We start from the raw sequence: 67,664 nt of genomic DNA on the forward strand, positions 1-67,664 counted from the left end.
AGTCCCACGTAACTATAGGTGCAAATATCCCGCAAAAAAAAACACACGGCAAGACTTGCAAGAACTAGACGATATTGGCAAAAAAGAAACAGTGTCTGGCATCGAGCTGTGCTATACTATTTTAGTGGAATGAAAACACATGATAGCTTAACATAATACTTATCTATCTAACGAAGTTTTCTATATTTCAGTGACCCTCAGTGTCTGTCATGGTTGAAGGCACCGGCAAGAAGTGTGGTAGAAATAGAATAGTATAAAGAATGTTGCTATCAATTCATTCAGTTCTTTGAACCTGTTCTGCAATATTTTTATCATCGGTGTAATCATGTCTCCGTCTGTCTTTCCCAAGGGCATGCTCAATGAGACACAATATATATACGTCCGACCTAGTATTATAACAATCCATTTGAGACGTTACGGACCAGTGCCCTGTCTGAACTCATCAATGATTTGCCGTGGAGAACATGCAACAAGTTGGTGCTCATGACTGAACTAGCAGAAGCACTATATAAAGTCGACACTGCAGCTGTCTAACCACACAGCACAATCAATCGAGGGAAACAAACCAGTACTGTAGCAGCAAAAAGAAGAAATAGACGAGCGTTAGAGTTCCGCGCTGTTCAGTAGGTAAGATGGCCACTGCAAGAGCTCTAGCCACCATGGCAGTTTTCCTCCTGGTGGCCCTCTCCACCTCCCACATCGCGTCCTCGCTCCGCCCAGGTCTCGGTGTGTGCCGTGCAAGTGGCTACCTTCCAGGAAAGTCAGGCAACTGTGAGAAGAGCAACGACCCCGACTGCTGCGAGGATGGCAAGAGATACCCGCAGTACCACTGCTCGCCGCCGGTCACCGCGACCACCAAGGCCGTCTTGACACTCAACAGCTTCGAGAAGGGCAAGGACGGCGGCGGTCCGTCCGAGTGTGACAATTCCTACCACAGCGATAAGGAGATGGTCGTTGCGCTCTCCACCGGCTGGTTCAAGAACATGGCCCGTTGCGGGCACCGCATCAAGATCAGCGCCAATGGCAAGTCTGTGTATGCCAAGGTGGTGGACGAGTGTGACTCCGTCTATGGCTGCGACGAAGACCACAACTACGAGCCCCCGTGTGCTAACAACATCGTTGACGCCTCTCCTGCGGTGTGGAATGCCTTGGGGCTCGACCAGAACGTCGGCATGGAGGGCATCACCTGGTCCGATGAGTGAGCGTTTGAAACAAAGGTGAGCGCAGGTTGTTGGTACCACTAGTCGGTCAAGTGTCATGTGTATAATGTTCGCTGTCAGAGAGAAGTCCAGTATATACAGATCCTATACGGGGTGAGTTGATCAGATTATGTATATGATGGCATGATTTTTTAAAATAAACAGTGCAACCTATGGTTTAGCACCAGTGAGATGTTCGCGTGTGCTCTTCAAGGCTATAATAGTGAGTAGTGTGGTGTATAAAGAATTGGAAACACATGAGATACCTGAGAAAGTTGTATACTCATTTTCAAGGGTCGCTGAACAAGTATGATAAACTGTTAAAAAGCACATCATTCCACTGAGCAGCTACCAAAGACGGTGAACTCCATAGAAAATATTATGTCTAATGCTACGCAGCATTATATATCTTGCACGGTTGCATCTAATTACAGCATGTATGCAGCGCAGGAAGAGTGAGATTGCTCCATGACGCAGACTTAACTCCCATAACAATTCACTCAAGTCGAGAGTATCAAGCAAGCAATCAACAAACGGAGCTGCTTAATCAAGGAATCAAGGATCTGAAAAAAGCATGAGGAACTAATAATACATGCTTTTTGATGCTTAATGTTTCAGTAAGGCAACTAAATGTGCAATCAAGATGATTCCATGATTTCATAATGTTACAAGCGCTCAACTCAGGCATGATACTGGAGTGGTGGAACAGTATGATGGTGGCCCTTGTCCCGAAAATTGATAACATCGGACGCTAAGTCAGTTTCCGCCAATATCTTTGTAATTTAGTTTACATAGTTATCTTAGAAATGTTGCTTAATCATTCAAAGAGTATGCTGCCCGGGATACTTTCGCCAACGTAGAGCACTTTCATTTCAGGGTGCATGACTACGGAAATTATTTTGGTGCCATACGAGTATTGCCATACTTCAAAGAACAAAAATAAAAGGGAAGTTTGGTTGGCAAATTGTTGTGACAGACTACCGAATATAACTACATAAACTAAACCACATAGGTGTCGTATTTTCTCAAAGTTCTTCTATGTCTACTTCCTAGAGTGTTGTGAGAGACTAGTGAATATAGGTGCATAAACTAAACTGGATAGATTTCCAAATTGCTGAAAGTTTTGGGCGTTTAAGATGTTCGGGGCGAACATGCTTTTTCTTCTTCCGTCTTTTGTTTTCCCCCGGTTTTCTTTTCGGTTGGTTACGTTGGGGTGTCCTGCTGTGCTCTAAGGACACAACACCATCGATCTTTATATTGCCCGTGCTGAGTGCCACCAGCCGCCATCTCCTAGGAAAGCAGGACGCCGATGAGGCACCACCGAGCGTGCAGCCGGTGCTGCTGTGCCGCCACAATCAGATGGACTGGGCCCGCGTCACTCGCGTCGCTTGTGGCAGCAAGGTCTTAACGCGCCGACGCATGCACATCCATTGTTGTTTATCCGTGGTTGGGAAGACGAGGTGAAGATTGGATCTCCCGAGGTGGAGGCCAGCGTTGCCGCCACGACCAACGTACAGAGGAGAGGCTCAAGGTTGCGGCTAGAATCGCCGACCAGGAAAATCCGGATCGAGCGGTTCACCTGGGGCCTGAATAATAAGTGGACCTGTCAATATCAAATGATGGGCCCCGGTTTACATGTCCGTCGAATTCGACAGGAATGCATGAAGTTGATAAATTTTCAACCTCAACGGGCCCCAAGCGGAAAAAAGAGACATATGTGTAACTTAATACTCCAGATCTAATAAATATGTGGCATTTTACATAGCTACAGGTTTTGGACAAGCTAGTATGGTTGGAAGAGGAAGTCCCACGTAACTATAGGTGCAAATATCCCGCAAAAAAAAAACACACGGCAAGACCTGCAAGAACTAGACGATATTGGCAAAAAAGAAACAGTGTCTGGCATCGAGCTGTGCTATACTATTTTAGTGGAATGAAAACACATGATAGCTTAACATAATACTTATCTATCTAACGAAGTTTTCTATATTTCAGTGACCCTCAGTGTCTGTCATGGTTGAAGGCACCGGCAAGAAGTGTGGTAGAAATAGAATAGTATAAAGAATGTTGCTATCAATTCATTCAGTTCTTTGAACCTGTTCTGCAATATTTTTATCATCGGTGTAATCCTGTCTCCGTCTGTCTTTCCCAAGGGCATGCTCAATGAGACACAATATATGTACGTCCGATCTAGTATTATAACAATCCATTTGAGACGTTACGGACCAGTGCCCTGTCTGAACTCATCAATGATTTGCCGTGGAGAACATGCAACAAGTTGGTGCTCATGACTGAACTAGCAGAAGCACTATATAAAGTCGACCCTGCAGCTGTCTAACCACACAGCACAATCAATCGAGGGAAACAAACCAGTACTGTAGCAGCAAAAAGAAGAAGTAGACAAGCGTTAGAGTTCCGCGCTGTTCAGTAGGTAAGATGGCCACTGCAAGAGCTCTAGCCACCATGGCAGTTTTCCTCCTGGTGGCCCTCTCCACCTCCCACATCGCGTCCTCGCTCCGCCCAGGTCTCGGTGTGTGCCGTGCAAGTGGCTACCTTCCAGGAAAGCAAGGCAACTGTGAGAAGAGCAACGACCCCGACTGCTGCGAGGATGGCAAGAGATACCCGCAGTACCACTGCTCGCCGCCGGTCACCGCGACCACCAAGGCCGTCTTGACGCTCAACAGCTTCGAGAAGGGCAAGGACGGCGGCGGTCCGTCCGAGTGTGACAATTCCTACCACAGCGATAAGGAGATGGTCGTTGCGCTCTCCACCGGCTGGTTCAAGAACATGGCCCGTTGCGGGCACCGCATCAAGATCAGCGCCAATGGCAAGTCTGTGTATGCCAAGGTGGTGGACGAGTGTGACTCCGTCTATGGCTGCGACGAAGACCACAACTACGAGCCCCCGTGTGCTAACAACATCGTTGACGCCTCTCCTGCGGTGTGGAATGCCTTGGGGCTCGACCAGAACGTCGGCATGGAGGGCATCACCTGGTCCGATGAGTGAGCGTTTGAAACAAAGGTGAGCGCAGGTTGTTGGTACCACTAGTCGGTCAAGTGTCATGTGTATAATGTTCGCTGTCAGAGAGAAGTCCAGTATATACAGATCCTATACGGGGTGAGTTGATCAGATTATGTATATGATGGCATGATTTTTTAAAATAAACAGTGCAACCTATGGTTTAGCACCAGTGAGATGTTCGCGTGTGCTCTTCAAGGCTATAATAGTGAGTAGTGTGGTGTATAAAGAATTGGAAACACATGAGATACCTGAGAAAGCTGTATACTCATTTTCGAGGGTCGCTGAACAAGTATGATAAACTGTTAAAAAGCACATCATTCCACTGATCAGCTACCAAAGACGGTGAACTCCATAGAAAATATTATGTCTAATGCTACGCAGCATTATATATCTTGCACGGTTGCATCTAATTACAGCATGTATGCAGCGCAGGAAGAGTGAGATTGCTCCATGACGCAGACTTAACTCCCATAACAATTCACTCAAGTCGAGAGTATCAAGCAAGCAATCAACAAACGGAGCTGCTTAATCAAGGAATCAAGGATCTGAAAAAAGCATGAGGAACTAATAATACATGCTTTTTGATGCTTAATGTTTCAGTAAGGCAACTAAATGTGCAATCAAGATGATTCCATGATTTCATAATGTTACAAGCGCTCAACTCAGGCATGATACTGGAGTGGTGGAACAGTATGATGGTGGCCCTTGTCCCGAAAATTGATAACATCGGACGCTAAGTCAGTTTCCGCCAATATCTTTGTAATTTAGTTTACATAGTTATCTTAGAAATGTTGCTTAATCATTCAAAGAGTATGCTGCCCGGGATACTTTCGCCAACGTAGAGCACTTTCATTTCAGGGTGCATGACTACGGAAATTATTTTGGTGCCATACGAGTATTGCCATACTTCAAAGAACAAAAATAAAAGGGAAGTTTGGTTGGCAAATTGTTGTGACAGACTACCGAATATAACTACATAAACTAAACCACATAGGTGTCGTATTTTCTCAAAGTTCTTCTATGTCTACTTCCTAGAGTGTTGTGAGAGACTAGTGAATATAGGTGCATAAACTAAACTGGATAGATTTCCAAATTGCTGAAAGTTTTGGGCGTTTAAGATGTTCGGGGCGAACATGCTTTTTCTTCTTCCGTCTTTTGTTTTCCCCCGGTTTTCTTTTCGGTTGGTTACGTTGGGGTGTCCTGCTGTGCTCTAAGGACACAACACCATCGATCTTTATATTGCCCGTGCTGAGTGCCACCAGCCGCCATCTCCTAGGAAAGCAGGACGCCGATGAGGCACCACCGAGCGTGCAGCCGGTGCTGCTGTGCCGCCACAATCAGATGGACTGGGCCCGCGTCACTCGCGTCGCTTGTGGCAGCAAGGTCTTAACGCGCCGACGCATGCACATCCATTGTTGTTTATCCGTGGTTGGGAAGACGAGGTGAAGATTGGATCTCCCGAGGTGGAGGCCAGCGTTGCCGCCACGACCAACGTACAGAGGAGAGGCTCAAGGTTGCGGCTAGAATCGCCGACCAGGAAAATCCGGATCGAGCGGTTCACCTGGGGCCTGAATAATAAGTGGACCTGTCAATATCAAATGATGGGCCCCGGTTTACATGTCCGTCGAATTCGACAGGAATGCATGAAGTTGATAAATTTTCAACCTCAACGGGCCCCAAGCGGAAAAAAGAGACATATGTGTAACTTAATACTCCAGATCTAATAAATATGTGGCATTTTACATAGGTACAGGTTTTGGACAAGCTAGTATGGTTGGAAGAGGAAGTCCCACGTAACTATAGGTGCAAATATCCCGCAAAAAAAAAAACACACGGCAAGACCTGCAAGAACTAGACGATATTGGCATAAAAGAAACAGTGTCTGGCATCGAGCTGTGCTATACTATTTTAGTGGAATAAAAACACATGATAGCTTAACATAATACTTATCTATCTAACGAAGTTTTCTATATTTCAGTGACCCTCAGTGTCTGTCATGGTTGAAGGCACCGGCAAGAAGTGTGGTAGAAATAGAATAGTATAAAGAATGTTGCTATCAATTCATTCAGTTCTTTGAACCTGTTCTGCAATATTTTTATCATCGGTGTAATCCTGTCTCCGTCTGTCTTTCCCAAGGGCATGCTCAATGAGACACAATATATGTACGTCCAACCTAGTATTATAACAATCCATTTGAGACGTTACGGACCAGTGCCCTGTCTGAACTCATCAATGATTTGCCGTGGAGAACATGCAACAAGTTGGTGCTCATGACTGAACTAGCAGAAGCACTATATAGAGTCGACCCTGCAGCTGTCTAACCACACAGCACAATCAATCGAGGGAAACAAACCAGTACTGTAGCAGCAAGAAGAAGAAGTAGACGAGCGTTAGAGTTCCGCGCTGTTCAGTAGGTAAGATGGCCACTGCAAGAGCTCTAGCCACCATGGCAGTTTTCCTCCTGGTGGCCCTCTCCACCTCCCACATCGCGTCCTCGCTCCGCCCAGGTCTCGGTGTGTGCCGTGCAAGTGGCTACCTTCCAGGAAAGTCAGGCAACTGTGAGAAGAGCAACGACCCCGACTGCTGCGAGGATGGCAAGAGATACCCGCAGTACCACTGCTCGCCGCCGGTCACCGCGACCACCAAGGCCGTCTTGACGCTCAACAGCTTCGAGAAGGGCAAGGACGGCGGCGGTCCGTCCGAGTGTGACAATTCCTACCACAGCGATAAGGAGATGGTCGTTGCGCTCTCCACCGGCTGGTTCAAGAACATGGCCCGTTGCGGGCACCGCATCAAGATCAGCGCCAATGGCAAGTCTGTGTATGCCAAGGTGGTGGACGAGTGTGACTCCGTCTATGGCTGCGACGAAGACCACAACTACGAGCCCCCGTGTGCTAACAACATCGTTGACGCCTCTCCTGCGGTGTGGAATGCCTTGGGGCTCGACCAGAACGTCGGCATGGAGGGCATCACCTGGTCCGATGAGTGAGCGTTTGAAACAAAGGTGAGCGCAGGTTGTTGGTACCACTAGTCGGTCAAGTGTCATGTGTATAATGTTCGCTGTCAGAGAGAAGTCCAGTATATACAGATCCTATACGGGGTGAGTTGATCAGATTATGTATATGATGGCATGATTTTTTAAAATAAACAGTGCAACCTATGGTTTAGCACCAGTGAGATGTTCGCGTGTGCTCTTCAAGGCTATAATAGTGAGTAGTGTGGTGTATAAAGAATTGGAAACACATGAGATACCTGAGAAAGCTGTATACTCATTTTCAAGGGTCGCTGAACAAGTATGATAAACTGTTAAAAAGCACATCATTCCACTGATCAGCTACCAAAGACGGTGAACTCCATAGAAAATATTATGTCTAATGCTACGCAGCATTATATATCTTGCACGGTTGCATCTAATTACAGCATGTATGCAGCGCAGGAAGAGTGAGATTGCTCCATGACGCAGACTTAACTCCCATAACAATTCACTCAAGTCGAGAGTATAAAGCAAGCAATCAACAAACGGAGCTGCTTAATCAAGGAATCAAGGATCTGAAAAAAGCATGAGGAACTAATAATACATGCTTTTTGATGCTTAATGTTTCAGTAAGGCAACTAAATGTGCAATCAAGATGATTCCATGATTTCATAATGTTACAAGCGCTCAACTCAGGCATGATACTGGAGTGGTGGAACAGTATGATGGTGGCCCTTGTCCCGAAAATTGATAACATCGGACGCTAAGTCAGTTTCCGCCAATATCTTTGTAATTTAGTTTACATAGTTATCTTAGAAATGTTGCTTAATCATTCGAAGAGTATGCTGGCCGGGATACTTTCGCCAACGTAGAGCACTTTCATTTCAGGGTGCATGACTACGGAAATTATTTTGGTGCCATACGAGTATTGCCATACTTCAAAGAACAAAAATAAAAGGGAAGTTTGGTTGGCAAATTGTTGTGACAGACTACCGAATATAACTACATAAACTAAACCACATAGGTGTTGTAATTTCTCAAAGTTCTTCTATGTCTACTTCCTAGAGTGTTGTGAGAGACTAGTGAATATAGGTGCATAAACTAAACTGGATAGATTTCCAAATTGCTGAAAGTTTTGGGCGTTTAAGATGTTCGGGGCGAACATGCTTTTTCTTCTTCCGTCTTTTGTTTTCCCCCGGTTTTCTTTTCGGTTGGTTACGTTGGGGTGTCCTGCTGTGCTCTAAGGACACAACACCATCGATCTTTATATTGCCCGTGCTGAGTGCCACCAGCCGCCATCTCCTAGGAAAGCAGGACGCCGATGAGGCACCACCGAGCGTGCAGCCGGTGCTGCTGTGCCGCCACAATCAGATGGACTGGGCCCGCGTCACTCGCGTCGCTTGTGGCAGCAAGGTCTTAACGCGCCGACGTATGCACATCCATTGTTGTTTATCCGTGGTTGGGAAGACGAGGTGAAGATTGGATCTCCCGAGGTGGAGGCCAGCGTTGCCGCCACGACCAACGTACAGAGGAGAGGCTCAAGGTTGCGGCTAGAATCACCGACCAGGAAAATCCGGATCGAGCGGTTCACCTGGGGCCTGAATAATAAGTGGACCTGTCAATATCAAATGATGGGCCCCGGTTTACATGTCCGTCGAACTCGACAGGAATGCATGAAGCTGATAAATTTTCAACCTCAACTGGCCCCAAGCGGAAAAAAGAGACATATGTGTAACTTAATACTCCAGATCTAATAAATATGTGGCATTTTACATAGGTACAGGTTTTGGACAAGCTAGTATGGTTGGAAGAGGAAGTCCCACGTAACTATAGGTGCAAATATCCCGCAAAAAAAAAACACACGGCAAGACCTGCAAGAACTAGACGATATTGGCAAAAAAGAAACAGTGTCTGGCATCGAGCTGTGCTATACTATTTTAGTGGAATGAAAACACATGATAGCTTAACATAATACTTATCTATCTAACGAAGTTTTCTATATTTCAGTGACCCTCAGTGTCTGTCATGGTTGAAGGCACCGGCAAGAAGTGTGGTAGAAATAGAATAGTATAAAGAATGTTGCTATCAATTCATTCAGTTCTTTGAACCTGTTCTGCAATATTTTTATCATCGGTGTAATCATGTCTCCGTCTGTCTTTCCCAAGGGCATGCTCAATGAGACACAATATATATACGTCCGACCTAGTATTATAACAATCCATTTGAGACGTTACGGACCAGTGCCCTGTCTGAACTCATCAATGATTTGCCGTGGAGAACATGCAACAAGTTGGTGCTCATGACTGAACTAGCAGAAGCACTATATAAAGTCGACCCTGCAGCTGTCTAACCACACAGCACAATCAATCGAGGGAAACAAACCAGTACTGTAGCAGCAAAAAGAAGAAGTAGACGAGCGTTAGAGTTCCGCGCTGTTCAGTAGGTAAGATGGCCACTGCAAGAGCTCTAGCCACCATGGCAGTTTTCCTCCTGGTGGCCCTCTCCACCTCCCACATCGCGTCCTCGCTCCGCCCAGGTCTCGGTGTGTGCCGTGCAAGTGGCTACCTTCCAGGAAAGTCAGGCAACTGTGAGAAGAGCAACGACCCCGACTGCTGCGAGGATGGCAAGAGATACCCGCAGTACCACTGCTCGCCGCCGGTCACCACGACCACCAAGGCCGTCTTGACGCTCAACAGCTTCGAGAAGGGCAAGGACGGCGGCGGTCCGTCCGAGTGTGACAATTCCTACCACAGCGATAAGGAGATGGTCGTTGCGCTCTCCACCGGCTGGTTCAAGAACATGGCCCGTTGCGGGCACCGCATCAAGATCAGCGCCAATGGCAAGTCTGTGTATGCCAAGGTGGTGGACGAGTGTGACTCCGTCTATGGCTGCGACGAAGACCACAACTACGAGCCCCCGTGTGCTAACAACATCGTTGACGCCTCTCCTGCGGTGTGGAATGCCTTGGGGCTCGACCAGAACGTCGGCATGGAGGGCATCACCTGGTCCGATGAGTGAGCGTTTGAAACAAAGGTGAGCGCAGGTTGTTGGTACCACTAGTCGGTCAAGTGTCATGTGTATAATGTTCGCTGTCAGAGAGAAGTCCAGTATATACAAATCCTATACGGGGTGAGTTGATCAGACTATGTATATGATGGCATGATTTTTTAAAATAAACAGTGCAACCTATGGTTTAGCACCAGTGAGATGTTCGCGTGTGCTCTTCAAGGCTATAATAGTGAGTAGTGTGGTGTATAAAGAATTGGAAACACATGAGATACCTGAGAAAGTTGTATACTCATTTTCAAGGGTCGCTGAACAAGTATGATAAACTGTTAAAAAGCACATCATTCCACTGAGCAGCTACCAAAGACGGTGAACTCCATAGAAAATATTATGTCTAATGCTACGCAGCATTATATATCTTGCACGGTTGCATCTAATTACAGCATGTATGCAGCGCAGGAAGAGTGAGATTGCTCCATGACGCAGACTTAACTCCCATAACAATTCACTCAAGTCGAGAGTATCAAGCAAGCAATCAACAAACGGAGCTGCTTAATCAAGGAATCAAGGATCTGAAAAAAGCATGAGGAACTAATAATACATGCTTTTTGATGCTTAATGTTTCAGTAAGGCAACTAAATGTGCAATCAAGATGATTCCATGATTTCATAATGTTACAAGCGCTCAACTCAGGCATGATACTGGAGTGGTGGAACAGTATGATGGTGGCCCTTGTCCCGAAAATTGATAACATCGGACGCTAAGTCAGTTTCCGCCAATATCTTTGTAATTTAGTTTACATAGTTATCTTAGAAATGTTGCTTAATCATTCAAAGAGTATGCTGCCCGGGATACTTTCGCCAACGTAGAGCACTTTCATTTCAGGGTGCATGACTACGGAAATTATTTTGGTGCCATACGAGTATTGCCATACTTCAAAGAACAAAAATAAAAGGGAAGTTTTGTGTTTTTTATGTCAAGCTTGGTATGCACAATTCATATGACCAGGTGGAGTGGAATTTCTTGAGAAGTATTACTTTTAAGCTGGGTTTTGACTCCAAGTGGGTGGACCTCATTTTCGAATGCGTCTCACCCATTAAATATCAGCTCCAGTTGAATTAATGGTCCAGTACCTGATCTGTTCTCTCCCACTTGGGGCCTCCATCAGGGTGGCCCGTTATCACCATAAGTATTCCCATTCCATGGTAACGTGCTTTTGAGATTATTTAATCATGAGGAGGATTTACGGAATAATCTAGGAGTTTAATTGAAAGTTTGTAGAGGCACCCGTTGTTTGAAATATAATATTTGCAGAGGAATCCTTTATATTGATGGGAACATACAATACTAATGCAAAAGATGGAGGGATGAGCCACCAATGGAAGGGGCCCACCTGGCCAGTTGAAATGAGGGGTCGTTCCCGTTGTTCCGATACAGATGAAGGCGACGTTGGCAGGATCCATTCCATCTATTGGCATAGACGTCGTTGACGCCCATATGATCAAGCGATTTTCCTTGTCTTCCATCAGCGACTCGCACTGCTTAGATCTTTCTCATTGTTCATATCAACTTTGGGTCCTATCAAGAAGAAGCACAAACACCAGGAAAGCGTAAGACAAGGCATTTACTACTACAATCAAGACACCAAAGTGATCATGATATGAGATCCATGGCATGCCATAGTGTTATTTGAAATTGATCTAATGCAACATAACAAAAGCTATTTGAATTATTTCAAATGCATAGTTATAGCATTTCCAACAACTCGAATAAGTATTAAAAGGCCAATTTAAGTTATTTACCCGAATCAGGTTTAAAGTACTGGTTTTCACACATGAATGCAAATGAAATGCACATATATGCGATATTTTTAAACATTTCGTATACTATTTGCATAAATCTGAATTCATATCAATTTCTTATGATTTTTCAAGTTTAAATGCTTTTTTGGAATTTTTAAAAGTATTTCTGAACTCAAAACATCCCAAAAAACTGTTGGCACACACAAGGACCTAGCGACGATGTATGCCAAGTGGATCCATGTGCCGATGTTTACCCAGTCAACTAAGACTATCAAACTAGAAGCGGGGCACACATGGCAGTGTCTTCGCTATATTTTAACCGATGGATTAAATAGGGGTCCCACTTATCATAGGGCAATATGGATAGAGGGTTAACCTTAATAGGGGACTAGTCTAAGCTAATGGCCGGGCTGACCCGATAGTGGCACTGCCTGCGTTTGGATGTCGGTGACCACACTACATAATGGCGACACACCGAGAGGACACGACAATGGCAGAGGGCAACTATGTGTGCTCTAGCTGGTTTGCAAGAGCGAGGCTGAGGCTAGAGCAGGTGGGGCGTGAATATGGGGTCCCTCCTGAAAAAACAATGTGACCAATTTTTTTTTTGAAAGGGAGGTTGAAATCGCCAGCCTTTACATCATCGTGAGGCACACAATCATTTTAGTAAAGTTGACAAAAGTCATCAACAAAGGGAATATAAAACATAGGCAATGACAGAAGAACCTTTATAAGAAATGAATGCAACACCTATGACGGCGTCTACTTCTTCCGCAATATCACCTTTGAGAACGAATACACATCCTTGCGCCGCCATAGTCTGTCCGGTCCCAACTTACCAGGGCGTGGCTTTCCATCCTGCAAGCCGAGACCAACCACTGAAGGCTAGCAAACAACCATTAGAAGACACCTTCAACAAGACAACGATGCAAGTGTGATGGCAATGAGCCCAATATATAAAAGGTAGAACAAAAATTTTCACCGTAGACATGAAGTAGTGCTTCAGTCACAAACTTGATGATAGATCTTCTATAAACAACGTCACGCTAGCCATGTAGAAGTGACACTAGCAGATGCGTGGGATGTAATCCCACATAAGATCATCACGGTAGCCAGGGGGGGGGGGGGGGCATTCTTGTCGTGGTACAAATCTAGCCGCTGTCAGTCCACACTGACATGAACCGTCCAGCATCATACATTACATTCCCAGGGTTGTTACCCCGGCGTCCTCTATGTCAATAGAGGCATAGCCGATGGGAAATCCTTGGTGCACCCCAGTCCCATCAGCAAAGTCTAGCCCAGAGATCCAGATTCCCATCAAAGGTGGACGCACCGCCGCGGGACGCTAGATGTGCCATGCATTAGGTTGTAGCCTTCGCTGCCACGTCATCATTTTCTGCTCGTGACCATCATGCCCCCACAGCCGCATGCCGCGCCATCCAGCCAGCTGCTTGCAACCGACACATGTGCCCATCGTGAAGTAGAGAACCGCGGAGGCCGCCGAGACAGCCAACACCACCACTAGATAGCTTGCGGCCTCGTGAAGGACACCCCATAAACTCATACCACCGCATCATGCCACCAGGAGTGCTTCGAGCAACCGCTACGATGCCGTTGTGAGTTCGCACCAACGGGAGCACTATCCTGAGGACTTGGGACCATCGATCTTCATATTGCTTGTGTTGAGCGCCACTAGCCGCCATCTCTTGGGCGAGTAGGACGCCGATGAGGCAGCACCAAGCATGCAATTGTTGCTGCTACGCCGCCACAATCACGCAGACCGGGCCCATGCCACTCGTGTCACTTGCGGCAACAACATCTTAACACGCCGATGCACGCACAACCTTTGCTACTTATCCGCGGCTGGGAAGACAAGGCGAAGAGAGGATCTCGTGAGGTGGAGGCTGGCGTTGGTGCCATGGCCAACATACAGAGGAAAGGCTCAAGGTTGCGGCCAGAATTACCGTGCAGGTAAATCCGGGTCGGGCGATTTGCCTGGGGCCTCATTCATGAATAATTAGTGGGCGTTGAATTCGACACATGATTTGTCACATGATGGTCACGGTTTACATGTCCGTTGAATTCGACACGAATTCATCAAGTTGATAAATTTTCAGCCTCAACTGGCCCCAAGGGAAAAAAAGATGTCTCGCGTAACTTAATACTCCTGGCCTAATGAATATGAAAAAGTATTAAAATCAACCGGCTAATTTATCACAGACGTAAACCGCTCAGCACATGTCCCTGGCCCGTCCACCGCTTCCCCTCCAGCGCCACGACCTTATCTCTTCGCGTCATCTCTCCTCCACACATTTCCTTCCCCATCTCTGTTTGCCCTCGCTCGAGACAGGAGCTCCCATGTCATCTGTTGAGTGGACCGGGGGCTACGCCGCCCGTACCTAGGGTTCGTCCGCCGGCCGTGTTGACCGACTGTCCTAGAGAATCTTTTTTCCGATCCTTTGGTCTGGGTTTTCTCTCTCTCGCCGATCGCTTTGATCGACGTCTACTCTTTGGTTTTCCGATCTAAGATCGGTTTGCATCGTCCGCCACCGTCCGTCGACCTTTTCGCGCCTCTACTTCGACATCGGTTGCAACTACACCGGCCTCATCTTCAACTATGCGGCCAGATGCCACACACGGTGTCCCAAGGGACGTCCATATACGCACTTCCATCTGTTGTCCATTTCTGTCGGTCGTCGTCTCCTGATCTGATTGGGATCCTTCCATCAACCCCGCCTCCATCCACCCGGATCAGTTGCTGCTTGGCGTCCAGGCTTCATGTTGGACGGCCGGCCGCTCGCGCAGTGATGCGTTGGTCTGCTAACCATCACGCACACCAACTGCTGCCTCCTGTGAATCAAAGCATCCGCATGCACTTCATGTACTGGAGTACAAAGCCCAAGCTAGCTTCACATATGTGCGCCATCGATATAGGCTTGTCATCATCACCAGGCGATCCGGTACATCATCATCGACATCGCGCGTGTCCGGATTGATCACCCGTTCGCCCGTGATCCATCTCATCCACGACGTGTAACTGACCTGGCCAGTTGCTTACGCGCGTCTCCGCAGGTCCCGTAAAGATCGTCCCGAGTATCGCGCGCCTCTTCGCCGAACGAGAATCAGGCTGCCGTTGCATCGTCCCGTCGGGCCGCAGCGCCGCTGCCCCGTGGTTCTCCTCGCGGCTGCATCGACTCGTGCATCGCCGCTGCGTCGCCTCTTCGGATCATAGTGCCGCAATACGCGGTCCCCGCCGCCGCTCCGAGGCCGTTCCCGCGGCTGCACCGACTCGCGAACCGCCGTTGCGTCGCCTCTTCGGGCCGCGGCGTCGTGGCCCGCGGTCCCCGCCGTCGCCCCGACCCGCCTGCCGCCGCTGCGTCGCCCCTTCGGGCCGTAGCGCCGCGGCCCGCGGTCCACTCCGCCATCACCGTGCGTCGACCTTCCGTGGTATGCGCCGCGCCATCTCCCTTGGCGCGGGAATGCCACCGTCCGCGCCGGTCTTCGTCACTCCGTCAGGGTTCTTCGCCTACTTCGAGCACTGCCGCCGCCGCTCTTCTTTGGCGGCCGCCGCCGCCGCCCGTCCACCCCTTCATCTTCGTCCAAGCCCCAACCGTCTCCAGCGTCGTCGTCATCTACCCCGACCACTTTATCTACTCCGACCACCGTTGGTGACATCGGCCCCGCGCTGATGGACACCGCAATCATCGTCGAGTTCTTCTCTGCTGGCCCCTCCGATTTCTCCGACATGGCAGACAGCTTGTGCAGGTCCCTCGTCTACGCATGCCCGGTGCCGGCAACACCGATGTGTGCCTTCATCCACGACGTGTCCCCGGGCCTGGCAAGCCTGGTCGGCGCTTCGTCAACTTCGTCTTCGTCCGTCTACGCATGCCCAGTGCTGCCAACACCGACGTGTGCCTTTGTCCACGACGTGTCCCCGGGTTTGGCAAACCCAATGCGACGCCTCGTCAACATCGTCTTCTTCCTGGCGCACCACTACTTTGACACCACTGCGCCCATGACTAACTCGGCACCTCCTTGCGCCCGCGGCTCCAAGCGACTTCCTCGACGCCGGCTACCCCGACTCGACATCGACCACGGCGTTCTTCGCACGTAACCTCGACCACGGCTACACCACCTACGCTCTCGGCTACTTCGACAAGCACAAAGGGCTGCCGCCTTGCTTGAGCAATCTTGTGGGTTTCCACTCCAGCCACGACTTCCGTGATGCATCGACCGTTATGACAGGGGGGGTGTCCGTCGGCTTGCTTTCAGATTCTTCTCCAGTCTCACTGTCTGCGTCGCTACCATTGTGACTGCGGGGGGATGTTGAGTATATTGATTATTAGGAAAGACGAGATAGACTAGGATTTATTCTGGTTTGTCTTGTGCTCCAAGTAAATCATTGTACTCCTATATATATGTCCACGAGACTCAAACAATACAACGAACTATTCCACCAAATCCCTCTCTCCCTTCTAACAGCATCGTCGCTCCGCACCGCTGCTGTGAGCGTCAGCACGCACCACCAGCTGCATCCCTGCCGCAAACGAAGGCGATGAAGACCCGCACGCATCGCCATGGCGCTGCAACCTTGCGCGAGGCGACGCTCTGTTGTGAAGCAACACACACGCGGGAGGCGGATCACTCATTTTTGTGCTGCCGGAGATGTGATACGGGGCTCGTCGGTGACTGTCGGTGCTGCAACGCAGCAACGCGTCCACGACCGCGAGCTGCGACGCAACAACTCATCGACGACCGTCGTGCTGCTTCGGAACCGTTGTCGGTGCTGTGATGCAACCTTGGTGTCGCTACTGGCGCTACAATCGCCACCGGCTGTGCTGCAATGGAGCGCTCGCCGGTGCCTCCCCTGTGCTCCGATGCAGCACTCGCGCGATGAGTTTCCTGAGTCCCCGGTGCCTCGTTGCAGCATCGCCGTGGCTCAATGCAGCGTCTTCGGTGGCTCTCGAGGGCAAGCTTGGTGCTGCAACGGCGTGGTGCTGCGCGCCGGAACAGCGGAGCTACACTGCAACACTCCGGCGGGCTGGCGAGCGGAGCTCCAATGCAACGGAGCATGGTGATGCGCGCAGGGCGGCGGAGCTGCGGTGCAACACTCAGGCGGGGCCGCGGAGCTGTAGTAGAATAGGGCATGGTGATGCACGCAGGGTGGCGATCCGCGTGTCCTGTCGATGGTGATGCGGCTGCACGTTGCAGCGTGATGCGTTGACCGGATCCAATGGATGGCGAGCGTTGGATCCGACGGCCTAGGACCCGAGTGATTTCAGCGGCCAATAAATATATATGAAAAATAAATTATATGTGGCATTTTATATCGGGGCAGATTTTGGACAGGCTAGTATGTTTGGAAGAGGAAGTCCACCGTATCTATAAGGTGAAAATAAAAATGGCGAAAATATGTGTTGCACCAGCAAGGAACTGCACCTCTGGTGGTAGGATTATATATGTTATCCCCAAGTTGTACATTTTATTCCTTCTCGTGGTACCATTTTCAAGAACGCATGAATAAGACATGCACGTACGTGGCTCTTTAGCAAGGACAAGGGAAGAAGCCTTGAACTCACCGCGACCACCAAGGCCGTCTTGACGCTCAACAGCTTCGAGAAGGGCAAGGACGACGGCGGTCCGTCAGAGTGTGACAACGCCTACCATAGCGACAAGGAGATGGTAGTCGCGCTCTCCACTAGCTGGTTCAAGAACATGGCCCGTTGCGGGCACTGCATCAAGATCACCGCCAATGGCAAGTCTGTGTATGCCAAGGTGGTGGATGAGTGTAACTCCATCTATGGCTGCGACGACGACCACAACTACGAGCCGCCTGAAGGAAATATGCCCTAGAGGCAATAATAAAATTATTATTTATTTCCTTATATCATGATAAATGTTTATTATTCATGCTAGAATTGTATTAACCGGAAACATAATACATGTGTGAATACATAGACAAACAAAGTGTCACTAGTATGCCTCTACTTGACTAGCTCATTGATCAAAGATGGTTATGTTTCCTAACCATAGGCATGAGTTGTCATTTGATTAACGGGATCACATCATTAGGAGAATGATGTGATTGACTTGACCCATTCTGTTAGCTTAGCACTTGATCGTTTAGTTTGTTGCTATTGCTTTCTTCATGACTTATACATGTTCCTATGACTATGGGATTATGCAACTACCGTTTACCGGAGGAACACTTTGTGTGCTACCAAACGTCACAAGTAACTGGGTGATTATAAAGCTGCTCTATAGGTGTCTCCGAAGGTACTTGTTGGGTTGGCGTATTTCAAGATTAGGATTTGTCACTCTGATTGTCGGAGAGGTATCTCTGGGCCCTCTCGGTAATGCACATCACCTGAGCCTTGCAAGCATTGCAAGTAATGAGTTAGTTGCGAGGTGATGTATTACGGAACGAGTAAAGAGACTTGCCGGTAACGAGATTGAACTAGGTATTGAGATGCCGATGATCGAATCTCGAGCAAGTAACATACTGATGACAAAGGGAACAACGTATGTTGTTATGCGGTCTGACCGATAAAGATCTTCATAGAATATGTAGGAGCCAATATGAGCATCCAGGTTCCGCTATTGTTTATTGACCGGACACGTGTCTCGGTCATGTCTACATTGTTCTCGAAACCGTAGGGTCCGCACGCTTAATGTTACGATGACAGTTTCATTATGAGTTTATATGTTTTGATGTACCGAAGGTTGTTCGGAGTCCCAGATGTGATCACGGACATGACGAGGAGTCTCGAAATGGTTGAGACATAAAGATTGATATATTGGAAGCCTATGTTTGGACATCGGAAGTGTTCCGAGTGAAATCGGCATTTTACCGGAGTACCGGGAGGTTACCGGAACCCCCGGTAACCTAATGGGCCTTAATGGGCCTAGTGGAGGAAGTAGAGAGGAGGCCAAGGGTTAGTCGCGCATCCCTCCCCCCAAGTCCGAATTGGACAAGGAGGGGGGCCGCGCTCCCCTTTTTCCTTTCCCCTCTTTCTCTCCTTCGCTAGTAGAAAAGGGGCAACGGTCCAGGCCAGGTCAGCCCATTAGTCCCGGTTCAGTCTAGAACCGGGACCCATGGGGGCATTGGACCCGGTTCGTGAGCTCAGGGGGCCTGCCGGGCCACGTGGGCCATTGGTCCCGGTTCGTCCGGACCTTTTGGTCCCGGTTGGTGGGACGAACCGGGACCAATGGCCTCGCTCCTGGCCCACCACCATTGGTCCCGGTTGGTGGCATGAATGTTGGGGAACGTTGCAGAAAACAAAAAATTTCCTACGGTTTCACCAAGATCCATCTATGAGTTCATCTAGCAACGAGTGATCGGATTGCATCTACATACCTTTGTAGATCACGCGCGGAAGCATTCAAAGAACGGGGATGAGGAAGTCGTACTCGACGTGATCCAAATCACCGGAGATCCTAGCGCCGAACGGACGGCACCTCCGTGTTCAACACACGTACGGTCAGCGTGACGTCTCCTCCTTCTTGATCCAGCAAGGGTGGAGGAGAGGTTGATGAAGATCCAGCAGCACGACAGCGTGGTGGTGGATGCATCAGTCACCGCAGCAGGGCTTCGCCGTTCTTCTGCGAGAGGGAGAGGTGTAGCAGGGGAGAGGGAGGCGCCAAGAGTCAAGGTTGCGGCTGCCCCTCCGTCCCTCCCTTTATATAGGCTCCCCTAGGGGGGGCGCCGGCCCTAGGAGATGGGATCTCCTAGGGGGGCGCCGGCCAAGGGGTGGAGTGCCCCCCAAGCTAGGTGGGGCGCCCCCCCCACCCTAGGGTTCCCAACCCTAGGCGCATGGGGTGGGCCAAAGGGGGCGCACCAGCCCACTATGGGCTGGTTCCCCTCCCCACTTCAGCCCATGGGGCCCTCCGGGATGGGTGCCCCCACCCGGTGGACCCCCGGGACCCTTCCGGTGGTCCCAGTACAATACCGGTGACCCCCGAAACCCTCCCGATGGCCGAAACTGCACTTCCTATATATAATTCTTCACCTCCGGACCATTCCGGAACTCCTCGTGACGTCCGGGATCTCATCCGGGACTCCGAACAACTTTCGGGTTACTGCATATCTCTACAACCCTATCGTCACCGAACCTTAAGTGTGTAGACCCTACGGGTTCGGGAGACATGTAGACATGACCGAGACGGCTCTCCGGTCAATAACCAACATCGGGATCTGGATACCCATGTTGGCTCCCACATGCTCCTCGATGATCTCATCGGATGAACCACGATGTCTAGGATTCAAGCAACCCCGTATACAATTCCCTTTGTCAATCGGTACGTTACTTGCTCGAGATTCGATCGTCGGTATCCCAATACCTCGTTCAATCTCGTTACCGGCAAGTCACTTTACTCGTACCGTAATGAATGATCCCGTGACCAGACACTTGGTCACTTTGAGCTCATTATGATGATGCATTACCGAGTGGGCCCAGAGATACCTCTCCGTCATACGGAGTGACAAATCCCAGTCTTGATCCGTGTCAACCCAACAGACACTTTCGGAGATACCCGTAGTATACCTTTATAGTCACCCAGTTACGTTGTGACGTTTGGTACACCCAAAGCACTCCTACGGTATCCGGGAGTTACACGATCTCATGGTCTAAGGAAAAGATACTTGACATTGGAAAAACTCTAGCAAACGAACTATACGATCTTGTGCTATGTTTAGGATTGGGTCTTGTCCATCACATCATTCTCCTAATGATGTGATCTCGTTATCAATGACATCCAATGTCCATAGTCAGGAAACCATGACTATCTGTTGATCAACGAGCTAGTCAACTAGAGGCTTACTAGGGACATGTTGGTGTCTATGTATTCACACATGTATTACGATTTCCGGATAACACAATTATAGCATGAATAAAAGACAATTATCATGAACAAGGAAATATAATAATAATCCTTTTATTATTGCCTCTAGGGCATATTTCCAACAGTCTCCCACTTGCACTAGAGTCAATAATCTAGTTACATTGTGATGAATCGAACACCCATGGAATTCTGGTGTTGATCATGTTTTGCTCTAGGGAGAGGTTTAGTCAACGGATCTGCTACATTCAGGTCCGTATGTACTTTACAAATATCTATGTCTCCATCTTGAACATTTTCACGAATGGAGTTGAAGCGACGCTTGATGTGCCTGGTCTTCTTGTGAAACCTGGGCTCCTTGGCAAGTGCAATAGCTCCAGTGTTGTCACAGAAGAGTTTGATCGGCCCCGACGCATTGGGTATGACTCCTAGGTCGGTGATGAACTCCTTCACCCAAATTGCTTCATGCGCTGCCTCCGAGGCTGCCATGTACTCCGCTTCACATGTAGATCCCGCCACGACGCTCTGCTTGCAACTGCACCAGCTTACTGCCCCACCATTCAAAATATACACGTATCCGGTTTGTGACTTAGAGTCATCCAGATCTGTGTCGAAGCTAGCGTCGACGTAACCCTTTACGACGAGCTCTTCGTCACCTCCATAAACGAGAAACATTTCCTTAGTCCTTTTCAGGTACTTCAGGATATTCTTGACCGCTGTCCAGTGTTCCTTGCCGGGATTACTTTGGTACCTACCTACCAAACTTACGGCAAGGTTTACATCAGGTCTGGTACACAGCATGGCATACATAATAGACCCTATGGCTGAGGCATAGGGGATGACACTCATCTCTTCTATATCTTCTGCCGTGGTCGGACATTGAGCTGAGCTCAATTTCACACCTTGCAACACAGGCAAGAACCCCTTCTTAGACTGATCCATATTGAACTTCTTCAATATCTTATCAAGGTATGTGCTTTGTGAAAGACCTATGAGGCGTCTTGATCTATCTCTATAGATCTTGATGCCTAATATATAAGCAGCTTCTCCAAGGTCCTTCATTGAAAAACTCTTATTCAAGTAGGCCTTAATGCTGTCCAAAAGCTCTATATCATTTCCCATCAAAAGTATGTCATCTACATATAATATGAGAAATGCTACAGAGCTCCCACTCACTTTCTTGTAAACGCAGGCTTCTCCATAAGTCTGCATAAACCCAAACGCTTTGATCATCTCATCAAAGCGAATGTTCCAACTCCGAGATGCTTGCACCAGCCCATAAATCGAGCGTTGGAGCTTGCACACCTTGTCAGCATTCTTAGGATCGACAAAACCTTCCGGCTGCATCATATACAATTCTTCCTTAAGGAAACCATTAAGGAATGCCGTTTTGACGTCCATTTGCCATATCTCATAATCATAGAATGCGGCAATTGCTAACATGATTCGGACGGACTTCAGCTTCGCTACCGGTGAGAAAGTCTCATCGTAGTCAACCCCTTGAACTTGTCGATAACCCTTAGCGACAAGCCGAGCTTTATAGATGGTCACATTACCATCCGCGTCTGTCTTCTTCTTAAAGATCCATTTATTTTCTATGGCTCGCCGCTCAACGGGCAAGTCAGTCAAAGTCCATACTTCGTTTTCATACATGGATCCTATCTCGGATTTCATGGCTTCCAGCCATTTGTCGGAATCCGGGCCCGCCATCGCTTCTTCATAGTTCGAAGGTTCACCGTTGTCTAACAACATGATTTCCAAGACAGGGTTGCCGTACCACTCTGGTGCGGAACGTGTCCTTGTGGACCTTCGAATTTCAGTAGGAGCTTGATCAGAAGTATCTTGATCATCATCATTAACTTCCTCTCTAATCGGTGCAGGCACCACAGGAACATTTTCTTGAGTTGCGCCATTTTCCGGTTCAAGAGGTAATACTTCATCAAGTTCTACTTTCCTCCCACTTACTTCTTTCGAGAGAAACTCTTTCTCTAGAAAGGATCCATTCTTGGCAACAAAGATCTTGCCTTCGGATCTGAGGTAGAAGGTATACCCAATAGTTTCTTTAGGGTATCCTATGAAGACGCATTTTTCCGACTTGGGTTCGAGCTTTTCAGGTTGAAGTTTCTTGACATAAGCATCGCATCCCCAAACTTTTAGAAACGACAGCTTAGGTTTCTTCCCAAACCATAATTCATACGGTGTCGTCTCAACGGATTTCGACGGAGCCCTATTTAAAGTGAATGCGGCAGTCTCTAAAGCATAGCCCCAAAATGATAGCGGTAAATCGGTAAGAGACATCATAGATCGCACCATATCTAATAGAGTGCGATTACGACGTTCGGACACACCATTACGCTGAGGTGTTCCAGGCGGCGTGAGTTGTGAAACTATTCCACATTTTCTTAAGTGTGTGCCAAATTCGTGACTCAAGTATTCTCCTCCACGATCTGATCGCAGGAACTTGATTTTCCTGTCACGTTGATTCTCAACCTCACTCTGAAATTCCTTGAACTTTTCAAAGGTCTCAGACTTGTGTTTCATTAAATAGACATACCCATATCTACTCAAGTCATCAGTGAGGGTGAGAACATAACGATAGCCACCGCGAGCCTCAACACTCATTGGACCGCACACATCAGTATGTATGATTTCCAATAAGTTGGTTGCTCGCTCCATTGTTCCTGAGAACGGAGTCTTGGTCATTTTACCCATGAGGCATGGTTCGCACGTGTCAAATGATTCGTAATCAAGAGACTCTAAAAGTCCATCTGCATGGAGCTTCTTCATGCGTTTGACACCTATGTGACCAAGGCGGCAGTGCCACAAGTATGTGGGACTATCATTATCAACCTTACATCTTTTGGTACTCACACTATGAATATGTGTAGCATTACGCTCGAGATTCATTAAGAATAAACCATTCACCATCGGAGCATGACCATAAAACATATCTCTCATATAAATAGAACAACCATTATTCTCGGATTTAAATGAGTAGCCATCTCGTATTAAACGAGATCCTGATACAATGTTCATGCTCAAACTTGGCACTAAATAACAATTATTGAGGTTCAAAACTAATCCCGTAGGTAAATGTAGAGGTAGCGTGCCGACGGCGATCACATCGACCTTGGAACCATTCCCGACGCGCATCGTCACCTCGTCCTTCGCCAGTCTCCGCTTATTCCGCAGCTCCTGCTTTGAGTTACAAATGTGAGCAACTGCACCGGTATCAAATACCCAGGAGCTACTACGAGTACTGGTAAGGTACACATCAATTACATGTATATCACATATACCTTTCGTTTTGCCGGCCTTCTTGTCGCTAAGTATTTGGGGCAGTTCCGCTTCCAGTGACCACTTTCCTTGCAATAAAAGCACTCAGTCTCGGGCTTGGGTCCATTCTTTGGCTTCTTCCCGGCAGCTTGCTTACCGGGCGCGGCAACTCCCTTGCCGTCCTTCTTGAAGTTCTTCTTACCCTTGCCCTTTTTGAACTTAGTGGTTTTATTCACCATCAACACTTGATGTTCCTTTTTGACTTCTACCTCTGCTGATTTTAGCATTGCAAATACTTCAGGAATGGTCTTTTCCATCCCCTGCATATTGAAGTTCATCACAAAGCTCTTGTAGCTCGGTGGAAGCGACTGAAGGATTCTGTCAATGACCGCGTCATCCGGGAGATTAACTCCCAGCTGAGTCAAGCGGTTATGTAACCCAGACATAGTGAGTATGTGCTCACTGACAGAACTGTTTTCCTCCATCTTACAGCTGAAGAACTTGTCGGAGACTTCATATCTCTCGACCCGGGCATGAGCTTGAAAAACCATTTTTAGCTCTTCGAACAACTCATATGCTCCGTGTCTCTCAAAACGCTTTTGGAGCCCCGGTTCTAAGCTGTAAAGCATGCCGCACTGAACGAGGGAGTAATCATCGGTACGTGTCTGCCAAGCGTTCATAACGTCTTGTTCTGTAGGGAGAATAGGTGCTTCACCTAGCGGTGCTTGTAGGACATAATCTTTCTTGGCAGCTATGAGGATGATCCTCAGGTTCCGGACCCAGTCCGTATAGTTGCTGCCATCGTCTTTCAGCTTGGTTTTCTCTAGGAATGCGTTGAAGTTGAGGACAACGTTGGCCATTTGATCTACAATACATGTTGTAAAAAATTTAGACTAAGTTCATGATAATTAAGTTCATCTAAATCAAATTATTCAATGAACTCCCACTCAGATAGACATCCCTCCAGTCATCTAAGTATAACATGATCCGAGCTAACAAGGTCGTGTCCGATTATCACGTGAGACGGACTAGTCAACGTCGGTGAACATCTTCATGTTGATCCTATCTTCTATATATACGACTCATGCTCGACCTTTCGGTCTTCTGTGTTCCGAGGCCATGTCTGTACATGCTAGGCTCGTCAAGTCAACCTAAGTGTTTGCATGTGTAAATCTGTCTTACACCCGTTGTATGTGAACGTTGGAATCTATCACACCCGATCATCACGTGGTGCTTCGAAACAACGAATTGTCGCAATGGTGCACGGTTAGGGGGAACACTTTCTTGAAATTATTATGAGGGATCATCTTATTTACTACCGTCGTTCTAAGTAAACAAGATGCAATAAACATGATAAACATCACATGCAATCAAATAATAATAGTGACATGATATGGCCAATATCACATAGCTCCTTTGATCTCCATCTTGGGGCTCCATGATCATCTTGTCACCGGCATGACACCATGATATCCATCATCTTGTCTCCATGAAGTTTCTCGCAAACTATTACTTCTACTACTATGGCTAATGTTGGAAATATGCCCTAGAGGCAATAATAAATTAGTTATTATTATATTTCCTTGTTCATGATAATCGTTTATTATCCATGCTAGAATTGTATTGATAGGAAACTCAGATACATGTGTGGATACATAGACAACACCATGTCCCTAGTAAGCCTCTAGTTGACTAGCTCGTTGATCAATAGATGGTTACGGTTTCCTGACCATGGACATTGGATGTCATTGATAACGGGATCACATCATTAGGAGAATGATGTGATGGACAAGACCCAATCCTAAGCCTAGCACAAGATCATGTAGTTCGTATGCTAAAGCTTTTCTAATGTCAAGTATCATTTCCTTAGACCATGAGATTGTGCAACTCCCGGATACCGTAGGAGTGCTTTGGGTGTGCCAAACGTCACAACGTAACTGGGTGGCTATAAAGGTACACTACAGGTATCTCCGAAAGTGTCTGTTGGGTTGGCACGAATCGAGACTGGGATTTGTCACTCCGTGTAAACGGAGAGGTATCTCTGGGCCCACTCGGTAGGACATCATCATAATGTGCACAATGTGATCAAGGAGTTGATCACGGGATGATGTGTTACGGAACGAGTAAAGAGACTTGCCGGTAACGAGATTGAACAAGGTATCGGGATACCGACGATCGAATCTCGGGCAAGTATCGTACCGCTAGACAAAGGGAATTGTATACGGGATTGATTAAGTCCTTGACATCGTGGTTCATCCGATGAGATCATCGTGGAACATGTGGGAGCCAACATGGGTATCCAGATCCCGCTGTTGGTTATTGACCGGAGAGTCATCTCGGTCATGTCTGCATGTCTCCCGAACCCGTAGGGTCTACACACTTAAGGTTCGGTGACGCTAGGGTTATAGAGATATTAGTATGCGGTAACCCGAAAGTTGTTCGGAGTCCCGGATGAGATCCCGGACGTCACGAGGAGTTCCGGAATGGTCCGGAGGTAAAGAATTATATATAGGAAGTGCTATTTCGGCCATCGGGACAAGTTTCGGGGTCACCGGTATTGTACCGGGACCACCGGAAGGGTCCCGGGGGTCCACCGGGTGGGGCCACCTGCCCCGGGGGCCACATGGGCTGTAGGGGGTGCGCCTTGGCCTATATGGGCCAAGGGCACCAGCCCCAAGAGGCCCATGCGCCAAGAGAAGAGGGAAAGGAAGAGTCCTAAAGGGGGAAGGCACCTCCGAGGTGCCTTGGGGAGGAGGGACTCCTCCCCCTGGCCGCACCCTTCCTTGGAGGAAGGGCCAAGGCTGCGCCTCCCCCTCTCCCTTGGCCCTATATATAGTGGGGGGAAGGGAGGGCAACCAACCTAAGCCCTGGCGCCTCCCTCTCCCTCCCATGACACATCTCCCTCCTCCCGCAGCGCTTGGCGAAGCCCTGTTGGAATCCCGCTACTTCCACCACCACGCCGTCGTGCTGCTGGATCTCCATCAACCTCTCCTTCCCCCTTGCTGGATCAAGAAGGAGGAGACGTCGCTGCTCCGTACGTGTGTTGAACGCGGAGGTGCCGTCCGTTCGGCGCTAGGATCATCGGTGATTTGGATCACGACGAGTACGACTCCATCAACCCCGTTCTCTTGAACGCTTCCGCGCGCGATCTACAAGGGTATGTAGATCCACTCCTCCCTCGTTGCTAGATGACTCCATAGATAGATCTTGGTGACACGTAGGAAAATTTTGAATTTATGCTACGTTCCCCAACAGTGGCATCATGAGCTAGGTCTATGCGTAGTTTCTATGCACGAGTAGAACACAAAGTAGTTGTGGGCGTTGATTTTGTTCAATATGCTTACCGTTACTAGTCCAATCTTGATTCGGTGGCATTGTGGGATGAAGCGGCCCGGACCGACCTTACACGTACTCTTACGTGAGACTGGTTCCACCGACTGACATGCACTAGTTGCATAAGGTGGCTAGCGGGTGTCTGTCTCTCCCACTTTAGTCGGATCGGATTCGATGAAAAGGGTCCTTATGAAGGGTAAATAGCAATTGGCATATCACGTTGTGGTTTTTGCGTAGGTAAGAAACGTTCTTGCTAGAAACCCATAGCAGCCACGTAAAACATGCAAACAACAATTAGAGGACGTCTAACTTGTTTTTGCAGGGTATGCTATGTGATGTGATATGGCCAAAAGGATGTGATGAATGATATATGTGATGTATGAGATTGATCATGTTCTTGTAATAGGAATCACGACTTGCATGTCGATGAGTATGACAACCGGCAGGAGCCATAGGAGTTGTCTTAATTTATTTATGACCTGCGTGTCAACATAAACGTCATGTAATTACTTTACTTTATTGCTAACTGTTAGCTGTAGTAGTAGAAGTAATAGTTGACGAGACAACTTCATGAAGACACGATGATGGAGATCATGATGATGGAGATCATGGTGTCATGCCGGTGACGATGATGATCATGGAGCCCCGAAGATGGAGATCAAAAGGAGCAATATGATATTGGCCATATCATGTCACTATTTGATTGCATGTGATGTTTATCATGTTTATTCATCTTGTTTACTTAGAACGACAGTAGTAAATAAGATGATCCCTCACTAAAATTTCAAGAAGGTGTTTCCCCTAACTGTGCACCGTTGCGACAGTTCGTTGTTTCGAAGCACCACGTGACGATCGGGTGTGATAGATTGTAACGTTCACATACAACGGGTGTAAGACAGATTTACACACGCGAAACACTTAGGTTGACTTGACGAGCCTAGCATGTACAGACATGGCCTCGGAACACAAGAGATCGAAAGGTCGAGCATGAGTCGTATGGTAGATACGATCAACATGAAGATGTTCACCGATGTTGACTAGTCCGTCTCACGTGATGATCGGACACGGCCTAGTTGACTCGGATCATGTAATCACTTAGATGACTAGAGGGATGTCTATCTGAGTGGGAGTTCATAAGATGAACTTAATTATCCTGAACATAGTCAAAATGTCTTCGCAAATTATGTCGTAGCTCGCGCTTTAGTTCTACTGTTTAGTTATGTTCCTAGAGAAAATTTAGTTGAAAGTTGATAGTAGCAATTATGCGGACTAGGTCCGTAAACTGAGGATTGTCCTCATTGCTTCATAGAAGGCTTATGTCCTTAATGCACCGCTCAGTGTGCTGAACCTCGAACGTTGTCTGTGGATGTTGCGAACATCTGACATACACGTTTTGATAACTACGTGATAGTTCAGTTAAACGGTTTAGAGTTGAGGCACCGAAGACGTTTTAAAACGTCGCGAAACATATGAGATGTTTTGAGGGCTGAAATTGGGATTTCAGGCTCGTGCCCACGTCGGGAAGTATGAGACCTCCGATGATTTTCTTAGCCTACAAACTAAGGAGAAAAGCTCAATTGTTGAGCTTGTGCTCAGATTGCCTGAGTACAACAATCGCTTGAATCAAGTGGGAGTTGATCTTCCAGATGAAATAGTGATGTTCTCCGAAGTCATTACCACCAAGCTGCTAGAGCTTCGTGATGAACTATAATATATCAGGGACATATATGATGATCCTTGAGATATTCGCGATGTTTGACACCACAAAAGTAGAAATCAAGAAGGAGCATCAATTGTTGATGGTTGGTGAAACCACTAGTTTCAAGAAGGGCAAGGGCAAGAAGGGATACTTCATGAAACGGCAATTCAGCTACTGCTCTAGTGAAGAAACCCAAGGTTGAACCCAAACCCGAGACTAAGTGCTTCTGTAATAAGGGGAACAGCCACTAGAGCAGAATTACCCTAGATACTTGGTAGATTAGAAGGCTGGCAAGGTCGATAGAAGTATATTGGATATACATTGTGTTGATGTGTACTTTACTAGTACTCCTAGTAGCACCAGGGTATTAGATACCGGTTCGGTTGCTAAGTGTTAGTAACTCGAAATAAAAGCTACGGAATAAACGGAGACTAGCTAAAGGTGAGCTGACGATATGTGTTGGAAGTGTTTCCAATGTTGATATGATCAAGCATCGCACGCTCCCTCTGCCATCGAGATTGGTGTTAACCTAATAATTGTTATTTGGTGTTTGCGTTGAGCATAGACATGATTGGATTATGTCTATCGCAATACGGTTATTCATTTAAGGAGAATAATGGTTACTCTGTTTATTTGAATAATACCTTCAATGGTCTTACACCTAAAATGAATGGTTTATTGAATCTCGATCGTAGTGATACACATGTTCATGCCAAAAGATAGTAATGATAGTACCACCTACTTGTGGCACTGCCACTTAAGTCATATCGGTATAAAACGCATGAAGAAGCTCCATGTTGATGGATCTTTGGACTCACTCATTTTTGAAAAGTTTGAGACATGCGAACCATGTCTATTGGTGTATATGCATGAAGAAACTCCATGCAAATGGACCGTTTGGACTCACTTGATTTTGAATCACTTGAGACATGCAAATCATACCACATGGGCAAGATGACTGAAAGCCTCGTTTTCAGTAAAATGGAACTAGAAAGCAACTTGTTGGAAGTAATACATTTTGATGTGTGCAGTCCAATGAGTGCTGAGGCATGTAGTGGATATCGTTATGTTCTTACTTCACAGATGATTTGAGTAGATGTTGAGTATATTTACTTGATGAATCACGAGTCTGAATTATTGAAAGGTTCAAGTAATTTCAGGGTGAAGTTGAAAGATCGTCGTGACAAGAGGATAAAAGATCTATGATATGATCATAGAGATGAATATCTGAATTACGAGTTTGGCACAGAATTAAGACATTGTGGAAATTGTTTCACAACTAATACAGCCTGGAACACCATAGTGTGATGGTGTGTCCGAACATCATAACTGCACCCTATTGGATATGATGCATACCATGATGTCTCTTATCGAATTACCACGATAGTTTATGGGTTAGGCATTAGAGACAACCACATTCACTTTAAATAGGGCACCACGTAATTCCGATGAGATGACACCGTATGAACTATGGTTTAAGGAAACCTAAGCTGTCATTTCTTAAAAAGTTTGGGGCTGCGATGCTTATGCGAAAAAGTTTCAGGCTGATAAGCTCGAACCCAAAGCGGATAAATGCATCTTCATAGGACACCCAAAACAGTTGGGTATACCTCCTGTCTCAGAACCGAAGCAATAAGGGATTGTTTCTAGAATCGGGTCCTTTCTCGAGGAAAAGTTTCTCTCGAAAGAATTGAGTGGGAGGATGGTGGAGACTTGATGAGGTTATTGAACCGTCTCTTCAACTAGTGTGTGGCAGGGCACATGAGTTGTTCCTGTGGCACCTACACCAATTGAAGTGGAAGCTTATGATAGTGATCATGAAACTTCAGATCAAGTCACTACCAAACCTCGTGGGTGACAAGGATGCGTACTACTTCAGAGTGGTACATAATCCTATCTTGGAAGTCATGTTGCTAGACAACAATGAACCTACGAGCTATGGAGAAGCGATGGTGGGCCCGGATTCCGATAAATGGCTCGAGGCCATAAAATCCGAGAGAGGATCCATGTATGAAAACAAAGTGTAGACTTTGGAAGAACTACTTGATGGTCGTAAGGCTGTTAGGTACATATGGATTTTAAAAGGAAGACGGACAATGATGGTAAGTATCACCAATTAAGAAAGCTCGACTTGTCGTTAAGATGTTTTCCGACAAGTTCAATGAGTTGACTATGATGAGACTTTCTCACTCGTAGCGATGCTAAGAGTCTGTTGGAATTATATTAGCGATTACTGCATTATTTATGAAATCTTGCAGACAGGATGCCAAAACATTGTTTCCTCGACGATTTTCTTGAGGAAAGGTTGTATGTGATACAACCGGAAGGTTTTGTCAATCCTGAAAGATGCTAAAAAGTATGCAAAGCTCCAGCAATCCTTCTAAGGATTGGAGTAAGCATCTCGGAGTTGGAATGTGTGCTTTGATGAGATGATCAAAGTTTTGGGTGTATACAAAGTTTATGAGAAACTTGTATTTCCAAAGAAGTGAGTGGGAGCACTATAGAATTTCTGATGAGTATATGTTGTTGACATATTGTGGATCAGAAATGACGTAGAATTTCTGGAAAGCATATAGGGTTATTTGGAAAGTGTTTTTCAATGGAAAGCCTGGACTAAGCTACTTGAACATTGAGCATCAAGATATATAAGGATAGATCAAAACGCTTAATGGTACTTTCAAATGAGCACATACCTTGACATGATCTTGAAGGAGTTCAAGATGGATCGGCAAAGAAGGAGGTCTTGCTGTGTTATAAGGTGTGAACATTGAGTAAGACTCAAAACCTGACCGCGGCAGAAGAAAGAGGAAGGACGAAGGTCGTCCCCTATGCTTTTGTCATAGGCTCCATACGGTATGCCATGCTGAGTACCACACCTGATGTGTGCCTTGCCACATATTTGGCAAGAGGGTACAAAGGTAATCTAGGAGTAGATCACCAGATAGCGGTCTAAATTATCCTTAGAGGAATAAGGATATGTTTCTCGGTTATGGAGGTGATAAAGAGTTCGACGTAAAGAGTTACGTCGATGCAAGCTTAACACCTATCCGGATAGCTCTGAGTAGAGATACCGGATACGTATAACGGAGCAACAATTTAGAATAGCTCCAAGTAGAATAGTTATTTGGAATGGCTCCAAATGTAGCGTAGTAGTTGCATCTATAAGATGACATAGAGATTTGCGAAGTACATACGGATCTGAAAGATTCAGACCCGTTGACTATAACATCTCTCACAAGCATAACATGATCAAACCCAGAACTCATCAAGTGTTAATCAACAGGTAATGTGAACTAGATTATTGACTCTAGTAAACTCTTTGCGTGTTAGTCACATGGAGATGTGACCTTGAGTGTTAATCACATATCGATGTGAACTGGATTATTGACTCTAGTGCAAGTGGGAGACTGTTGGAAATATGCCCTAGGGGCAATAATAAATTAGTTATTATTATATTTCCTTGTTCATGATAATCGTTTATTATCCATGCTAGAATTTTATTGATAGGAAACTCAGATACATGTGTGGATACATAGACAACACCATGTCCCTAGTAAGCCTCTAGTTGACTAGCTCGTTGATCAATAGATGGTTACGGTTTCCTGACCATGGACATTGGATGTCATTGATAACGGGATCACATCATTAGGAGAATGATGTGATGGACAAGATCCAATCCTAAGCCTAGCACAAGATCATGTAGTTCGTATGCTAAAGCTTTTCTAATGTCAAGTATCATTTCCTTAGACCATGAGATTGTGCAACTCCCGGATACCGTAGGAGTGCTTTGGGTGTGCCAAACATCACAACGTAACTGGGTGGCTATAAAGGTACACTACAGGTATCTCCGAAAGTGTCTGTTGGGTTGGCACGAATCGAGACTGGGATTTGTCACTCCGTGTAAGCGGAGACGTATCTCTGGGCACACTCGGTAGGACATCATCATAATGTGCACAATGTGATCAAGGAGTTGATCACGGGATGATGTGTTACGGAACGAGTAAAGAGACTTGCCGGTAACGAGATTGAACAAGGTATCAGGATACCGACGATCGAATCTCGGGCAAGTATCGTACCGATAGACAAAGGGAATTGTATACGGGATTGATTAAGTCCTTGACATCGTGGTTCATCTGATAAGATCATCGTGGAACATGTGGGAGCCAACATGGGTATCCAGATCCCGCTGTTGGTTATTGACCGGAGAGTCATCTCGGTCATGTCTGCATGTCTCCCGAACCCGTAGGGTCTACACACTTAAGGTTCGATGACGCTAGGGTTATAGAGATATTAGTATGCGGTAACCCGAATGTTGTTCGGAGTCCCGGATGAGATCCCGGATGTCACGAGGAGTTCCGGAATGGTCCGGAGGTAAACAATTACATATAGGAAGTGCTATTTCGGGCATCGGGACAAGTTTCGGGGTCACCGGTATTGTACCGGGACCACCGGAAGGGTCCTGGGGGTCCACCGGGTGGGGCCACCTGCCCCGGGGAGCCACATGGGCTGTATGGGGTGCGCCTTGGCCTATATGGGCCAAGGGCACCAGCCCCAAGGGGCCCATGCGCCAAGAGAAGAGGGAAAGGAAGAGTCCTAAAGGGGGAAGGCACCTCCGAGGTGCCTTGGGGAGGAGGGACTCCTCCCCTGGCCGCACCCTTCCTAGGAGGAAGGGCCAAGGCTGCGCCTCCCCCTCTCTCTTGGCCCTATATATAGTGGGGGGAAGGGAGGGCAGCCCAACCTAAGCCCTGGCGCCTCCCTCTCCCTCCCATGACACATCTCCCTCCTCCCGCAGCGCTTGGCGAAGCCCTGTTGGAATCCCGCTACTTCCACCACCACGCCGTTGTGCTGCTGGATCTCCATCAACCACTCCTTCCCCCTTGCTGGATCAAGAAGGAGGAGACGTCACTGCTCCGTACGTGTGTTGAACGCGGAGGTGCCGTCCGTTCGGCGCTAGGATCATCGGTGATTTGGATCACGATGAGTACGACTCCATCAACCCCGTTCTCTTGAACGCTTCTACGCGCGATCTACAAGGGTATGTAGATCCACTCCTCCCTCGTTGCTAGATGACTCCATAGATAGATCTTGGTGACACGTAGGAAAATTTTGAATTTATGCTACGTTCCCCAACAGCTAACACGTTTAGCAATAAAGTAAAGTAATTTACATGGCGTTTCTTAATGAAACGCAGGTCATACAAAAAATAAAGACAACTCCTATGGCTCCTGCCGGTTGTCTTACTCATCGACATGCAAGTCGTGATTCCTATTACAATAGCATGAACATCTCATACATCACATATATATCATTGATCATTCATCACAACTTTGGCCATATCACATCACAAAACACTTGCTGCAAAAACAAGTTAGACGTCCTCTAATTGTTGTTGCAAGTTTTACGTGGCTGCAATAGGGTTCTAGCAAGAACGTTTTCTTACCTACGTGAAAGCCACAACGTGATTTGTCAAATTCTATTTACCCTTCATAAGGACCCTTTTCATCGAATCCGCTCCAACTAAAGTGAGAGAGACAGACACCCGCCAGCCACCTTATGCAACTAGTGCATGTCAGTCGGTGGAACCGGTCTCACGTAAGCGTACGTGTAAGGTTGGTCCGGGCCGCTTCATCCCACAATACTGCTAAAGCAAAATAAGACTAGTAGCAGCAAGAAAGTTGACAACATCTACGCCCACAACAAATTGTGTTCTACTCGTGCAAAGAGAACTACGCATAGACCTAGCTCATGATGCCACTGTTGGGGAACGTTGTAGAAAACAAAAATTTCCTACGGTTTCACCAAGATCCATCTATGAGTTCATCTAGCAATGAGTGATCGGATTGCATCTACATACCTTTGTAGATCATGCGCGGAAGCGTTCAAAGAACGGGGATGAGGAAGTCGTACTCGACGTGATCCAAATCACCAGAGATCCTAGCGCCGAACGGACGACACCTCCGTGTTCAACACACGTACGGTCAGCGTGACGTCTCCTCCTTCTTGATCCAGCAAGGGTGGAGGAGAGGTTGATGAAGATCCAGCAGCACGACGGCGTGATGGTGGATGCATCAGTCACCGCAGCAGGGCTTCGCCGTTCTTCTGTGAGAGGGAGAGGTGTAGCAGGGGAGAGGGAGGCGCCAAGAGCAAGGTTGCGGCTGCCCCTCCCTCCCCCCTTTTTATATAGGCTCCCCTAGGGGGGCGCCGGCCCTAGGAGATGGGATCTCCTAGGGGGGCGGCGGCCAAGGGGTGGAGTGCCCCCCAAGCCAGGTGGGGCGCCCCCCACCCTAGCGTTCCCAACCCTAGGCGCATGGGGTGGGCCAAAGGGGGCGCACCAGCCCACTATGGGCTGGTTCCCCTCCCCACTTCAGCCCATGGGGCCCTCCGGGATGGGTGGCCCCACCCGGTGGACCCCCGGGACCCTTCCGGTGGTCCCGGTACAATACCGGTGACCCCTGAAACTCTCCCGATGGCCGAAACTGCACTTCCTATATATAATTCTTCACCTCCGGACCATTCCGGAACTCCTCGTGATGTCCGGGATCTCATCCGGGACTCCGAACAACTTTCAGGTTACTGCATATCTGTGCAACCCTAGCGTCACCGAACCTTAAGTGTGTAGACCCTACGGGTTCGGGAGACCTGTAGACATGACCGAGACGGCTCTCCGGTCAATAACCAACAGCGGGATCTGGATACCCATGTTGGCTCCCACATGATCCTCGATGATCTCATCGGATGAACCACGGTGTTGAGGATTCAAGCAACCCCGTATACAATTCCCTTTGTCAATCGGTACGTTACTTGCCCGAGATTCGATCGTCGGTATCCCAATACCTCGTTCAATCTCGTTACCGGCAAGTCACTTTACTCGTACCGTAATGCATGATCCCGTGACCAGACACTTGGTCACTTTGAGATCATTTTGATGATGCATTACCGAGTGGGCCCAGAGATACCTCTCTGTTATACGGAGTGACAAATCCCAGTCTTGATCCGTGTCAACCCAACAGACACTTTCGGAGATACCCATAGTATACCTTTATAGTCACCCAGTTATGTTGTGACGTTTGGTACACCCAAAGCACTCCTACGGCATCCGGGAATTACACGATCTCATGGTCTAAGGAAAAGATACTTGACATTGGAAAAACTCTAGCAAACGAACTATACGATCTTGTGCTATGTTTAGGATTGGGTCTTGTCCATCACATCATTCTCCTAATGATGTGATCTCGTTATCAATGACATCCAATGTCCATAGTCAGGAAACCATGACTATCTGTTGATCAACGAGCTAGTCAACTAGAGGCTTACTAGGGACATATTGGTGTCTATGTACATGTATTACAATTTTCGGATAACACAATTATAGCATGAATAAAAAACAATTATCATGAACAAGGAAATATAATAATAATCCTTTTATTATTGCCTCTAGGGCATATTTCCAACAATGAACCGGGTCCAAAGGCTCCCCTTTAGTCCCGGTTCATGCCACCAACCGGGACCAATGAGGTTCCTATATATACCCCCTCGCGTAAGAGCAGAGCACACTACTTTGTTTTTTTCTGGCCGAGGGGGAGAGGGCTTGGTGGTGCTCTAGCTCACCTCCTATGCACACAAGGTGTTCGATGGAATGCCCGAGCCACACTACTTAAGCTTTCTCCTCTCCAAGCTCGACCTTCAAGCTCCATTTTCCTCAATATATGTCTAGGTTTAGCGGTCCGTCACTCCCCGTCCCCGTCTTCACCGCCGTCGATCACCCGCGCTGAGCTCATCGCCGGCACCACCGTGGTGAGCCTCTTGTTCTTATCTTCTTTTTGAAAGGAAAACATATTCTTACTTGTATGTTTACATAGATACTTGTATGATTTTATTACTTTTATTATTGCATCTTATATAGTGCGATGGTTTTGGTATCCGCCCCCGTCGGCCCTTGTCCTGTCTATGATTCGGATGTGGTATATATATTATCTTTATAACTATTGGTTCATTTATTGTTTATGAAAATTATGCCGACCAACGTGACATAGATTTTATTCATGTAGGATGTATGTGAATCGGAAATTCCAACCGACCCTATTGTCGAGAGGTTAAATTTAGTTGAAGAAAAAAACAATTTGTTGAAGGAAAAATAAAAAAAATTGAGGAGGAGAAGATGATATTGGAGTTGCATGTTGTGGATGTCGTCGATGATCACAAGATCAAGATGGATACAATGCGCTTGAAGATTAGAAAGATTAGAAAATATGCCATTCATACCGAGGCTTGGTATCATTATGCCGTTGGATCAATTGTTACCTTGGTTGCGATTATGATCGCATTTGTTTTCGCATTGAAATGTTTTACATAGTTTCAATGTATGGTTTAATTAATTAGATGCTCTGGAGAGCTATATGTTGTTACATGAGAACTATGTATGTACTTTGGTTTTAATGTGATGATGAACTTCTATTAATCTGGACACTTAATTATATATAATGCACGCAGATGAACCGGCAATGGATGTACGGTGACAGACACACCTCTGAGTACATTAAGGGCGTGCATGAGTTTCTCGATGTGGCTGAGGCAAACAAGCAGAATGAATGTGTTGTCCATGCACTGAATGTGGGATTATGAGGTCTTACTCTAACCGGAAAATCCTTCACTCCCACCTGGTTTACAAGGGTTTCATGCCACACTATAATGTTTGGACGAGGCACGGAGAAATATGGGTTATGATGGAAGACGGCGAAGAAGAAGAGTACGATGACAACTATGTGCCCCCTGAATACGGTGATGCTGCAATAGGGGGGGGGGTGAAGATCAAGAGGAACCAGACGATGTGCCCAATGATGCTGCAACGGGTGAAGCTGCTGAAGATCAAGAGGAACCAGACGATGTGCCCGATGATGATGATCTCCGCCGGGTCATTGTCGATGCAAGGACGCAATGCGAAAGTCAAAAGGAGAAGCTGAAGTTCGTCGCATGTTAGAGGATCACAAAAAAGGGCTGTACCCCAATTGCAAAGATGGCAGCACAAAGCTTGGTACCATACTGGAATTGCTGCAGTGGAAGGCAGAGAATGCTGTGGCTAACAAAGGATTTGAGAAGCTACTAAAAATATTGAAGAAGAAGCTTCCAAAGGATAACAAATTGCCCGACAGTACATACGCATCAAAGAAGGTCATATGCCCTCTAGGATTGGAGGTGGAGAAGATACATGCATGCCCTAATGACTGCATCCTCTACCGTGGTGTATACAAGGATCTGAACGCATGCCCGGTATGCGGTGCATTGCAGTAGAAGATCAGACGAGATGACCCTGGTGATGTTGATGGCGAGCCCCCCAGGAAGAGGGTTCCTGCGAAGGTGATGTGGTATGCTCCTATAATACCACGGTTGAAACGTCTGTTCAGAAACAAAGAGCATGCCAAGTTGATGCGATGGCATAGTGAGGACCGGAAGGAAGACGGGAAGTTGAGAGCACCCGTTGATGGGTCGCAGTGGAGAAAAATCGAGAGAAAGTACTGGGATGAGTTTGCAAAGGACCCAAGGAATGTATGGTTTGCTTTAAGCGCGGATGACATTAATCCTTTCGGGGAGCAGAGCAGCAATCACAGCACCTGGCCCGTGACTCTATGTATGTATAACCTTCCTCCTTGGATGTGCATGAAGCGGAAGTTTATTATGATGCCAGTTCTCATCCAAGGCCCTAAGCAACCCGGCAACGACATTGATGTGTACCTAAGTCCATTAGTTGAAGAACTTTTACAGTTGTGGAATGGAAACGGTGTACGTACGTGGGATGAGCACAGACAGGAGGAATTTAACCTAAAGGCGTTGCTGTTCATGACCATCAACGATTGGCCCGCTCTCAGTAACCTTTCAGGACAGGCAAACAAAGGATACCACGCATGCACGCACTGTTTAGATGACACTGAAAGTATATGCCTAGACAAATACAGGAAGAATGTGTACTTGGGCCATCGTCAATTTCTTCCGACCAACCATCAATGTCCAAGGAAAGGCAAGCATTTCAAAGGCGAGGCAGATCACCGGAAGAAGCCCACCATGCGTACCGGTGATCACGTACTTGCTATGGTCAATGATTTACACGTAATCTTTGGAAAGGGTCCCGGCAGACTAGCTGTTCCGAATGATGCTGAGGGACATGCACCCATGTGGAAGAAGAAATCTATATTTTGGGACCTACCCTACTGGAAACACCTAGAGGTCCGCTCTTCAATCGATGTGATGCACGTGACGAAGAACCTTTGCGTGAACCTGCTAGGCTTCTTGGGCGTGTATGGGAAGACAAAATATACACCTGAGGCACGGGAGGACCTGCAACGTTTGCACGAAAAAGACGGCATGCCTCCGAAGCAGTATAAAGGTCCTACCAGCTATGCTCTTACGAAAGAACAGAAAGAAATCTTCTTTGAAAGCATGCTCAGTATAAAGGTCACGACTGGCTTCTCGTCGAATATAAAGGGAATAATAAATATGCCAGAGAAAAAGTTTCAGAACCTAAAGTCTCATGACTGCCACGTGATTATGACGCAACTGCTTCTGGTTGCATTGAGGGGGCTTCTACCGGAAAACGTCCGATTAGCCATTGTGAAGCTATGTGCATTCCTCAATGCAATCTCTCAGAAGGTGATCGATCCAGAAATCGTACCAAGGCTAATGAGTGATGTGGCGCAATGTCTTGTCAGTTTCGAGCTGGTGTTCCCACCATCCTTCTTCAATATCATGACGCACAACCTAGTTCATCTAGTCGACGAGATTGTCATCCTGGGGCCTGTATTTCTACACAATATGTTCCCCTTTGAGAGGTTCATGGGAGTCCTAAATAAATATGTCCATAACCGTGCTAGGCCAGAAGGAAGAATCTCCATGGGCCATCAAACAGAGGATGTTATCGGGTTTTGTGTTGACTTCATTCCTGGCCTTAAGAAGATAGGTCTCCCTAAATCGTGGTATGAGGGGAGACTGACTGGAAAAGGCACTCTTGGAAGTGAATCACTAATATGCAGGGACGGATATTCTTGGTCTCAAGCACACTACACAGCTCTATAGAACTCTACATTGGTGACCCCGTATGTCGATGAACACAAGAACAGTCTGCGCTCCAAACACCCGGAGCAGTGCGACGACTGGATTACATGTGAACACATTAGGACTTTTAGTAGTTGGTTGGAAACACGTCTCAGAGGTGACAACACTGTTTGTGATGAGCTGTACTTGTTGTCCAGGGGACCATCTTTGACTGTATTGACTTACAAAGGATACGAGATAAATGAGAATACATTTTACAGGATCGCCCAAGATCAAAAGAGCACCAACCGAAATAGCAGTGTCCGCTTTGATGCAGGAACCGAGAGCGGAAAGGACACATATCATGGTTACATAGTGGACATATGGGAACTTGACTACGGACATGATTTTAAGGTCCCTTTGTTTAAGTGCAAATGGGTCAATCTGTTAGGAGGCGGGGTACAGGTAGACCCACAGTACGGAATGACAACAGTGGATCTGAAAAATCTTGGGTACACTGACGAACCGTTCATCCTATAGCCAATGATGTGGCACAGGTTATCTATGTGAAGGACATGTCTCCCAAACCAAGAAAAAGAAAAGATAAGGAAGCGAATACATCATACAATGAGCCAAAGCGCCACATAGTTCTTTCAGGAAAAAGGGATATCCTGGGAGTGGAGGGCAAGACAGACATGTCTGAAGATTATGAAAAGTTTCATGAAATTCCTCCCTTCAATGTCAAGGCTGACCCAAGCATCCTGATAAACGATGAAGATTATCCATGGTTACAGCGCAATAAGCAAATGACACAAGCGAAGCAAAAGTGAAGACTTTCTCCCGCAACTATTATGATGATACTATGCCAACTTTGTAACACACGAGTATGCTATGCCAACTTTTTCAGAATTCATATGAAAACTATGAATTTAGGTCAAATTTTCTCTATAGGTGCATCTATGTTCATTTTTTTAGTAAAGTTAATCACAAACTTGTGATCCACACAAATTTCAAAGAATTCAACTTTTAACTATTCAAATTTGAAAACTAATGGCACTAACAGAAAGTTTATAATTTTTCTAAAACTAATGGCACCAACAGAAAGTTTATAATTTTGCTGACCTAAAAGCAAAAAAGAATTAAAAAATAAAGCAAAAAAGAAAAGAAAATAAATAATACAGAAAACAAAACAAAAAAACTGAAAAAAATAAAAATAGCAACAATAAGTATTTTGTTGTAAGTAGAAACAAAATAAAATAAATAAAGCAACAAAGAAAACAAAAAGCTAAAAAAGTGTTTTCAAATTTGAAAACCAATGGCACTAACAGAAATTTTATAATTTTTCTAAAACTAAAAGCAAAAAGAATTGAAAAATAAAGCAAAAAACAAAAGAAAATAAATAATGCAGAAAACAAAACAAAAAAACTGGATTTTTTTTAAAATAGCAACAATAAGTAAAGAAAACAAAAAAAGTGTTTTCAAATTTGAAAACTAATGTCACTAACAGAAAGTTTATATTTTTTCTAAAACTAAAAGCAAAAAGAATTAAAAAATAAAGAAAAACAAAAGAAAATAAATAATGCAGAAAACAAAACAAAAAAATGGAAAAAAAATTAAAAACAGCAACAATAAGTAAAGAAAACAAAAAAACAAAAAAGTGCCTCCTACTTAGGCCCCACGGCCTGAATACGACTAGAAACCCTAACATGGGCCAGGATTCAGGCCCGCAGGAGACCCAGTAGGCCCACATGCACAGACAGTGGATTTAGGCCCGTAAGCCTGCAGTAGAGAGGAGCTCGAAGTGGTCGGCTCGGCAGAGCTTATAAACCACTCCAAGCCCCTCTCGGCTAGCGAGGTGGGACTAAACATCCCATCGCACTGCGCCAGTTCTAGCACACAACCTTTGGTCCCAGTTGGTGCCAGCAACCGGGACTAAAGGGGTGCATTGGTCACGGTTCGTGGCACCAACCGGGACCAATGAGCCCCTTTAGTCCCAGTTGGTGCCACCAACTGGGACCAAAGGCCTCTTTTTAGCAGCCCAAAGGGCGGGAAGCGGCGGCCTTTGGTCCCGGTTTGTGCCACGAACCGGGACCAAAGCCTTTGCTATATAAGCAACACTTGGGAAATTTTCAGATTTCCCTTGCCAGTTGCCCCCGACGACGCCGACCTCCTCGACGCCGCCAGGCTGCCCGTGCTCGCCGTCGCCGTCGCCCCGCGCCCCTGCCCTGTGCTCGCCATCACCGCCCGCTCCTCATCGCTGTCGCCCTGCCCCTGCCCCGTCCCGCCCCCGTGCGCCGGCGCCCTCGCCGCCCCCCCCCCCCCCCCCCCGTCGCCTCGAGCTCCCCTGCTCGCACGCGCCGCCCCGGCGCCACGAGCCCCTGCCTCGTCGCCGTCGCTGTCGCCGCCCGCTCCTCGTCGCCGTCGCCGCCCTGCCCCCGCGCGTCGGCGCCCTCGCATGTCCCCGCGCTGTGAGCCGCCGCCCGGCTCTGTTTTTTATTAGTTTAATTTTTTTCATATATATATAATGTATATGTGTATGTATGTGTATATATGTTTTTGTTTATATGTTGATCTATGTTTTTTATTTTATTAGTTTAATTTTTGTTCATTCGAGGGAGTCGACGGTCGCCGAGGGGTCGAGGGTCGAGAGGGGGTCTAGGGTCGCCAAGGGGTCGAGGGTCGAGAGGGGGTCGACGGTCGCCGAGGTGTCAAGGGTCGAGAGGGGGTCTAGGGTCGCCGAGGGGTCGAGGGTCGTCGAACATGAGAGGAAAAAGAGGATAAAAAAGAAGAGGAAGAAGAAAAAAGAGAGGAGAAGAAAGAATATAGGAGATATTCTTTCTTCTCCTCTTTTTTTCTTCTTATTCCTCTTTTTTTATCGGGAACGAGGGTCGAGAGGGGGTCTAGGGTCGCCGAGGGGTCGAGGGTCGAGATGGGGTCGACGATCACCGAGGTGTCAAGGGTCGAGAGGGGGTCTAGGGTCGCCGAGGGGTCGAGGGTCGTTGAACATGAGAGGAAGAAGAGGATAAAAAAAGAAGAGGAAGAAGAAAAAAAAGAGGAGAAGAAAGAATAGAGGAGAAGAAACCTCTATTCTTTCTTCTCCTCTTTTTTTTCTTCTTCTTCCTCTTTTTTTATCGGGAACGAGGGTCGAAAGGGGGTCTAGGGTTGCCGAGGGGTCGAGGGTCGTCGAACATGAGAGGAAGAAGAGGATAAAAAAGAAAGGGAAGAAGAAAAAAAGAGGAGAAGAAAGAATAGAGGAGTTCTTCTCCTCTATTCTTTCTTCTCCTCTTTTTTTTCTTCTTCCTCTTTTTTTTTATCGGGAACGAGGGTCGAGAGGGGGTCTAGGGTCGCCGAGGGGTCGAGGGTCGAGAGGGGGTCGACGGTCGCCGAGGTGTTGAGGGTCGAGAGGGGGTCTAGGGTCGCCGAGGGGTCGAGGGTCGTAGAACATGAGAGGAAGAAGAGGATAAAAAAGGAAGAGGAAGAAGAAAAAAGAGGAGAAGAAAGAATAGAGGAGTTCTACTCCTCTATTCTTTCTTCTCCTCTTTTTTTCTTCTTCCTCTTTTTTTATCGGGAACGAGGGTCGTCCAGGGTCGCCGAGCGGTAGAGGAAACCCTAAATAGCAAGTATCATCGGTGTGAGATACATGTGGCCGTCGGTGTTGGACACTACATCCACGTCCCACAAGTGACGCGGGCGTCGACCCGCGTCACTTGTGGGACATGGATGTAGTGTCCGACAACGACGGCCACATGTATCTCGCACCCACGATACTTGCTATTTAGAGTTTCCTCTACCACTCGGCGACCCTGACCCTCTTTCTTCTCCTCTTTTTTCTTCTTCTTCTTCCTCTTTTTTATCAGGAACGAGGGTCGTCGAGGGTCAGGGTCGCCGAGCGGTAGAGGAAACCCTAAATAGCAAGTATCGTCAATGTGAGATACATGTGGCCATCGGTGTCGGACACTACATCCACTTCCCACAAATGACGCGGGCTTCGACGCCCACGTCACTTGTGGGACATGGATGTAGTGTCCGACACCGACGGCCACATGTATCTCACACTCACGATACTTGCTATTTAGGGTTTCCTCTACCGCTCGGCGACCCTCGACGACCCTCGTTCCCGATAAAAAAAGAGGAAGAAGAAGAAGAAAAGAGGAGAAGAAAGAATAGAGGAGTTCTCTCCTCTTTTTTTCTTCTTCCTCTTCTTTTTTTATCCTTGAAGCGTTGTCGAGGCCACCCCAAACCCTAGAGAAGCAGCATCGAGGCCACTAATTAATATTAGTTCTACGTTTGCCACTAATGTATCCATCTGTCATGTTTGAATAATAATTGCCATGTTGTAAATATTTGTAGAAACTATGGACATCGCCCGAGACGAAGTACAATAAAAGTTGTTGGGGGACATAATCGCACGAGGAAGTGATGCCGTCTGCTTGTTGTTTCTCAACGACACCGATGGTCTGGAAGAAGTTGGCTATGATTATGATGGCTCCGGTGACCTAATGCCGGTGCAAGAAGGAGACCGTGAGGACGGCTCCGGTGACCCAATGCCGGTGCAAGAAGGAGACCATGATGATGTCTCCGGTGACCGAACCGAGTCCGGCCAGGTATATATATTAGTTAAGCTTGTGCTGACTAGCTAATTGATGCATTCATTGTTTTGGTATGTACACTTATTAATTAAGTCTTTGTTCTTTTTTCTAGCCCTGTGGATCGAGCACAACTTCGGTAAAGAGACGAGGCCCGAAGAAAGAGTTGAGCTCGGATGAAAAGTTTGAGATCATAGCAATTGCGCCCGACAGCCAACCGATTGAACCCCTCCAGACAAAGAGCGCATTTGTTGCTCAGTGCGGGGTTCTAGTTAGGGACAAGATCTCGATCAGCATCCAGCAATGGTTAACGCCGGCTACAGAAGACCCTGAGGTGTCTTATGTCTATGATATGCAGAAAAATGATCTTTGGACTGAGCTGAAGTCAAATTTCACCCTACCGCCAGAGGATGATCCGGAGGAGCCAGTTAAAGAGAAATTAATCAAGTCTTTTGCTCTTAAGAGGATGGCAGAACTATTCAGGAGGTGGAAGAAAGAGCTAAATAAGTTTGTCGAAAATAAAGAGACACCAGAATTCAAGGGCAGATATGAGAAGATCAGAGATCACTGGCCCGCATTTGTGGCCCACAAGACATCGGAAAAGAGTAAGAAGATGTCGGCGACAAACAAGCAAAATGCTGCGAAGAAGAAGCATCACCATCGCACGGGGTCAGGTGGCTACCTCGTGGCCCGGCCTAAGTGGGCCAAGACTGAGAATGATCTGGTTGATAAAGGGATCGAACCAGAGACAATTAACTGGCCAGACCGTTGCCGGACTTGGTTCTTCGGAGCTGGCGGAACCTTGGACCCTGTATCAGGGAAGTGCATTTGGACGAACAATCAAATGGACATACCAGTCAAGAAGCTTCACCAGTATATCGAAGCAGCGCAGCAAGGGACGTTCGTTCCAGACAGAGAGAACGACGAGCTCACAATGGCCCTCGGGAATCCTGAGCACCCTGGACGGACACGAGGCACGCCAGGCTCCATTCTGTGGAAGGTTGGGTTTCCGGACGCAGGCGGTTACAAATGCCACGAGAGGAGGAAGAAAGTGGAGCAGACCCAACTGCAGGCGCTGCACGCTAGGGTACAAGCGATAGAGGAACGAGAAGAAAATCGCAACAAACAAACTGCCGAAGCTTCCTCGGAAGCTACCCCACCATCTCAGCGGAGAAGCAGCATGGCTTCCACCGAGCTGCTTTAGTCGGAGCATGTCTTGACGGCTCCTACCAGCTATCCCGTGGATGCTATCACGGAGTCACAAAATTGCCACCTTATGACGCAATGGATTAATATGAAGGTCAAGGTGGCTGTTGGCTCTGTTTTTTCTACTAAACCCGGCACAACTTTTCACTGTCGGTCGATTCCAGAAGGATATGCTAGGGTGATGGTGGATGAAATAACGGAGGGATTTGAGGATCTCCAGCTTGACCACCCTACCGGTGAAGGGGAGACTCAGCTGGGTTCTGCTCTGAAGACTCCATGCCTATGGCGGAAGGAGCTCATCAACCTTCCGAACTGGATGCCTCCGCCTCCTCCTCTGGTGAGTCAGGGCACTCCGCCTCCTCCTCCGGCGAGTGACGATCAGGGCACTCGGCCGACTCCTTCTCCTGCGCGTGGCGGCACTCCGCCTCCTTCTCCGCCTGCGCCGGCGTGCCCGAGCAGCCAGCCTCCTCCTTCTCCGCCTCGTCAGCAAGGGCGGAAGAGACCTGCCGCCGCTCTGGCTGCTCCGGCGCGTCGTAGTCCTTCTCCTCCGCCTCGTAAGAAAGTAAACAAGACAACCGCTCTGTCTGCTCTGCCGGCGTCTAGCAGTATAGCTAGAGGCGGGAGGACATACAGATTCGGTCCTTCTCTGAAGACTCCAGAGAAGTTACCATACGAGAGGACCCCGGAGGAGAACGCCGAGATCGCGCGAGAAGAAGTGAGGAACTTCTTTGAAGGGGTGAAAGCAAAGAAACATCCACCTCTGGAGGAGAAGGTAGATCCGGTGAAAGCGAAGCGCACTCTGGCTGCCCTGACAAAACCACCCAAGACTCTGCCGAAAGGCAACTATGAGCGCATTATTGGAAAGGAATTTGTCGAAGCGGAGCGGTCGGGAAGTACTGTCAGTGATCAAAGGCTGAAAGAATGACGAGCTGGGAAACAAATTGCCCAGCTCGGCAAACAAGTGAAGCAATCGTGCCCCCCGCTCAAGGTGCCTAGCGACATCGATGTTAATGATCCGAGGATGGTGCCTGGTTATAGCAATCTTGGAGATTACCTGCCCGACAATGTACATTATGATTTCATGGAGGTGTAGATACAAAGATACGAGTATGGGAAGCCTCTCGTCAAAGATGAAAGGTCTCTATCAACGATGATGCGAAGATTGCATGATTGGTACTTGAAAATCTGCAGAGAGTCTGGGGGAGGAGTACTTTGTATGTGAGAGTTAAAAAGGAGCATGACCTCGTTGGAATTGAACTGTTGCATGTTCCATTTGAGGAGTTCTTTCAGTTTTTCAATCAATTGGCCCTCGATAAAGCAACGGTCACCTGCTACTGTCTGTAAGTAGTACTACTTCTGTCATTAAGTCTCTCTATATAGCTCAGCTCTTTCATTGCATGTATTTATAATTATCCTCACTATATTATGCAGATTGAAGATCGTCGAATTGAAGAAAAGACAAATCGGTGATATTGGGTTCATTAACACAAATCTCATAGATGCAACTCAGGTTAAATTTCATGCCGCAGATACCGAGGCCAACTTGCTACGATCGTTGGTAATAAATGAAAACAAAGATATAATACTCTTTCCTTACAACTTCAAGTGAGTGTTACTGTCTTGTGCATATTCGGTTTCCCTTATATATTAGTCAAGGTTATAGTAATGTAATTGATGAGTTATGCATGCGTGTGCAGTTTCCACTATATTCTCCTAGAGATTAAGCTTGAGCAGGGACTAGTAACCGTCTTAGACTCAAGACGAAAAGATCCCCAGGACTATGCGGACATGACTCAAATGCTCGAGAAGTAAGTTAAATCGATCATTATCCACCATATCAGCAACTTTGTTCATTTCCTGATATATCAAGTAATTGTTTTCTTTGTCTGGCAGGGGTTGGAGAAAATTCACCAAAAAAGATCTGGGACTCCCGAAGAAGCTGCAATTTAGACACCCGAAAGTAAGTACTATAGTAGCATGTTCCGCGCATCTCCTAGTGATTCAAGCGCTAGTTTCATCAATACCATTTGGCATTCTTGCTTATCAGTTTGATTGACCTCTATTTCTTGTAAAGTGGTTGTGGCAGGAACAAGGGAATGATTTCTGTGGATACTACGTTTGCGAGTCCATCCGCCACACGACCTGTGAGCGGGGCTACTCTGACGAAAAATATGAAGTGCGTAAATAACAACATTCACAATTTTATTTTATTACCATCATTTGTGTTGAGTTTCATTCATTCATATATATATATATATATATATATATATGTATTGACCCCCTTCTTCAAATTAGATGTTTCGGAAGCGGGATGAACTCCTAGCACCAGCTCGCATGCGAGCAATTCAAGAGGAATTGGCGGCATTCTTTCTTGACCACGTGATCGCTGAAGACGGAGAATACTATGTGGACCATGAGTCCGTATGTTAGGAGATTATATTTGTAAGAGATAATTATTGTATATATGTAGCCGGTAGTGTCGGATAGATATACGAGAACTTGTTGTTCGACCAATCTCTCGGAGAAGGAGAGGTGGTCGATATCACTTCTCTCTGTATGCATATATGTTCATGATGATCTTCTGTTTCCTTCGTTTGCTTACTAGCTAGCTAGCGTGTCTAGTCCTCTCTATACGTATGTATAGTACGTAGCGTCGACCAAGCACGGACATAAGAGAGGACACTTCTCTCTATTAATTATAGCTAGCTAACACAATATATGAAACACCGAAATTAACCCCCCAAAACCCCCAACCCCCCCCCCCTTCAAAAAAAACAAAAACCCCAGCCACAGAAATGCTGACGCGTGGATGCCTATTGGTCCCGGTTGGTGCCACCAACCGGGACCAAAGGCCCTCCTGCCTGGGCTCCGCGCACAGGCCATGTGGAGGCCCATCTGTCCCGGTTCTGGATTGAACCGAGACTAAAGGGACAGTGCATTAGTACCGACCCTTTAGTCCTTGCTCAGGAACTGGGACAAAAGGCCCTTACGAACCGGGACACTAGGCCCTTTTTCTACTAGTGTTCCCCCCAAGTCCTAGTCCAACATGGAAAGGGGGAGTCCTACTCCCAGTAGGAGTAGGTCTCCTCCTGGCGCGCCCCTTGCCTGGCCGCACCTCCTCCCCCTTGCTCCTTTATATACGGAGCCGGGCAGGAGGGCACCCCATAGACACAACAATTGATCATTGATCTCTTAGCCGTGTGCGGTGCCCCCTCCACCATAATCCTCGATAATATTGTAGCGGTGCTTAGGCGAAGCCCTGCGACGGTAGAACATCAAGATCGTCACCACGCCGTCGTGCTGACGGAACTCTTCCCCGACATTCTGCTGGATCGGAGTCCGGGGATCGTCATCGAGCTGAACGTGTGCTAGAACTCAGAGGTGCCGTACTTTCGGTGCTTGATCGGTCGGGCCGTGAAGACGTACGACTACATCAACCGTGTTGTGCTAACGCTTCCGCTTTCGGTCTACGAGGGTACGTAGACAACACTCTCCTCTCTTGTTGCTATGCATCACCATGATCTTGCGTGTGCGTAGGAATTTTTTTGAAATTACTACGTTCCCCAACAGTGGCATCAGAGCCAGGTTTTATGCGTTGATGTAATATGCACGAGTAGAACACAAGTAAGTTGTGGGCCATATAAGTCATACTGCTTACCAGCATGTCACACTTTGGTTCGGCGGTATTGTTGGATGAAGCGGCCCGGACCGACATTACGCGTACGCTTATGCGAGACTGGTTCTACCGACGTGCTTTGCACACAGGTGGCTGGTGGGTGTCAGTTTCTCCAACTTTAGTTGAACCGAGTGTGGCTACGCCCGGTCCTTGCGAAGGTTAAAACAGCACCAACTTGACAAACTATCATTGTGGTTTTGATGCGTAGGTAAGAACGGTTCTTGCTAAGCCCGTAGCAGCCACGTAAAACTTGCAACAACAAAGTAGAGGACGTCTAACTTGTTTTTGCAGGGCATGTTGTGATGTGATATGGTCAAGACATGATGCTAAATTTTATTGTATGAGATGATCATGTTTTGTAATCGAGTTATCGGCAACTGGCAGGAGCCATATGGTTGTCACTTTATTGTATGCAATGCAATCGCGCTGTAATGCTTTACTTTATCACTAAGCGGTAGCGATAGTCGTGGAAGCATAAGATTGGCGAGACGACAACGATGCTACGATGGAGATCAAGGTGTCGCACAGGTGACGATGGTGATCATGACGGTACTTTGGAGATGGAGATCACAAGTACAAGATGATGATGGCCATATCATATCACTTATATTGATTGCATGTGATGTTTATCTTTTATGCATCTTATCTTGCTTTGATTGACGGTAGCATTATAAGATGATCCCTCACTAAATTATCAAAGTATAAGTGTTCTCCCTGAGTATGCACCATTGTGAAAGTTCTTCGTGCTGAGACACCACGTGATGATCGGGTGTGATAGGCTCTACGTTCAAATACAACGGGTGCAAAACAGTTGCACACGCGGAATACTCAGGTTAAACTTGACGAGCCTAGCATATAACAGATATGGCCTTGGAACACGGAGACCGAAAGGTCGAGCGTGAATCATATAGTAGATATGATCAACATATTGATGTTCACCATTCATACTACTCCATCTCACGTGATGATCGGACATGGTTTAGTTGATTTGGATCACGTGATCACTTAGACGATTAGAGGGATATCTTTCTAAGTGGGAGTTCTTAAGTAATATGATTAATTGAACTTTAATTTATCATGAACTTAGTCCTGGTAGTATTAGCATATCTATGTTGTAGATCAACATCTCGCGTTTAGCTCCTCTGTTTTGTTTTTGATATGTTCCTAGATAAAATTAAGTTGAAAGATGTTAGTAGCAATGATGCGGATTGGATCCGTGATCTGAGGATTATCCTCATTGCTGCACAGAAGAATTATGTCCTTAATGCACCGCTAGGTGACAGACCAATTGCAGGAGCAGATGCAGACATTATGAACGTTTGGCTAGCTCAATATGATGACTACTTGATAGTTTAGTGCACCATGCTTAAACGGCTTAGAATCGGGACTTCAAAGATGTTTTGAACGTCATGGACCATATGAGATGTTCCAGGAGTTGAAGTTAATATTTCAAGCAAATACCCGAGTTGAGAGATATGAAGTCTCCAACAAGTTCTATAGCTAAAAGATGGAGGAGAATAGCTCAAGCAGTGAGCTTGTGCTCAGATTGTCTGGGTACTACAATCGCTTGAATCAAGTGGGAGTTAATCTTCCAGATAAGATAGTGATTGACAGAATTCTCTAGTCACCATCACCAAGTTAGTAGAACTTCGTGATGAACTATGATATGCAAGGGATAACGGAAACGATTCCCAAGCTCTTCGTAATGCTGAAATCAACGAAGGTAGAAATCAAGAAAAATATGAAGTGTTGATGGTAGACAAGACCACTAGTTTCAAGAAAAGGGCAAAGGGAAGAAGGGGAACTTCAAGAAGAACGGCAAGCAAGTTGCTGCTCAAGTGAAGAAGCCCAAGTCTGGTCCTAAGCCTGAGACTAAGTGCTTCTACTGCAAAGGGACTGGTCACTGGAAGCGAAACTGCCCCAAGTATTTGGCGGATAAGAAGGATGGCAAAGTGAACAAAGGTATATTTAATATACAAATTATTGATGTGTATTTTACTAGTGTTCGTAACAACCCCTTGGTATTTGATACTGGTTTAGTTGCTAAGAGTAGTAACTCGAAACGGGAGTTGCAGAATGAACATAAACTAGTTAAGGGTGAAGTGACGATGTGTGTTGGAAATAGTTCCAAGATTGATATGATCATCATCGCACACTCCCTATACTTTCGCGATTAGTGTTGAACCTAAATAAGTGTTATTTGGTGTTTGCGTTGAGCATGAATATGATTTGATCATGTTTATTGCAGTATGGTTATTCATTTAAGTTAGAGAATAAATTGTTGTTCTATTTACATGAATAAAACCTTATATGGTTACACACCCAATGAAAATGGTTCATTGGATCTCGATCGTAGTGATACATATACTCATAATATTGAAACCAAAATATGCAAAGTTAATAATGATAGTGCAACTTATTTGTGGCACTGCCGTTTAGGTCATATTGGTATAAAGCGCATGAAGAAACTCCATGCTGATGGACTTTCGGAATCACTTGATTATGAATTAGTTGATGCTTGCGAACCATGCCTCATGGGCAAGATGACTAAGACTCCGTTCTCCGGAACAATGCAGCAAGCAACAGATTTGTTGGAAATCATGCATACTGATGTATGTGGTCCGATGAATATTGAAGCTCACGGCAGGTATCATTATTTTCTGATCTTCACAGATGATTTGATAAGATATGAGTATATCTACTTGATGAAACACAAGTCTGAAACATTTGAAAAGTTCAAAGAATTTCAGAGTGAAGTGGAGAATCATCGTAACAAAATAAAAGTTTCTACGATATGATCGCAGAAGTAAAATATTTGAGTTACGAGTTTGGCCTTCAGTTAAAACAATGTGAAATAGTTTCACTACTCACGCCACCTGGAACACCATAGTGTAATGGTGTGTCCGAACGTCGTAACCGTGCTTTATTAGATATGATGCGATCTATGACGTCTCTTACTGATTTACCTCTATCGTTTTGGGGTTATGCATTAGAGATAGCTACATTCACGTTAAATAGGGCACCATCTAAATCCGTTGAGACGACACCGTATGAACTATGGTTTGGCAAGAAACCTAAGTTGTCATTTCTTAAAGTTTGAGGTTGCAATGCTTATGTGAAAAAGTTTCAACCTAATAAGCTCAAACCCAAATCGGAGAAGTGCGTCTTCATAGGATACCCAAAAGAAAATGTTGGGTACACCTTCTGTCACAGATCCAAAGGCAAGATATTCGTTGCTGAGAATGGATCCTTTCTAGAGAAGGAGTTTCTCTCGAAAGAAGTGAGTGGGAGGAAAGTAGAACTTGATGAGGTAACTGTACCTGCTCCCTTATTGGAAAGTAGTTCATCACAGAAATCTGTTCCTGTGACTACTACACCAATTAGTGAAGAAGCTAATGATGATGTTCATGTAACTTCAGATCAAGTTAACCGAACCTCATAGGTAAACCAGAGTGATATCCGCACCATAGTGGTACGGTAATCCTGTTCTAGAGGTCATGTTACTTGACCATGACAAGCCTACGAACTATGAGGAAGCGATGATGAGCCCAGATTCCGCGAAATGGCTTGAGGCCATGAAATCTGAGATGAGACCCATGTATGAGAACAAAGTATGGACTTTGATTGACTTGCCCATTGATCGGCGAGCCATTGATATTAAATGGATCTTCAAGAGGAAGACGGACGCTGATAGTAGTGTAACTATCTATAAAGCTAGAATTGTCGAAAAAAAGGTTTTCGACAAGTTCAAGGTGTTGACTACGATGAGAGTTTCTCACTCGTATCTATGCTTAAGTCTGTCCGAATCATGTTAGCAATTGCCGCTTTTTATGAAATCTGGCAAGTGGATAAACAAAATTGCATTCCTTAATGGATTTATTAAAGAAGAGTTGTATATGATGCAACCAGAAGGTTTTGTCAATCCTAAAGGTACTAACAAAATATGCAAGCTCCAGCGATCCATCTATGGACTGGTGCAAGCATCTCGGAGTTGGAATGTACGCTTTGATAAGTTGATCAAAGCATATAGTTTTATACAGACTTGCAGTGAAGCCTGTGTTTACAAGAAAGTGAGTGGGAGCATTACAGCATTTTTTATAAGTATATGTGAATGATATATTGTTGATCGGAGATAATGTAGAATTATTCTGCAAAGCATAAAGGAATGTTTGAAAGGAGTTTTTCAAAGAAAGACCTCAGTGAAGCTGCTTACATATTGAGCATCAAGATCTATAGAGATAGATCAAGACGCTTGATAAGTTCTTCAATGAGTACATACCTTGACAAGATTTTGAAGTAGTTCAAAATGGAACAATCAAAAAGGAGTTCTTGCTTGTGTTACAAGGTGTGAAGTTGAGTAAGACTCAAAACCCGACCACGGCAGAAGATAGAGAGAGAATGAAAGTCATTCCCTATGCCTCAGCCATAGGTTCTATAAAGTATGCCATGCTGTGTACCAGACCTATTGTATACCCTGCCCTGAGTTTGGCAAGGGAGTACAATAGTGATCTAGGAGTAGATCACTGGACATTGGTCAAAATTATCCTTAGTGGAATAAGGATATGTTTCTCGATTATGGAGGTGACAAAAGGTTCGTCGTAAAGGGTTACGTCGATGCAAGTTTTGACGCTGATCCAGATGACTCTAAGTCTCAATCTGGATACATATTGAAAGTGGGAGCAATTAGTTAGAGTAGCTCCGTGCAGAGCATTGTTGACATAGAAATTTGCAAAATACATACGGATATGAATGTGGCAGACCCATTGACTAAACTTCTCTCACAAGCAAAACATGATCACACCTTAGTACTCTTTGGGTGTTAATCACATAGCGATGTGAACTAGATTATTGACTCTAGTAAACCCTTTGGGTGTTGGTCACATGTCGATGTGAACTATGGGTGTTAATCACATGGTGATGTGAACTATTGGTATTAAATCACATGGCGATGTGAACTAGATTATTGACTCTAGTGCAAGTGGGAGACTGAAGGAAATATGCCCTAGAGGCAATAATAAAGTTATTATTTATTTCCTTATATCATGATAAATGTTTATTATTCATGCTAGAATTGTATTAACCGGAAACATAATACATTTGTGAATACATAGACAAACAAAGTGTCACTAGTATGCCTCTACTTGACTAGCTCGTTGATCAATGATGGTTATGTTTCCTAACCATAGACATGAGTTGTCATTTGATTAACGGGATCACATCATTAGGAGAATGATGTGATTGACTTGACCCATTCTGTTAGCTTAGCACTTGATCGTTTAGTTTGTTGCTATTGCTTTCTTCATGACTTATACATGTTCCTATGACTATGAGATTATGCAACTCCCGTTTACCGGAGGAACACTTTGTGTGCTACCAAACGTCACAACCTAACTGGGTGATTATAAAGGTGCTCTACGGGTGTCTCCGAAGGTACTTGTTGGGTTGGCGTATTTTAAGATTAGGATTTGTCACTCCGATTGTCGGAGAGGTATCTCTGGGCCCTCTCGGTAATGCACATCACCTGAGCCTTGCAAGCATTGCAACTAATGAGTTAGTTGCGAGGTGATGTATTACGAAACGAGTAAAGAGACTTGCCGGTAACGAGATTGAACTAGGTATTGAGATGCCGACGATCGAATCTCGGGCAAGTAACATACCAATGACAAAGGGAACAACGTATGTTGTTATGCGGTCTGACCGATAAAGATCTTCGTAGAATATGTAGGAGCCAATATGAGCATCCAGGTTCCGCTATTGGTTATTGACCGGAGACGTGTCTCGGTCATGTCTACATTGTTCTCGAAACCGTAGGGTCCGCATGCTTAACGTTACGATGATAGTTTCATTATGAGTTTATATGTTTTGATGTACCAAAGGTTGTTCGGAGTCCCGGATGTGATCACAGACATGACGAGGAGTCTCGAAATGGTCGAGACATAAAGATTGATATATTGGACGCCTATGTTTGGACATCGAAAGTGTTCCAGGTGAAATCGGCATTTTACCGGAGTACCGGGAGGTTACCGAAACCCCCGGTAACCTAATGGGCCTTAATGGGCCTAGTGGAGAAAGTAGAGAGGAGGCCAAGGGGCAGCCGCACGACCCTCCCCCCCCCCAAGTCCGAATTGGACAAGGAGGGGGGCGGCGCCCCCCCTTTTTCCTTTCCCCTCTTTCTCTCCTTCCCCCCAAGTCCTAGTTCAACATGGAAAGGGGGGGAGTCCTACTCCCGGTGGGAGTAGGACTCCTCCTGGCGCGCCCCTTGCCTGGCCGCACCTCCTCCCCCTTGCTCCTTTATATACGGGGGCAGGGGGCACCCCATAGACACAACAATTGATCATTGATCTCTTAGCCGTGTGCGGTGCCCCCCTCCACCATAATCCTCGATAATATTGTAGTGGTGCTTAGGCGAAGCCCTGCGACGATGGAACATCAAGATCGTCACCACGCAGTCGTGCTGACGGAAATCTTCCCCGACATTCTGCTGGATCGGAGTCCGGGGATCGTCATCGAGCTGAACGTGTGCTAGAACTCGGAGGTGTCGTAGTTTCGGTGCTTGATCGGTCGGGCCGTGAAGACGTACGACTACATCAACCGCGTTGTGCTAACTCTTCTGCTTTCGGTCTACGAGGGTACGTAGACAACACTCTCCTCTCTCGTTGCTATGCATCACCATGATCTTGCGTGTGCGTAGGATTTTTTTTGAAATTACTACGTTCCCCAACACCACCGTGTGCCAACGACATCGTCGATGCCTCTCCTGCAGTGTGGAATGCCTTGGGGCTCGACCAGAACGTTGGCATGTAGGGCATCACCTGGTCTGATGAGTGAGCGTTTGAAAATAAGGTGAGAGCAGGTTGTTGGGACCACTAGTCGGCGGTCAAGTGTCATGTGTATAATGTTCGTTGTTAGAGAGCAGATCCTATACAGGGTGAGTTGATCAGATTATGTATATGATGGCGTGATTTTATAAAATAAACAGTGCAGCCTATGGTTTAGCACCAATGAGATGTTCGTGTGTGCTCTTCAAGGCTATAATAGTGAGTAGTGTGGTGTATAAAGAATTGGGAACACATGAGATACCTGAGAAAGCTGTATACTCATTTTCAAGGGTCGCTGAACAAGTATAACAAATTGTTAAAAAGCACATCATTTCCACTGAGCAGCTACCAAAGACAGTGAACTCCATAGAAAATATTGTGTCTAATTCTACGGAGCATTATCTTGCACGGCTGCATCTAAATTAGAACATGTATGCAACACAGGAAGAGTCAGCATGCTGCGTGGCGCAAATTTAACTCCCATAACAATTCACTCAAGTCGAGAGTATCAAGCAAGCAATCAACAAATGGAGCTGCTTAATCAAGGTTCTGGCAAAATCATGAGGAACTAATAATCCATGTTTGTTGATGCTTAATGTTTCAGTAAGTCAACTAAATGTGCAATCAAGATGATTCCATGATTCCATAATGTTAAAATCGCTCAACTCGGGCTTGATACCCGAGTGGTGGAACGGTACGATGATGGCCCTTGTTCCGAAAATTGATAACCTTGAACTGTTAAGTCAAGTATCGGCAGATATCTTTGCAATTGAGTTTACATAGTTATATTGGTTAATTGTTCGAAGAGTATGCTGCCCGAGATAATTTCGCAAACATAGAGCACTTTCATTTCAGGGTGCATGATTACGGAAATTATTTTGGTGGCATACGAGTATTACCGTACTTCAAAGAACAACAATAAAAGGGAAGTTTGGTCAATGTGATGGCAAATTGTTGTGACAGACCACCGAATATAACTACATTAAACTAAAACACATAGGTGTCGTAATTTCTCAAAGTTCTCGTACGTCTACTTCCTAGAGTGTTGTGAGAGACTAGTGAATATAACTGCATAAACTAAACTGAATAGATTTCCAAATTGCTCAAAGTTTTGGGCGATTAAGGGGCTGTTTGGATGACTACCAATAGTTGCCTTACCAAAATATTGGTCACGCCCGACCCTTTTGGCCTCCACCTGGATGACGACCAATTTTGGCTCGCCCTAGCGCGCCCGCGCCCATTTTCGCCAAATCGCGGGCGAAACGGCGGCGCGGAAATCGGCAGCCAAAGAATTGGCAGCGCGCGAACTGGGCGCCGAGTATAAAAGGTAGGCAGCGAAATTTCCTCGTCGGTTCCTTCACTTTCCTCTTCTCATCCCAGGCAAACACACAGGAGCGAGTGGAGGGCAAGATCTGCAGCTATCGCCAAGGCCGCCGGATTCCTGCGACAATACGAGCTTCTCCGGCCGCCGCCGGCGTTGCTCTGTCTCTCGTTCTCATCTCTCAATCCACCCACGGTCAGCAGCTCAACTCCCCTTCAATCCCACCCCGATGCCCTTTTCTCTTGGCATGATTTGCTTCAATCCGACCTTTTTAATTGGTGATATGCTGCACGTACGTATATACTTGCCAGATCTAAGTACTTGACTGCCAAATCCATGCCCTTTGCCCCTGCTCCCAGTCTTAGATCTCCATATGCAGCATCCGTGAAGTTATAAGGCAGCCAAGACACTAGAAATTAGGACATGAGAAGGATAGTTGACACAGAGCTAGTTATGAGTCCATATGACCTCTGTTTTTAGAACATTGTTGTCCATAAATTTCTTAGGAGCCGGCTGGACATACATGCTTAACTGTTGATTGGGACTTATTATCTCTGTCTCTTATTTCTGATTCACAAATAGTCAAGCACATATCTGTATTTTTTGTTAATGATTTAGGTGGATCTTTTTATAAGTTACTCATCACTATTATTAGTTATAAGCAGCTCTGATTTTGTACAATGTAAATATGATTTAGATCATTCATATTAATGTACTTGTTATATTGACCCAGATGGACTTGGATCAGCAAAGATATTATTATCTCACCATGTTGTGGCGGAGAACTCTGTCTGTCATTGTTCTTCTCTTGGCTCTTTGGTATAGAGACAAAGATGGTAGAAAATTTAGAAGTGGAGGAAGAAAGTATGGTCCTCTAGTTGAGAGAGACATCTACAGGACTAGTGTCCTGGTTAGGCTAATTGACACATCCGATGCAATATGTATCAAGCAACTGCGGATGTCTCGAGCTGTGTTTTACAAGCTATGCATTAGGCTCAGGCAGAAAAAGTTGTTAATTGATACACTACATGTTTCAGTAGAGGAACAAGTAGCAATGTTCCTATACATGATCGGTCAGCATCACACAAATTCATCCGTTGGATTTTGGTTCTGGCGATCTAGTGAAACAGTGAGCAGATATTTCAATATTGTTCTTCGTGCGATGGGGGAGTTAGCTCGTGATCTCATTTACATTAGATCAACGGACACACACACAAAAATCACTAGCAGCCCGGACAGATTCTACCCGTATTTTGAGGTAACCCTTAGACCGTAGATTTATTACTGAATATACAAGATCGACCTAACCCAAGCTTGACGTGAACTCCCCTTTCTCATATTCATAGGGATGCATAGGGGCACTAGATGGCACTCATGTTAAGGCTTGTGTTCCTGCCCACATGGTCGACAAGTTTAGGGGCCGCAAGTCATACCCCTCCCAAAATGTGCTAGCAGTTGTTGACTTCGACCTTCGATTCACATATGTTCTAGCTGGTTGGGAGGGCTCTGCCCATGATTCTCTTGTGCTAAAAGATGCCCTCACACGTCCAGGGGGATTAAAAATACCCGAAGGTACATATACAACGTAACATACATGTTTGTCACTGTGTTGTGCCAACTTGACTTTAACTCATTGTTAATACAACATGGCTGTAGGGAAATATTTCTTGGCTGATGCTGGGTATGCTGCGAGGCCAGGGATATTACCTCCTTATCGTGGTGTGCGCTACCACCTAAATGAATTTGCTGGAGACCGTGACCCAACTACCCCAAAAGAATTGTTCAACCACCGCCATTCATCACTTAGGACCACAGTTGAACGGGCATTTGGGACTCTTAAGAGTTGCTTCAAGATTCTTACTCAAAGGCCCTTCATACCTTTGAAATCTCAGATTAAAGTGGTAGTTGCTTGTTGTGCTTTGCACAATTGGATATTAGAAAATGGTCCATATGATTATGTTGTGGATGAGGCGACATGGTATGACAATCTCCCTACGAGTACTGGGCGGGTTCGTGATCAAGAGGCTGACATATGTGAGTGGGCTGCCAAGCAAGATTTAATCGCTCAGCAAATGTGGACAGATAGAGAGAGTGCACGTGACAATGAGGCTGATGCTATCCCAGCTTAGTATCTTTGATGTATTTCCACGTGATGGAACATTTGAAGGATGTACTGTACCTTTGATGTATTTCCATGTGAGGGAACATTTGAAGGATGTACTGTACCTTTGATGTATTTCCATGTGAGGGAACATTTGAAGGATGTGATGTACCTTTGATGTATTTCCATGCGAGGGAAAAATTGAACGATGTAGTGTTTCTATTTTAATGACTTTGTGTAAATTATTGTATCCTCGTAATATTGTTTGACTTATTTCAATTTAATCTAGTCTCTCTGTCCTATTAAATAGGTTTAGTTCTGTCCTACTGTAAGTTGGATCTGTGATGTTTCATGTTCGTATGCTGACATTTTTTTGAGGGTTTTTGCTTCCAACTCACTTTCTTAATAACTAGTTGTTTGCAATGGTGACCTATCTGTAGGTCATGGGGAAGCATAAGCTCACTCTGAAGACCGAGGAGGACTCCAATCCTCGTGATAAGTACATAACCTGGACTGACGAGGCGACAAGGTTTATGCTTGAATGGTATATCGACCTTCGTAAGGACAAACCTGCAACTTTCAAGTTCAATAAACAACACCACTTGCAATGTGCTGATGCTCTAAATGGCAAGTTTTCGCTTGCTGTCACTCAAACCCAAGTGGATCGACACTATCATCAATGCAAGGAGAAGTGGGGCTGGGTGCGTCGTGCCATGGCCAATAGTGGAAATGGCCTTGACAGAACCACTTTCAATTCACACTTTCTGAGTCAGAAAAGCAAAGACTTAATGTAAGTTCTTAGTAGTTTTTTCTCTTATTTATATCATGATCTGATTTTAAAATGAGTGGATAGCTGCTATTGTCTATATATATATGTATGCTTCATATTCACTATCTCTTGTTGTGTTTTTTTATACCTGCAACTTCTCTCATGTTTTGTGTTCATTACATCATTATTTTACTCTTTTTACCTTACCTTGTGTGCAGAAAACTGCAGTCAATTATCTTACCAGACCCATTAGGTTCTTTCATCAATTGGAAGAGTTATTCTCGGATCAATCTCATGCTGATGGCTCACTCGCAGTTGACCAAACCACTGTCAATGTGGATGATGGTAGTGATGACAGCGAGGATGTGAGGGAACTTGAGGGAAATCTAATTCTAGCAGACAGTGATGAAGCTGACTCTGACACTATTGATCGTCGCAGTCCTAAAGTCGACTTGGATGGCAATCCATTAAACAAGAAGCGCAAGTGTGCATCATCATCACCTTCCAAGAAGCCAACCAAGGGCAAAGCAAACAAGAAGGGCAAGGTATCTAATGATGATATGGTAACCAGTATCAAGAAGCTAGCTGAATCCCTTGCATCCCCTATTGTGTCTGTGCAACCAATGCCACCTGTAGATCCTTATGCAAATCTTTGGAAGCGGATCAATGCCCTTACCATCCCAGCTAAGGATAAACTTGAGATTGTTGCCTATCTATCCAAGCCAGACCAAGATATCTTTCGTAGCTATCTTAACTATGCCGATGAAACAATTCTTCGAGAGTGGGTCATTAGCTACTTTGAGCCTCAGTTTCATGAAGGTGGCAATGATGGATCTGCGGCTGCTCACTGAATTGCCACATGGTTAGATAGAGTTTGTGGCAACCTTTTGTTTATATGGCTAGGAACGCTTTAACACGTAGTGGGAGCATGGATAACATCATCATGCATATTTTGTCTATATACAGCAAACTTGGGTGCATCATGTACTGTTTGTATGGAGTGCATTTGGTGCATGGCTGGCTGTTTATGTCCTAGATGGTATGGTAAAGGATGTGAACCTTATTCCGTCTATCATGTATCAGACAATATATGAGCTACTTAATCTATGAGTTTAATTATGTCATTCTGAAGTTCTGGAAATGCAGAGTTTGTGTGCGTATGTGTGTTGGTTAATTCAAAATTTTATTTTTTTGTAGCATGTGATATGTGATTGCTTGTTTACACACAAGTGTTCTTTTATTGGCTGGCATGCAATTTTCAAATTTTTAAACCAAACCAAACACATGCCAGTCAAATGTGCCAAATATTTGGCTTCAAACCAAATGACATCCAATGGTTTTGCCAAAAAAATGGCAAGTACTATTGGTATGCATTGTAATCTAAGGAAGTCATGCCGGGTAGTTATAGAAATGCATATTACTCTACACAGGTTATTTAAGAAAAGTAACTTGATGTACTAAAAAGTTAATTTGTTGTGATCTAATTATGGTAAATAAAATATGTCTATCTAATAAATAAGACCAGTAGGCATGCAACATATGACACAAATCTAAATTTGGCATTAAACAAAATGACGGTATAAAATGATATGAGATTCTATCCAACATGAAGCTGGTGAGTTTAAGCTGGAAAGCTTTTCTCTTCTTTTTTCCAAGAGCTAAGTTGAATTGAAAAACTTATCTAAGGTTGATGGAATGCTGGTATTGCTCAAAGAAATATATTTTTCTTTTTTTCTTTTTGATAAAACATGATTATTTTTATTTATCAAAAAATAAAAATGCCGACTAAACTAATCCATTTATTTAGTTGGAAGATATTTTTTTAAAATACATTTTTAACATGTGATTTTTTCAGAAATTTTAATCGTTGGGCGCTGGCCAAAAGACATGCATACAGTTAGAGTGCACCACGAATTGAAATCTAACACGACGTACATTTGGATCTCCCTCTCCCGTCAAATTTCAATATTAAGCTTATGCAACGTGCGAGAAAACACAAAACCTGCACCACGTGCCACTTTTTCTATCCAACTCCAACAAATGCCACTTTTCTGTATTTCAACACAAAACCATACTTTCTGTATTTTCTGTAAGAGTCCATACAGACGCGTCTACATCCATATTTTCTGTATTTCAATTGATCGAGGGGATTTTAGTTACAACGGAAGAAAACAATTGGCGCCTCACAAAAAAAAGGAAGAAAACAATTGGCATGTACTATATCTTACACCGTCGGTCCAGTTTTTTTTAACTGACCTCAGTCCAGATTTGTTGGAACCGTGAGCAAGGGAGAGGTGTACCCCGCAAAAAAACAAGATGTGCACAGCAGGCCAGTTCATTTATTAGCAAAGTAACTAAGTAGTAGTGTCATAGATGATTTCATTTATTAGCTCATAGACTCATTTTGCCTTGGGAAGAGTTATGTTACAGTAACATATTATATTACTCCCTCCGTCACGGTTTAGAAGGCGCGCTTGGAAATTCTTTAGGACCTAGGTGGTTATCTATTGAATATGAGATGGGCTAGAAAAATAGCATTCACGCTATGCATGCATATAGAAATAGTACGTAGGAGTCATAATTAGCTACTAGACATAAATGCAATGCGCCATAAACCTTATCTATTGTGAAAACGCACGCAAATTTAACTGTACCTTCTAAACTGTGACGGAGGAAATACCACAAGCACCTCTTTTCTCATTAAATACTTGCCACATAAGCAAAATTGTCTTAGAATGTGTTAAATTACTACCTAAGTTTCTTCCTTTCAAAGGCCCCAGCAATCACCTCTTTCAGGTCGGGCCTCTCTTTCCAATTAACTCCACCAATCGAGGCGTCCATTAATTCTTGGCCACACGCTAGTATGTTTTAGGATGCCGATGAATCGCTGGCCCACTGCAAATTCTGGCCCGGGAGGCATATTTCTCTGTCGCCGTACTATTTGCAAACTAATAAATCGGATACGTACGTTAATTTTAGTACCACCTTGTTAGCGGCTTCTTGGATAAAATCATCTAAGCGGGACAAAACTAAGAATACCACCTTGCTTTATTAGTAGGGGTATAGATATAGATATAGATATAGAAAAATAGAGGTATAGATATAGATATAGATATAGATATAGATATAGATATAGATATAAATATAGATATAGATATAGATATAGAGGTCTAGATATAGATTAGTGCATCGGTCTCCAAAGTAGTGGTGTCCGTGTAGGAGTATTGGTAGGAGTTCGACTACTAGTCCATGCACATGTCTTAGTAGGTTTACTGAACCGTACGTGTCAAGGTTGAGTATGTTTGAGTCATGGCTAGTACGTGTGTATATATATGTTCAGCCTAGAACTTGAGTTTTGAAAACGTGTGAGAAAAAGAAGAAAATAAACAAGAGAGATATACAAAGGGCACGGCAAGAGCCCTTGGCTATAAGTTTTTGTGTGCGCGTGTTCGTCGTGATTTTCTGTGATCGGTTCTGAGGGCGTACTTCCAACAATTGGTATCCGAGCAAGGTTTTAGTTTTGGAGTTGCGCTTGCCACGGGATGGCGACATACAGTGAAAAGAACCAAATAATATATGCATGCGTAAGTAATAGACAAAGCATGCCTGAGTCGAATAATAAAATATGTTGTGTGTGTGAGTGATTATGGCATGACAAAACAAAACTATGCTGTTACAATAATTGTAACGCTAGAAGCAACAAATCATACTGAGAACATAATCGATAACAATAGTTGTGTCAACTGTTAGAAGTTTATGCAAATTACATTGGCCCGGCCTGAGAAATGGAAGTCATGATGTGCTTGAGTAGAACATCTTGCTTATATATGCTAATTTTTTTTATCAAGGATTGTGTCCAAATACAAAATGATATATAAATATTTATAATTTATCTATACTAATATAAAAGGACCCAAATGGGCAGATCCAAACCATCTCAACCGTTAAATCATGTTATCTTGCGGTTCAAATCGCTCCAATGTTGAGCACCAAACACGTTTAACGCTCTAATTACTCACCACTGCCATTGGTTATAAACACATTTTGACTCAACGCTATCCCTTGAAATCTGTCATGTAATTAATATCCTACCATTCCCGCGAAAAAGTAATTGATATCTTACCAAATACCAACGTGTAACAGATATATCTTACCTAATATAACATGCAACTAATATCCTACCTAATATAAACGTGCATTGCATGTACGTTATTACTAGCAGCCATGAAAAATGTGTAGGTCACCCAGGTAGCTAGTTTTGAAAAACACGAGATAGTATAAAAACAGATAACACACAAAGTAGCCTAGATGGACATGATGTGACTATGAGCTGTAAGCACAATGGGTTGTGAAACATGTTATTTGGCCAAGGAACCATGTTCTTCACAATGTACAATCACGTATCAACCAAAAATCATCAAGTCATAATTTGGTAAGGAGCCCTCACTAATTCAACGGTCAGCGGATGAAGTACTAGCTAGTACATCGCTGCCTTGCCATACTCCAGCGTATATGGAGTACTGCAAATAATTGTACATCCTAGAAAGACTTTTTGAGACAAGTTCACATGTGCTATGAAATAGCCCATTTGTATAGGTACTTTAAGTTTTAGGTCTATTGACGGTCTAATCAGAAATAGGCAAAGACCTTTGTGCCCCTTCTGAATTGAAGCTCTTTAGATTGGGTGGGACTCATGATTCCGTTAGCCAATGAGGATGCTAGCTAGATCTCACTTGGCACTGGAAGGGCGTTGGGTATAGTGATCGAATCAATGAGACACTGAACACTGTGTTCTTTACTACTTATTGGCAACTCAGTGACTCTTGGGCTTCTTCTGGAACTAATTTTCCCAATTTATGCAAATAAGGAAGAAACATGCTTATATATGATTCACATCTTCAACTACCTAAATTACCTCTTCACTATCTTTAGCAGATTGAGATGTACCATGTGATGTTTTTGATGGATCCTTCAATGCATACTTTGTTCGCAAAGAAATGGAAAAATAGCAAGATTCTTTTGTAACTCTTTCAGACCTATAGATGTGCAGACTGATGAGTATTTTGGTGGTGTTTTTGCTCATCGACACTAGTTGGCTGGTGTATTTATATATAATAATTTTTGAACCATGCAGGAGGGCTGCATATATTATAGTAAAAAGAGGAATAAAAACACGACCAACATCCAACAGTTACAACAAGGACAACCTAAACTTTTGAAAATAGAAATACCCAAAGCTAATGTAATACAAAATGTCTACAAACCGCAACAGAACAAACTAATGTAATACAAAATGGCCTAGACTTGCTTCTGCCCACTACACCACATTAGTCCTAATTTGATCGATGATTCCTTGAAGCGACATGTGAAAATTTTCAAAAATTCTGCCATTTCTTTCCCTCCATATACTCCAGATAACTAATGGTACCATAGTGTTCAAGGAATTCCTACTGGATTCATGGACTCTATTTATGGCCCCTTGCCACCAATCCCAGAGAGTAGGAGCATTTCGAGGGGTGACCTCGCTCAGATTTGCCCAAAGAAGCACTGAACTCCAAATGATGGTGACTACACTGTAACTCATGAAGAGATGACGAGTTGATGCTTGCGCAATGTTGCAGAAACAGCATGCAACATTATGTGGAAAATCATGCTTAGCGAGACGGTCCGCTGTCCAGACACGCCCCTTGGCGACCAGCCAGAGAAAGAGCTTGCATTTTAGAGGAGCCCAAACCTTCCAAATGGTGCAAGCAGTACTACACATAACTAATGCAGCGAAGTGTGATTTATAAAGAAATTTTGCCAAGTAGGTCCTTTAGAATTCCACGACCAGCTCCATTTGTCTTCAGCACCATGTATGATTTTGAACCTTAGAAATCACCTCCAATAAGGTTAAGACCTGATGAAAAATGCAAATATTTATTTTTCCCCTTTATGTCCTTTATAATGCACCGATCATTGCTTCTGCTACTGTTCTTCTCCCTGACGACCGGAGGCATGGAATTTAAAAGTTTTTACTATTGTATTTATATTATTGTGTGGTAACCGACGTGTGATCAGTATGTGCACAAGGACACGCAATTTCATGGCTAGTGCTACGAGATAAGATGAACATAGATCATGTGGTTTTGTGGGACATGTCTTGGGAGTCGCTCAATTAGGATTTAGTTTACTTTCAACATGTGCGTAGACAATGGGCAATGCAACTTATCTTCTTTGAAATGCATCATCAGTTTTGAAAAGCATCCAAGCATGTCGATCAGCAATTCAATTCCATGTCGACCTATTGCAAACTACTTCATGCGATATATGTAAAGAGATGCACCATTTTTTTACTAACCGATGCATTCCAAACGGCCGGTGGTATGCAAAACAATGTATGAAACTATTCATGAAGCATTGAAAGTCACTTGGCATGCATACATAATGTACTCCGTACTTTGCAAAGTAATGAAACTAAATCGATGTGGGAAAATAGTACATGTCCACCAGCCAATCTACCATCCTGCCCATGGGCATATGCATATATACCGTGGTGTCTATATAAAGGTGGTAATAGCCCATAGAGATGAGATAAAATGAAGAGGGTGTGAAACTTAAAGCATTAGGGGCTACGAGACACGAGGAAAGAGGGCACTCATACTCAGTGGAGAACACAGCGGAGTAACTCGACCACAAGTAGTATCACAGAGAAGTGTGGCATCGGTGACCAGTGGAGAACACAATGACTCGGTACGGTTGTTAGTACCATGATGACTTTGCTCATTGTCATTCAATTCAACTGCCGGTAGCGGTAGGTGGGTGGTATGTGAGAGCAAACTATAGAAATCTGATGCATGAACCAATGTCGTTGGTCTCTAGGGTCAAAGTCTCTGATGTATTGTAATATCCACGAGGAGTGACACAATGTACAAAAGATAAGGTAGTGCATATATTTTTAAACGCAGATTCACAATTCAACAATAAGCAAACTGGAAGGCGAACTGCGGTGAAGGACCTAGAATCTAAGTATTGGAG

General features: G+C 45.4%; 5 protein-coding genes across 5 annotated transcripts; all 5 read left to right on the forward strand.

Moving 5' to 3' along the window:
• Positions 1 to 632: 632 nt before the first annotated feature.
• LOC123129282 (putative ripening-related protein 5) lies at positions 633 to 1,305 on the forward strand. Its single transcript, XM_044549509.1, has one exon. The coding sequence runs from the start codon at positions 633 to 635 to the stop codon at positions 1,200 to 1,202; it is 570 nt and encodes a 189-aa protein (XP_044405444.1). The 3' UTR covers positions 1,203 to 1,305.
• Positions 1,306 to 3,635: 2,330 nt separating this feature from the next.
• LOC123129283 (putative ripening-related protein 5) lies at positions 3,636 to 4,349 on the forward strand. Its single transcript, XM_044549510.1, has one exon. The coding sequence runs from the start codon at positions 3,636 to 3,638 to the stop codon at positions 4,203 to 4,205; it is 570 nt and encodes a 189-aa protein (XP_044405445.1). The 3' UTR covers positions 4,206 to 4,349.
• Positions 4,350 to 6,593: 2,244 nt separating this feature from the next.
• On the forward strand, positions 6,594 to 7,363 carry LOC123129955 (putative ripening-related protein 5). The gene has a single exon (XM_044549912.1). The coding sequence runs from the start codon at positions 6,640 to 6,642 to the stop codon at positions 7,207 to 7,209; it is 570 nt and encodes a 189-aa protein (XP_044405847.1). The 5' UTR covers positions 6,594 to 6,639; the 3' UTR covers positions 7,210 to 7,363.
• A 2,214-nt stretch (positions 7,364 to 9,577) lies between these two features.
• LOC123129285 (putative ripening-related protein 5) lies at positions 9,578 to 10,212 on the forward strand. Its single transcript, XM_044549511.1, has one exon. It carries the CDS (start codon positions 9,643 to 9,645, stop codon positions 10,210 to 10,212), a length of 570 nt encoding a protein of 189 aa, XP_044405446.1. The 5' UTR covers positions 9,578 to 9,642.
• Positions 10,213 to 57,824: 47,612 nt separating this feature from the next.
• LOC123129286 (uncharacterized) lies at positions 57,825 to 61,788 on the forward strand. The gene is made up of 5 exons (XM_044549512.1): positions 57,825 to 57,972; positions 58,511 to 59,035; positions 59,124 to 59,349; positions 60,319 to 60,646; positions 60,732 to 61,788. Exons 4-5 carry the CDS (start codon positions 60,322 to 60,324, stop codon positions 61,496 to 61,498), a joined length of 1,092 nt encoding a protein of 363 aa, XP_044405447.1. The 5' UTR covers positions 57,825 to 57,972; positions 58,511 to 59,035; positions 59,124 to 59,349; positions 60,319 to 60,321; the 3' UTR covers positions 61,499 to 61,788.
• The last annotated feature ends 5,876 nt before the right edge of the window (positions 61,789 to 67,664 follow it).

This window comes from Triticum aestivum, chromosome 6A (genome assembly GCF_018294505.1).
Source record: "Triticum aestivum cultivar Chinese Spring chromosome 6A, IWGSC CS RefSeq v2.1, whole genome shotgun sequence".
Lineage (NCBI taxonomy): Eukaryota > Viridiplantae > Streptophyta > Magnoliopsida > Poales > Poaceae > Triticum > Triticum aestivum.

What these genes read in the sequence shown, in the direction of transcription:
- LOC123129282 (XM_044549509.1), top strand. Translation starts at nt 633, where the DNA reads ATGGCCACTGCAAGAGCTCTAGCCACCATGGCAGTTTTCCTCCTGGTG.
- LOC123129283 (XM_044549510.1), top strand. Translation starts at nt 3,636, where the DNA reads ATGGCCACTGCAAGAGCTCTAGCCACCATGGCAGTTTTCCTCCTGGTG.
- LOC123129955 (XM_044549912.1), top strand. Translation starts at nt 6,640, where the DNA reads ATGGCCACTGCAAGAGCTCTAGCCACCATGGCAGTTTTCCTCCTGGTG.
- LOC123129285 (XM_044549511.1), top strand. Translation starts at nt 9,643, where the DNA reads ATGGCCACTGCAAGAGCTCTAGCCACCATGGCAGTTTTCCTCCTGGTG.
- LOC123129286 (XM_044549512.1), top strand. Translation starts at nt 60,322, where the DNA reads ATGGGGAAGCATAAGCTCACTCTGAAGACCGAGGAGGACTCCAATCCT. An exon ending in TTTCAATTCACACTTTCTGA is followed by an intron (nt 60,647 to 60,731) that starts GTCAGAAAAGCA and finishes ATGAGTGGATAG; the next exon opens with CTGCTATTGTCTATATATAT.